Source organism: Oncorhynchus tshawytscha, linkage group LG20 (genome assembly GCF_018296145.1).
Source record: "Oncorhynchus tshawytscha isolate Ot180627B linkage group LG20, Otsh_v2.0, whole genome shotgun sequence".
Taxonomy (NCBI): Eukaryota; Metazoa; Chordata; class Actinopteri; order Salmoniformes; family Salmonidae; genus Oncorhynchus; species Oncorhynchus tshawytscha.
Genome location: NC_056448.1, coordinates 2,913,964 through 2,986,052, shown reverse-complemented (window position 1 = coordinate 2,986,052; position 72,089 = coordinate 2,913,964). Strand labels below are relative to the sequence as shown.

The 72,089-nt window shown below is 42.2% G+C and overlaps 3 protein-coding genes across 12 annotated transcripts in view; all 3 read right to left on the bottom strand.

Moving 5' to 3' along the window:
- LOC112219676 (chondroitin sulfate N-acetylgalactosaminyltransferase 1) overlaps positions 1-25,174 on the bottom strand; it is a 42,643-nt gene extending 17,469 nt beyond the window's left edge. The window contains exons 1-4 of one of the 9 annotated variants that reach the window (XM_024381153.2): positions 24,984-25,174; positions 17,082-17,198; positions 11,038-11,494; positions 10,127-10,857 (exon numbers count right to left, since the gene is read on the bottom strand). In XM_024381153.2, coding sequence (XP_024236921.1) covers positions 10,127-10,857; positions 11,038-11,087 — 781 coding nt within the window. In that variant the 5' untranslated portion in view covers positions 11,088-11,494; positions 17,082-17,198; positions 24,984-25,174. Of the gene's footprint in view, positions 1-10,126; positions 10,858-11,037; positions 11,495-17,081; positions 17,202-24,983 lie in introns of all 9 variants that reach the window. The other 8 variants (XM_024381145.2, XM_024381144.2, XM_024381152.2 and 5 more) reach the window with 8 other exon arrangements.
- Positions 25,175-30,204: 5,030 nt separating this feature from the next.
- Positions 30,205-31,566, bottom strand: LOC112219872 (nucleoredoxin like 2). The gene is made up of 2 exons (XM_024381378.2): positions 31,020-31,566; positions 30,205-30,658 (listed from the first exon to the last, which is right to left on the bottom strand). The coding sequence occupies exons 1-2, from the start codon at positions 31,319-31,321 to the stop codon at positions 30,487-30,489; spliced, it is 474 nt and encodes a 157-aa protein (XP_024237146.1). The 5' UTR covers positions 31,322-31,566; the 3' UTR covers positions 30,205-30,486.
- Positions 31,567-35,306: 3,740 nt separating this feature from the next.
- Positions 35,307-64,479, bottom strand: LOC112219675 (spindlin-Z). 2 transcript variants are annotated; one of them, XM_024381143.2, is made up of 7 exons: positions 64,309-64,479; positions 57,557-57,647; positions 56,918-57,043; positions 39,857-39,902; positions 38,234-38,487; positions 37,756-37,989; positions 35,307-37,391 (listed from the first exon to the last, which is right to left on the bottom strand). In XM_024381143.2, exons 3-7 carry the CDS (start codon positions 56,970-56,972, stop codon positions 37,192-37,194), a joined length of 789 nt encoding a protein of 262 aa, XP_024236911.1. In that variant the 5' UTR covers positions 56,973-57,043; positions 57,557-57,647; positions 64,309-64,479; the 3' UTR covers positions 35,307-37,191. The 2 variants fall into 2 exon arrangements, with proteins under 2 accessions (XP_024236911.1, XP_024236910.1); XM_024381142.2 differs by having other exon boundaries at positions 57,588-57,647.
- Positions 64,480-72,089: the final 7,610 nt, after the last annotated feature.

Genomic DNA, 72,089 nt, shown 5'->3' with positions numbered 1-72,089 from the left:
CACACTGCCCACAAAATGAGGTGGAAACTGAGCTGCACTTCTTAACCTCCTGCCAAATGTTTGACCATATTAGAGACACATATTTCCTCAGATTACACAGACCCACAAAGAATTCGAAAACAAATCCAATTTCGATAAGCTCCCATACCTATTGGGTGAAGTACCACAGTGTTTCATCACAGCAGCACGATTTGTGACCTATTGCCACAAGAAAAGGGCAACCAGTGAAGAACAAACACTATTGTAAATACAACCTATATTTTTGTTGATTCATTTTCCCATTTGTACTTGAACTATTTGCACATCATTAAAACACGACTATTAGGTTCTAAATAACAGGGTAAAATGTGAAGGACAACTATGAAAAGCTGTTTTTTTAAACCTGTCTCCTTTGCTGAGTCTCCTCCTTACACATCTGGACAGCCAATACATCTCGGTTGCTAGGCAGGACGTTAGTGATGCTTCATCTGACCTGACCTCGGCCCAAATTCCTTACTCCTCCCCCAACTGACGGCTGTCCTCTTGACTTGTACCAGACTGTGGCCCTTCTCCTTTCCATAGGATACCTGATGTCGAACAATAACATGTTCTGCATTCTCCGCTCTCCCTCCCTTCAACATTTCAAGTTTAAAAGTCAGAAACCATCAGTACATAGACATAATATCACATTTGAAATGTCTTTATTCTTTTGGAACTTTTGTGAGTGTAATGTTACATTTTTATAGTATATTTCACTTTTGTTTATTATCTATTTCACTTGCTTTGGCAATGTAAACATGTTTCCCAATAAAGCCCCTTAAACTGACATTGAAATTGAATTGAGAGTGAGCAGGGGGGGGGGGGTCGAGAGAGAGACAGAAACTGAAACTGACAGAGAGAGAGAGAGACAGGGCATTATGACGGGCATTTTATGCCCAGAGAGAGATGGCCAGAAAGGGCATTTCAGGCCAATGTAAAGATCCCCGGCCTCTCCTCTCTGCTCCTAGGTGGACTTGGCTGGGGCCCTGGGCCATCTGCCACTATGACAGCTGAAGGAGACTGGTCATGCATAGAGATCCTACTCACACTGGATTTACATCGCCTCACAGTAGTTAATACCCAGACATATCACTCAACAACAATACCGTTTACTCAGTCCCCCCTTCACAGCTGTGCACTGTCAGTCAAAACCTCTTGTTCCAAAGATGACATGACTGGACTGGACAAAAACACAGCAAGAGTGTGAGGTTCGTCATCACGAAAGCAAAACTCTGTCCCAAAATAATTATTTGAATTTCTCTACAGAAAATGCATGTACTTTACTCCCATTTCAAAACATTCTACTTTCGATTACTTCAAGAATAAAAACGGAATATGTTAAGTCACGCAACAATGCAGTAGAATCTAGCACAGTAACAAAATCCTCATACTGCAGGCTACTGCATTCTCCCGATAGAAAACACAGGAAGCTGCAAAAGCCGAGCGGGAATAGCTTGTGATCCCCAGTCCGATAGTGGCAAGACTAACTTCCTGTGATAAGAGCCATCTTCTCTTAACTCTGGGGACAGGGTGGGCTGTGGCTCCTCAGCCAGACTCCATGTACCACATAAACATGTTTCTCACATTCACACAGCATACAGGATAGGATATTCATTTCATCACCCTGTTGCAGGATAACATTACTGCAAAAAATGTATAAACCCCTATGAAAATGTCCATTAACTGTAATCCACAGGCAGCCCAATTCTGATATTTTTTTCCACTCATTTTGACCAATCACATCAGCTCTTTTAGGGGCGGCAGGTAGCCTAGTGGGTAGCGCGTAAGGGCTAGTAAGCGAAAGGTTGCTGGATCAAATCTCTGAGATGTCATTCTGCCCCTGAACAAGGCAGTTAACCCACTGTTCCCCAGTAGGCAATCATTGTAAATAAGAATTTGTTCTTAACTGACTTGCCTAGTTACATAAAAAATAAAATAAAATTCACATCAGATCTTTTTCAGAGCTGATTTGATTGGTCTAAAGACCAATTAGTGAACAAAAGATTAGAATTGGGCTACCTCTCTAAAAGCAGCCATGATCATTCACATTTCCTCTTGCTGCATGATTCTTTTCCTGCTGTAGCAAACTGGCTCAAATTAAGATCCTACACCTGTACCACTCCATTTCCACCCAAACCCTCTCTTTTGCTTTCATATTTTTTTCTAGTTTGTCTCTCCCTCTCGGTTCCTTCGCTCTCTCTCCCCTTCTACTCTGTCCCTCTTATTCCTTGTTGTCTCGTTGCGCCACTCTCATACTTTCTGTGCGACAGCTGAGCAAACCCACCCGGGGCAGCTCCTGAAAAACACCATTCAGTACAGCCAATGGGTGGTGTTCAGTATTTGTGTTCAGTCGCGGCTTGCTAACTGAGAATTGGCAGGGCTCTTAATGCTCTCTTTGTAATTGTCAGCATCTCAACAAGCTTCAAGTTGTCTGGATGAATGAAAAGGTACTTGTCCACTCATTTAAAAGGACGGGCAAGGAGAACTTCATTGCTAATATAAAGACAGTTCATTAAGTAGCACGGCCGCTTTCATTTTTGTTGTTGAACAATGGTTGTTGTTTGCTACTTGCTACACAGCCACGTCCAACTACAGAGTACTCTTTGGATTACCCAGGAACAAATTGGCTAACTACAGGGTCAAAAAACACATTCAAAACGCTACCAATGTTTCACGTGTTTCTTCACCAGAAATGACTGCTTACGGATACCTTCATGTGTGTAAAATATTGCTGTTCTCAGATTTGTAAATCCTAGATTTTAGGTGTGTATTTTCAAAACGCTAGATATCCATTGTTGAGCTGGATTAGAATGTTCGTATACTCTACGTATATTTGACTGTGATCTGTGGTTGTCTCACCTAGAGATCTTAAGATGGATGCACTAACTGTAAGTCGCTCTGGATAAGAGAATCTGCTAAATGACGGAAATGTCAAATATAACCGTTTTACATACAGATCTCATATTACTGTATTGAGTCATTTTATTTTTTAAATATTGATGTTACAAATGTATCATTTTTCTACATTGTAGCATAATAGTGAAATCCATTTTTATTGGTCACATGTACGTGTAGTGCAATGCTTGTGCTTCTAGTTCCGACCATGCAGTAATATAACAAATTACAACAAATTGACAATGACTACCTTATACACACAAATGTAAAGGGATTAATAAGAATATGCACATATAAATATATGGATGAGCGATGGCCGTGCAGCATAGGCAAGTTGCAGTAGATGGTATGGAACAGTACATACAGTTGAAGTCGGACGTTTACATACACCTTAGCCAAATACATTTAAACTCAGTGTTTCACAATTGCTGACATTTAATCCTTGTAAAAAGTCCCTGTCTTCGGTCAGTTAGGATCACCACTTTACTTTAAGAATGTGAAATGTCATAAAAAAAGCAGAGAGTTTTCTTCGGGTGAAAGAGAGGAGGACCAAAATGCAGCGTGGTTAATTCGATACATCTTTAATGACGATGGACCACAACAATAAACGTGAAAAACGAAACAGCCTAAACTGGTGCAAACTAACACAGCGACAGGAACAATCACCCACCAAACACTCAAAGAATATGGCTGCCTAAATATGGTTCCCAATCAGAGACAACGAGAATCACCTGCCTCTGATTGAGAACCAATTCAGACAGCCATAGACTATGCTAGAAAACCCCACTAAGCCACAATCCCAATACCTACTAAAACCCCAATACAAAACACACCACAAAATAAACCCATGTCACACCCTGGCCTGACCAAATAAAGAAAGAAAACACAGAATACTAAGACCAGGGCGTGACAATAATTATTTATTTCAGATTGTATTTCTTTCATCACATTCCCAGTGGGTATGAAGTTTACATACACTCAATTAGTATTTGGTAGCATTGCCTTTAAATTGTTTATCTTGGGTCAAACGTTTTGGGTAGCCCTCCACAAGATTCCCACAATAAGTTGGGTGAATTTGGCCCATTCCTCCTGACAGAGCTGGTGTAACTGAGTCAGTTTTGTAGGCCTCCTTGCATGTACATGCTTTTTCAGTTCTGCCCACAAATGTTCTATGGGATTGAGGTCAGGGCTTTGTGATGGCCAGTCCAATACCTTGACTTTGTTGTCCTTAAGCCATTTTGCCACAACTTTGGAAGTATGCTTGGGGTCATTGTCCATTTGGAAGACCCATTTGCGACCAAGCTTCAACTTATTGACTGATGTCTTGAGATGTTGCTTTAATATATGCACATAATTTGTCTTCCTCATGATGCCATCTATTTTGTTAAGTGCACCAGTCCCTCCTGCAGCTAAGCACCTCCACAACATGATGCTGCCACCCCCGTGCTTCACAGTTGGGATGGTGTTCTTCGGCTTGCAAGCATCCCCCTTTTTCCTCCAAACATAACGATAGTCATTATGGCCAAACAGTTACATTTTTGTTTCATCAGACCAGAGGTCATTTCTCCAAAGAGTACGATCTTTGTCCCGATGTGCAGTTTTTTATGGCGGCTTTGGAGCAGTGGCAGCTTCCTTGCTGAGCAGCCTTTCAGATTATGTCGATATAGGACTTGTTTTTACTGTGGATATAGATACTTTTGTACCTGTTTCCTCCAGCATCTTCACAAGGTCCTTTGCTATTGTTCCTGAGCAGTATGACGGCTGCGTGGTCCCATGGTGTATATACTTGCATACTATTGTTTGTACAGATGAACTAGGTATCTTCAGGCATTTGGAAATTGCTCCCAAGGATGAACCAGACTTGTGGAGGTCTACAATTTCCTTTCTGAGGTCTTTGCTGATTTCTTTTGATTTTCCCATGATGTCAAGCAAAGACGCACTGAGTTTGAAGGTAGGCCTTGAAATACATCCACAGGTACATCTCCAATTGACTCACATGATGTTGATTAGCCTATCAGAAGTTTCTAAAGCCATGACATCCTTTTCTATATTTTCCAAGCTGTTAAAATGCACAGTCAACTTAGTGTATGTAAACTTCTGACCCACTGGAATTGTGATACAGTGAATTATAAGTGAATTATAAATGAAATAATCTGTCTGTAAACAATTGTTGGAAAAATGACTTGTGTCATGCACAAAGTAGATTTGCCAAAACTATAGTTTGTTAACAAGAAATTTGTGGAGTCGTTGAAAAACAAGTTTTAATGACTCCAACCTAAGTGTATGTAAACGTCCGACTTCAACTGTACATATGAGATGAGTATAATGTAGGATATGTAAACAACCACCTATACAACCACCTATACAACCACCTATACAACCACCTATACAAACACCTATACAACCACCTATACCATCACCTATACCATCACCTATACCATCACCTATACAAACACCTATACAACCACCTATACAACCACCTATACAAACACCTATACAAACACCTATACAACAACAAAACAACACTGACATAAAACAATCTCTGACAAAGACATGAGGGGAAACAGAGGGTTAAATACACAACAGGTAATGAATGGGATTGAAACCAGGTGTGTGGGAAGACAAGACAAAACCAATGGAAAATGAAAAAAGGATCAATGATGGCTAGAAGACCGGTGACGTCGACCGCCGAGCACCGCCCGAACAAGGAGAGGCAACGACTTCAGTAGAAGTCGTGACAACATTATTAAAGTGCCGTTATTTAAAGTGTCTAGTGATACCTTTATTACAGTAAGTCCATTTATTAAAGTGGCCAGATATTTGAGTCTGTATGTTGGCAGCCACTTTATGTTAGTGATGACTGTTTAGCAGTCTGATGGCCTTGAGATAGAAGCTGTTTTTCAGTCTCTCGGTCCCAGCTTTGATGCATCTGTACTGACCTCGCCTTCTGGATGATAGCGGGGTGAACAGGCAGTGGCTCGGGTGGTTGTTGTCCTTGATGATCTTTATGGCCTACCTGTAACATCGGGTGGTGTAGGTGTCCTGGAGGGCAGGTAGTTTGCCCCCGGTGATGCGTTGTGCAGACCTCACTACCCTCTGGAGAGCCTTACGGTTGTGGGCGGAGCAGTTGCCGTACAAGGCGGTGATACAGCCCGACAGGATGTTCTCGATTGTGCATCTGTAAAAGTTTGTGAATGTTTTAGGTGACAAGCCAAATTTCTTCAGCCTCCTGAGGTTGAAGAGGCGCTGTAACGCCTTCTTCACCACACTGTCTGTATGGGTGGATAATTTCAGTTTGTCCGTGATGTGTACGCCGAGGAACTTTCCACCTTCTCCACTACTGTCCCGTTGATGTGGATGGGGGGGGGTCTCCTCTGCTGTGTCCTGAAGTTCACGATCATCTCCTTTGTTTTATTGACGTTGAGTGAGAGGTTATTTTCCTGACACCACACTCCGAAGGCCCTTCCTGTAGGCCGTCTCATCGTTGTTGGTAATCAAGCCTACCACTGTAGTGTCATCTGCAAACTTGATGATTGAGTTGGAGGTGTGCATGGCCTCGCAGACACGGTGAACAGGGAGTACAGGAGAGGGCTGAGAATGCACCCTTGTGGGGCCCCAGTGTTGAGAATCAGCGGGGAGATGTTGTTTCCTACCTTCACCACCTGGGGGCGGCCCGTCAGAAAGTCCAGGACCCAGTTGCACAGGACGGGGTCGAGACCCAGGGTACTATGGTGTTAAATGCTGAGTAGTAGTCAATGAACAGCATTCTTACATAGGTATTCCTCTTGTCCAAATGGGTTAGGGCAGTGTGCAGTGTGGTTGCGATTGCGTCGTCTGTGGACCTATTGGGGCGGTAAGGAAATTGGAGTGGGTCTAGGCTATCAGGTAGGATGGAGGTGATATGATCCTTGACAAGTCTCTCAAAGCACTTCATGATGACAGAAGTGAGTGCAATGGGGTTATAGTCATTTAGTTCAGTTACCATAGCTTTCTTGTGAACAGGAACAATGGTGGCCATCTTGAAGCATGTGGTAAGAACAGACTGGGATAGGGATTGAATATGTCCGTAAACACACCGGCCAGCTGGTCTGCGCATGCTCTGAGGACGCGGCTAGGGTTGCCGTCTGGGCCGACAGCCTTGGGAGGGTTAACATGTTTAAATGTTTTACTCACGTCAGTTACGGAGAAGGAGAGCCCACAGGTTTTGTTAGCGGGCTGTGTCAATGGCCCTGTATTGTCCTCAAAGCGAGCAAAGAAGTTGTTTAGCTTGTCTGGGAGCAAGATGTCAATGTCCACGACGAGGCTAGTGTTCTTTTTGTAATCTGTGATTGACTGTAGACCCTGCCACATACGTCTCGTGTTTGAGCGGTTTGATTCCCAATGGAATAACACATTAGGAATCATGTAGAAACCAAAAAATATATTTTTGATTTTAGATTCTTCAAAGTAGCCACCCTTTGCCTTGATGACAGCTTTGCACACTCTTGGCATTTTCTCAACCAGCTTCACCTGGAATGCTTTACCAACAGTCTTGAAGGAGTTCCACATATTTATTTATTTATTTTTATTTTACCTTTATTTAACCAGGTAGGCAAGTTGAGAACAAGTTCTCATTTACAATTGCGACCTGGCCAAGATAAAGCAAAGCAGTTCGACAGATACAACGACACAGAGTTACACATGGAGTAAAACAAACATACAGTCAATAATACAGTATAAACAAGTCTATATACAATGTGAGCAAATGAGGTGAGAAGGGAGGTAAAGGCAAAAAAGGCCATGGTGGCAAAGTAAATACAATATAGCAAGTAAAACACTGGAATGGTAGTTTTGCAATGGAAGAATGTGCGAAGTAGAAATAAAAATAATGGGGTGCAAAGGAGCAAAATAAATAAATAAATAAAAATTAAATACAGTTGGGAAAGAGGTAGTTGTTTGGGCTAAATTATAGGTGGGCTATGTACAGGTGCAGTAATCTGTGAGCTGCTCTGACAGTTGGTGCTTAAAGCTAGTGAGGGAGATAAGTGTTTCCAGTTTCAGAGATTTTTGTAGTTCGTTCCAGTCATTGGCAGCAGAGAACTGGAAGGAGAGGCGGCCAAAGAAAGAATTGGTTTTGGGGGTGACTAGAGAGATATACCTGCTGGAGCGTGTGCTACAGGTGGGAGATGCTATGGTGATCACTTGTTGGCTGCTTATCCTTCACTCTGTGGACCAACTCATCCCAAACCATTTCAATTGGGTTGAGGTCGGGTGATTGTGGCTAAATCAGATTGTCATCTGATTTAGCACTCCATCACTCTCCTTCTTGGTCAAATAGACCTTACACAGCCTGGAGGTGTGTTGGGTCATTGTCATGTTGAAAAACAAATGATAGTGGGACTAAGTGCAAACCAGATGGGATGGCGTATCGCTGCAAAATGCTGTGGTAGCCATGCTGGTTAAGTGTGCCTTGAATTCTAAATAAATCACTGACAGTGTCACCAGCAAAGCACCCCCACACCATCACACCTCCTCCTCCATGCTTCACGGTGGGAACTACACATGTGGAGATCACCCATTCACCTACTCTGCGTCTCACAAAGACACGGTGGTTGGAACCAAAAATCCGAAATTTGGACTCATCAGACCAAAGGACAGATTTCCACCGGTCTAATGTCCATTGCTTGTGTTTCTTGGCCCAAGCAAGTCTCTTCTTATTGGTGTCTTTTAATAGTGGTTTCTTTGCAGCAATTAGACTATGAAGGCCTGGTTCACGCAGTCTCCTCTGAACAGTAGATTTTGAGATGTGTCTGTTATTTGAACTCTGTGAAGTATTTATTTGGGCTGCAATTTCTGACATGCAGTTAACTCTAATGAACTCTTCAGCAGATGTAACTCTGGTTCTTCCTTTCCTGTGGCAGTCCTCATGAGAGACAGTTTCCTCATTGCGCTTGATGGTTTTTGCAACTGCTCTTGAAGAAAGTTCTTGCTTATTTGAGCTGTTCTTGCCATAATATGAACTTGCTATTTTACCAAATAACTTTTAACCAGGCACACTTGTTAATTGAAAATAATTCCAGGTGAATAACTCATGAAGCTGGTTGAGAGAATGCGAAGAGTGTGCAAAGCTGTCATCATGGCAAAGGGTGGCTACTTTGAAGAATCTAAAATACATTTAGATTTGTTTAACACCTTTTTGGTAAATACAATGATTCCATATGTGTTATTTCATAGTTTTGATGTCTTCACTATTATTCTATATCACCTTTTGGAAAGAAACTCTTAATTCCTTATGAGTATGTTTAAGAGCCGATACCTGAACAAGTACTTCAAGGGAGAGATAGAGGTACATAAACAATTATGTGTTTTCAGTATATTTTTGGTATGTTGACACACACAGACAGACACAGATAGAAACCACATGCAAAGGCAGGCACACACACACACACACACACACACACACACACACACACACACACACACACACACACACACACACACACACACACACACACACACACACACACACACACACTTTCCCTCTCCCAGGTACACGTAGGAATTAGTCAGACATGGCCCCAGTAAAGATGTTGACCTTTCAGAGGAAGTGACCCCTCTCTCTGAGCTTGTAGAGATGCTACAAACTGAATGGAAAGCAGCTGCACTCATTTCCTACTCCAAATCATGCTAGACTAGCTGGATATCCTGGCTGTGGCTCTTCAGCACCTCTATTATGGCTATCACACAGCAAAGCAAGGCAACAACAACAAAAACCAAGAAGGAACACACGAACATGTTGGTTACGGATGTGGTTTACTGGAGAAAATACAGAAACAATCGTTCGATTTTCTTAGTTGGAAATGGGGATGTGCTGATTATTTATTTGTTCGGGCTGGAGTTCAATTTGGTGAATTAGTTGTTTTTACTCCATATCATTTTTATTCAAACCATGTCAGTATTCCAACTGCCACTCCACAATGTAGCTATTGTAAGCTATCATAGAGTAGTGTGGAGCAGAACCTTGTATATATGCCATACACAGGAGGCTTTTGAGAGGAGGATGGCCCATAATAATGGCTGGAACGGAGCAAATGAAATGACACCAATTTGATACCATTCCACTCATTCTGCTCCAGCCATTACCACGAGCCCGTCCTCCCCAATTATACATACACAGTATGTTTATCATTATCGCTGTATACATATGGCTCCGGTATGGAGCTTAGTGACTCACCTTCTATGAAGTCTGATGGGGAGTAGACCTTGGTGGTCCGGCCCTTGTCTGCTCCGTCTCGGGGTGTGTTGAGGCTCCGCAGGGCTGTCTCCAGCGCTTCACTCAGCTCATCCCTCCGGTCCTTCCTCACGGGCTTCTCCTCAGGGTGCCTGGTCAGGCCCATCTCCAGCTGGTACACCCTCTGCAGGGTGAAGCTCTCAAAGGGCACCACGGCATACTCATTGGGTAGTCTGGTCCCCTGGTGAACCTCCGCCCGGCCCAGCTGACTGCGAAGGAACTCCTGGAGGTCCGTGTGGCTCCTGTCAGCCCCAGGCCCCTGGCCCCCCTCCCCGAGGGCACCTCCTCCTGGGGACTGTCCGCCCCGGCCTCTCCCTGCCGCCCGTTCCATTGTGTCTTGAACTCCTTTGAGCTGCTCACTACGCTCCTGCAGTGCGTCTTTTAACTGGGCGATCTGCTTCTTCAGACTCGCCATGTGTAGCTTGTGCTGCTCCTCGCGTTCCGCTAGCATGGCCTGGTAGTCCTCCCGCCCCGGGGGTCCGCTCTGACCCGCCCCTATGCCCCCTGCTGCCCCTACCCCCAGCCCGGGGCGTGGCAGGGCGTGGCTCACTAGGTTGTCCTCGGAGTGGGGGCTGCAGGTCATCACGTAGAGGAGGGACAGAGAGCAGCACACTAAGACCAATAGCACGCCCACACGGGACACCCAGGCCAGCAGACCCCTCCGCAGCATCCTGCTATCCCCAAGAGGATCCAGGGATACACACACACACACACACACCTTACCCTCCAGCAGTCTCACCGCCCACTAAAATTTGATTGTCTTTGTGATTGATATTAATGTCTGACTAACCAAAGAAGATCCGCCTGAATGATCATTTGGGCCATTATAAGGGACATCTCAACATTGCTCATACCATTGTCTGGATTCCTCATCCTTATGTTTGCGGTCAAGGGTGAGGCCCATTGGTCACGTCCCCTTCTCCTTCCCCACTGGCTGGGGCCCAGTAAGGTTTGACGAGGTCCAGAACCTGGCTATTTCTATTTCCGATCCGGTCATTGGTAACAGACGCCATTCACCAGTGACTCACATCACATATGGTCCCACTACTTTCTCTGTGCACCCTGCTCTTTCCTTCCTGTCTGATGCTGCTGTTGCATTACAGGCCACTGAGAGAATGTCTGTCTGGGATTCGTTGTTTATTCCACTGGACTCATGTTGAGGGGTGATGACACATGACTAGCCTTCCTGGACCTGATTGAGTAAACTGCATAGAGTGAGAACACAAACCACATCCCTTAAAAGAAAGTGAATGAACATTTTTGGTTGTTCGCAGTTTCTTCATGATGTATATATCTTCCATGAGTTGCCTTCTGGGGAGAGAGATAGCAGGAGAGAGAGAAATATATCAGGAGAGAGAGAGAGAGATAGCAGGAGAGAGAGCGAGATAGCAGGAGAGAGAGAGAGATAGCAGGAGAGAGAGCGAGATAGCAGGAGAGAGAGAGATAGCAGGAGAGAGAGAGAGATAGCAGGAGAGAGAGAGATAGCAGGAGAGAGAGAGAGAGAGAGAGAGATAGCAGGAGAGAGAGAGATAGCAGGAGAGAGAGAGAGAGAGAGAGATAGCAGGAGAGAGAGCGAGATAGCAGGAGAGAGAGAGAGAGAGAGAGATAGCATGAGAGCAGGAGAGCAGGAGAGAGAGAGATAGCAGGAGAGAGAGAGAGAGACAGCAGGAGAGCATAGGGAGAGAGCGAGATAGCAGCAGGAGAGAGATGAGGAGAGAGAGATAGCAGGAGAGAGAGAGAGATAGCAGGAGAGAGAGAGAGATAGCATGAGAGAGAGAGATAGCAAGATAGCAGGAGAGAGAGAGAGATAGCAGGAGAGAGAGCGAGATAGCAGGAGAGAGAGAGAAAGCGAGAGAGAGTTAAAACTCAGTTGGTATGAAAGCGCCGTTAAGGTTCATGAGTATATGATGTCATCACTATCATTAACATCCCATAGTCATCAGAATCAATTTCTTCATATCTCCTTCATCTAGACATATGCCTTGGTATATACGATTGCTTGGCTCTCTGAAAATGAAGAGCTTCACTTTGTGGTAAAAGCTCTCGATATGCTGCAGTATAAAACTGTGACGTTGTATTTTCAGAGATACATTTTTTAAAAATCAGAAACCTGGGAGGGCTAGAGGTCTGCATGAGGTCTAATGTCTATTGCATGAGGATGTAGGGAAGGAAAACAGTTTCAATATCTAACTCAAGATTATAAAACATGCCACTCAATTTGAAATGTTCATATACTTTGATGTGAACTCAAAGCATGGGTTTCTACCTAGCGACACAGCCATGGGTTTCTACCTAGCGACACAGCCAAGCCAATGCCAAGCATCTTGCAATCCCTCTAACAATGTTGCCAGTGATGACAGTGTGGCACTATGTGGGCTGTTCTAAAAGCATTAGGGACTGTAGATGTATGTGGACACTTCTGCCTGCCTGTCCTCTCACTGTGGAACAACTGGATCAGTAGAAGACAAGCACAAGACAAGCAAGAAAAAAACAGGCCATTTACACACCCACACAAACGCTCTCTCTTTATCTCGGTCTCTCTGTCTTTCTCTCTCGTCCACAAGAAAAAACAGGCCATTTACACACCCACACAAACGCTCTCTCTTTATCTCGGTCTCTCTGTCTTTCTCTCTTGTCCACAAGAAAAAACAGGCCATTTACACACCCACACAAACGCTCTCTCTTTATCTCGGTCTCTCTGTCTTTCTCTCTCGTCCACAAGAAAATGTCCGTAATCACATGAAGGAAGACTGTATGGACAGAGAAAGAAAAAGACTGCTTGCATGTTAGGCCTATGTTTCCAAGCCTGTGGTGCACGTCTTGTGCAGGTTTATTTGTGTGTGCTGTGCAAAATGGAAGCGCGGGTCCACGTGTGTTTGTGAGTGTAGTTACTGTGTAGTCAGTGTGTCTGTACGCGTATCTCCCTGTTGACTCACCATACAATGATCTATTTTATACTGTACCAGTCAAAGGTTGAAACACCTATTCATTCAAGGGTTTTTCTTTATTTTACAATTTAAATTCATTAAAAATCCTACAATGTGATTTTCTGGATTTCTTTTCTTCTCATTTTGTCTGTCATAGTTGAACTGTACATATGATGAAAATTACAGGCCTCTCTCATCTTTTTAAGTGGGAGAACTTGCACAATTGGTGGCGGACTAAATACTTTTTTGCCCCACTGTATATGAAATCATGTAGTAACCAAAAAAAGTGTAAAAAAAAATTGAAATATATTTTTAGATTATTCATAGTAGCCACCTTTTGCCTTGATGACATCTTTGCACACTCTTGGCATTCTCTCAACCAGCTTCACATATGCTGAGCACTTGTTGGCTGCGGTCCAACTCATCCCAAACCATCTCAATTGGGTTGAGGTCGGGTGATTGTGGAGGCTAGGGCATCTGATGCACTCCATCACTCTCCTTCTTGGTCAAACAGCCCTTACACAGCCTGGAGGTGTGTTGGGTCATTGTCATGTTGAAAAACAAATGATAGTGGGACTAAGTGCAAACCAGATGGGATGGCAGAATGCTGTGGTAGCCATGCTGGTTAAGTGTGCCTTGAATTCTAAATAAATCACAGACAGTGTCACCAGCAAAGCAACCCCACACCATCACACCTCCTCCTCCATGCTTCACGGTGGGAACCACACATGCGGAGATCACCCGTTCACCTACTCTGCGTCTCTCAAAGACACGGCGGTTCATGCAAAATCTCTAATCTGGACTCATCAGATTAAAGGACAGATTTCCACCGGTCTAATGTCCATTGCTTGTGTTTTTTTGGCCCAAACAAGTCTCTTCTTCTTATTGGTGTCCTTTGGTAGTGGTTTCTTTGCAGCCATTCGACCATGAAGGCCTGATTCACGCAGTCTCCTCTGAACAGTTGATGTGGAGATGTGTCTGTTACTTGAACTGCTACTTGAAAAAATTGGGGCTGCAATCTGGAGGTGCAGTTAATGAACGTATCCTCTACAGCAGAGGTAACTCTGGGTTTTCCTTTCCTGTGGTGGTCCTCATGAGAGCCAGGTAACTCTAATGAACGTATCCTCTACAGCAGAGGTAACTCTGGGTTTTCCTTTCCTGTGGTGGTCCTCATGAGAGCCAGGTAACTCTAATGAACGTATCCTCTACAGCAGAGGTAACTCTGGGTTTTCCTTTCCTGTGGTGGTCCTCGTGAGAGCCAGGTAACTCTAATGAACGTATCCTCTACAGCAGAGGTAACTCTGGGTTTTCCTTTCCTGTGGTGGTCCTGTGGTGAACGTCCTCTACAGCAGAGGTAACTCTGGGTTTTCCTTTCCTGTGGTGGTCCTCGTGAGAGCCAGGTAACTCTAATGAACGTATCCTCTACAGCAGAGGTAACTCTGGGTTTTCCTTTCCTGTGGTGGTCCTCGTGAGAGCCAGGTAACTCTAATGAACGTATCCTCTACAGCAGAGGTAACTCTGGGTTTTCCTTTCCTGTGGTGGTCCTCGTGAGAGCCAGGTAACTCTAATGAACATATCCTCTACAGCAGAGGTAACTCTGGGTTTTCCTTTCCTGTGGTGGTCCTCGTGAGAGCCATATAAAATATATTTTGATTTGTTTAACACTTTTTTGGTTACTACATGATTCCATATCTGTTATTTCATAGTTGTGATGTCTTCACTATCATTCTACAATGTAGAAAATAGTCCAAATAAAGAAAAACCCTTGAATGAGTAGGTGGGCCCAAACTTTTGACCGGTAGTGTAGGCTCAATGCAGCCTGCTACTAATGAAAGGCCCAGTTATGTCAGAATAGCGGGCTGTATAGGTCCTGTGCTCTGTGCCTGGGCTGCTGGGTCAAACCAGTCGCTGATGCGTACATAAGCATTTACGAAATTAATGCATTATGTAGGGATTATGAATGTGTTACGGACGTAGACACCATTGAGAAAAAAGTTCCCAGATTACTTCCTGCAACAGCACCACGGCTACTTTCGGTCTCAAGAGTCTAAAGTGGCTTCCTCCTCTTGTCTCCTCTCCTTCATCGTTGCTGGTCTGAGGTTGACTGCATAAGTGAACACAATGTGGGGGAGCCTGAATGATAGGAATGAACTTTCACCTGCCTGGCTACGTTATAAACTGCAAAGGAGACGAGAGGATGTGACGTTAAGACTATTGAGATGTAGCCTACTCTATGAGTCCATATAGGCTGTAATTACCAGGCATCCTTCTAGCAGCAGAGATTCCCACCCCATAGAGCCAGGGACTGGGTGTTGGGAGGAGAGACTGAATGAATGGTGACTCACAGCCAAACCGCTGACTCTCACTGACTCTCAATGGATAGATCCACTGGTTGTCATTTAACTCCCCAAGGGAAGGGACTGGGCTGTCATACCACAATATATAACCTCTAAATCATATTACCGGATGACGGCTCTTCCCTAACATTCATAATTAAATTATGATTTATTATTAAATTACAGCATCCTTATACTGATTCTATCGACATTTAGCACAATGTAACCCTCGTGTGAAACTTGAATAAGATCAGTACGAAAAAGTAACATCTAAAGAACGCCTAACATCTACATCTACTTCTGGGACCTCGGGTAATTTCTCAACTGAGCTAACCTACAAGTCGTGACTTAATTTCCAACTGAAGTAAAACAAACTGCCATTGTACTGCAGTCAGGAAATGATGTGCCTTTTTTTCCCTCCTCATTTTGGCACGTCTCATCTCAGCAGTGGTCACTGTCCAATCAGAGAGAAGTAACTGTGGTGAGACAGTTTGCATGAGTTTACTCACCTCTGATTTGTGCTGCTGTGCATAAATAGTTACGTACCACAGTGGGTTCTGTCTTACAGTTACTGCTCTTACTTCTGCTCGTGTTTCTGACTTTCTTCCTGTATATTTTCATGACTATAAGAGTGATTGGTTTGTTCCTTTGGAGCAGTAAAGCCAGATTCATGTTTATGCAGAATCTTTAATTACACAGTGGCTAAATCTGAGTCATTATATGATCATTACGCAAACAGTGTTTATAAATATTTATAAACACTTGTATACAAATGTAGAACATGCAGAAGTGCGGTGACCGGAAATAACATTTCCTGATCTGACTGAGCTATGATAAATGGTGTATTTTTCCTCTCGGGGGGACTTGCAATCACTCTGAGAGACAGAAACAGACAGAAACAGACAGACAGACAGACAGACAGACAGACAGACAGACAGACAGACAGACAGACAGACAGACAGACAGACAGACAGACAGACAGACAGACAGACAGACAGACAGACAGACAGAGACAGACAGACAGACAGACAGACAGACAGACAGACAGACAGACAGACAGACAGACAGACAGACAGACAGAGCGAGGGAAAAGAGGGAACGACAGAAAAGAAAGCGAGGTGAGGAGGCGAGTCGGGCGGGCGAAGGTCAGATCAGACTGTCTCTGTGAAGTGTGAAGTATTTGAGGTATGATTCTGTGGCAGTCTCCAAATGTATAAACAGTAGTTCAATGTGTGACTGTGTGTGTGTGTGTGTGTGTGTGTGTGTGTGTGTACCCACGTGCGTTACTAAACACATGAAGCTAGAATGTACAAAAATTCACCATAGTGATAATTTCAACAAGGTGCATTCGTTACATTACATCCCCGTAAGGCATAAGCAGTGGTCGGTCTGCAATCACTAAAAACAAGAAAATGAACCACAGAAACACACCACAAGGCTTCTGACCCTATTAAAAATACTCTGTGATCTCTGTATTTCTTATTTTATTTTCCCTTAGGCTTTTTTTTGACATAGGCTTTTTACAGCGAATCGGTGTGAACTGGTCGTGGTTAAAGGAGGATGTTCTACTGTGACATACAGGAAAAGCTCCAGGTGGGGCTGCCCGGGCCACGCCACCTGGTTTCACTGCCTTACCATAACCCCATCATCAGGTCCATCCCTGAAAGAAAGGAGGAGAGCACGCAAAACCAGTCCCAGATGTCATTGGAGAGGAGTTCGGGGTGCACGTTCTGGACCAAGTTTGTGGGAAACCTGCTTTAGAGAGAAGGGAAAAAATGGAGGACAGGGTTTAGAGGAAGAAAGAGAGAGAGGAGAGAAAGAGAGCTAGAGGTAGAGTGATCTATAGAGAGAGGAAGAGAGGGAGGATTAGAGGTAGAGAAGGGGCTTTTTGATGTCCCTCTGGCCCTCAGGTGATTCTCCTTCCCCTTGATTAGGCTTACTGGTAGCTGGTTTCCTCAGTGCCAGACCCAAGCCGTATCCTCGCCTACCCTACCCACCATCTGGCCCACTCAGCTCTTAAAAAAACCCATCTGTTCTGCTACACACTAAACACATCTCTCAGTTACACACTCCACCTCTCTATCGGTGTACAGGACACACAAAAGCACACATTGACATACAACAAAGGCACAAAGTATTTCAAATGGTAGACCGATACTCAGTAAACACAAAGAGAACATTATACCTGGAAACATTCACATGTACTTCCAGATGCTCACAACTTCTCTCAACTAGGCTACGTCTTTATAGGTACTACAAATAGTGCAATTAGTTCTGCGTGTACATTGCTGTGAAAAAGTAGGTTCCCTTTATTTAATATTAGGTTTTGGTTGAAGATCTGATAACATTCAGTATCATAAAATATGCAAAAGTAGAGACAATTAGAAAGTGGTCAAATACTTTTCCACGGCAGCGTAAGTACTAATCTATGTTTGCCTAAAGCAATGGTACTTCAACCATAAACACTATAACATTGCCTTTCGTAAAACAATGCACAGATGAGGAAAATTAGAGGGTGCATCCTTAGTGCATCACCATAAAAAGTCACACTGTTTTTAAGCACAAAATCCATCCCTATAATTACAACTCTTTAAATAATGAGAAGGGATCGCTGGGCTTGATTTCTGTGTCTCTGGGCTTCAAACCCCACATCCTGCTCTCTTTTGGTTAAACTAGTGTCTTAAAAAGGTATTTACTTCCTTCCTATGTCCTTCAACCAGACAACTATTTTTAGTTTATTAGTGGGTTCTTAGCGTAGCGAGATCATGTGGTTCCTCTAGTCCCCTCAAACTCAACTCGATGCCTCAAAGCCAGTTCCACCGCGTTTTTTCATTGTTCCCCTCCAATCAGGGACTGATTTAGACCTGTGACCACAGGTGAGTGATTCCCCTCTAATCAGGGACTGATTTAGACCTGTGACCACAGGTGAGTGATTCCCCTCTAATCAGGGACTGATTTAGACCTGGGACCACAGGTGAGTGATTCCCCTCTAATCAGGGACTGATTTAGACCTGTGACCACAGGTGAGTGATTCCCCTCTAATCAGGGACTGATTTAGACCTGTGACCACAGGTGAGTGATTCCCCTCTAATCAGGGACTGATTTAGACCTGGGACCACAGGTGAGTGATTCCCCTAATCAGGGACTGATTTAGACCTGTGACCACAGGTGAGTGATTCCCCTCTAATCAGGGACTGATTTAGACCTGGGACCACAGGTGAGTGATTCCCCTCTAATCAGGGACTGATTTAGACCTGGGACCACAGGTGAGTGATTCCCCTCTAATCAGGGACTGATTCCCCTCTAATCAGGGACTGATTTAGACCTGGGACCACAGGTGAGTGATTCCCCTCTAATCAGGGACTGATTTAGACCTGGGACCACAGGTGAGTGATTCCCCTCTAATCAGGGACTGATTTAGACCTGGGACCACAGGTGAGTGATTCCCCTCTAATCAGGGACTGATTTAGACCTGGGACCACAGGTGAGTGATTCCCCTCTAATCAGGGACTGATTTAGACCTGTGACCACAGGTGAGTGAATCCCCTCTAATCAGGGACTGATTTAGACCTGGGACCACAGGTGAGTGATTCCCCTCTAATCAGGGACTGATTTAGACCTGGGACCACAGGTGAGTGATTCCCCTCTAATCAGGGACTGATTTAGACCTGGGACCACAGGTGAGTGCAATTAATGATCAGGTAGAACAGAAAACCATCAGACCGGACCTCGTAGGGTCAGAGTTGAATACCCCTGCCCTAGTCTATATGATCAATTTCCTATGCCATCGTCACAGACACTCAGAGGGGCTGGAGGGTGGGGAGGTGCTTGTGACAGCCTATAGTTTTCAGTGATAATATACGTGTACTGAATGTGTGTGTTCTGCTCTCAGTGCCTTGGCACTCACCACCCATGTCCAATGATTTGCCTGAAAACACATGAGCTCATCCAGCATGACCATCTAGCCTCAGGTCACATCTTATCTGCACAGATGGCATGGCTGTATGACACTCAAAGACATGCACGCAAGATCACACACGCGCGCAACACTGCCATGCACTCCCACACACTTCTTTCCCCTCCGCTTTCCAGCTGCCCGTGAAATACATGACGGACCGGATTTCTGGCAAATTAAAGCGCAGATTCCAGCGACCTTTTCCAAGAAAACGGTGTAATACGTTGGCCAGCGATGCCAGCCTCCATTCACTGATCTTGGAATAGGATCAGTGAATGGAGCCAGTGTGGATACATGTGCACTTGACTGGTAGCCAAGACTACTGGTTACATAACACAATGAGAGGTGGAGTTAGTGTATGTGGCCAGGGCTGGTGTGTGTGTGTGTGTGTGTGTGTGTGTGTGTGTGTGTGTGTGTGTGTGTGTGTGTGTGTGTGTGTGTGTGTGTCTGTGTGTGGAGCTGGGTCGATGAGGGCGACAAGTTTATTAGGTACACCCATCTAGTTGGACCCCCCTTTGCCTCCAGAACAGCCTGATTTCTACGGGGCATGAAAATGTTGCTCAATTGGTGGCAAGGGACCGAACGTGTGTCAGGAAAACATTCCCCACACTGTTACTCCACCATCACCAGCCTGTACCGTTGACACCAGGCATGACGGGGCCATGGACTCATGCTGCTTAGGCCAAACCCTGACTCTGCCATCAGCATGACGCAACAGGAACCGGGATGATGCAACAGGAACATTCGAACCAGGCATTGTTTTTCCACTCCAATCACTGGAGACGCTCCTTGTTGTCTGTAGGAGTGAATTATATTCTTGAACAGCGTGGTGTACCTAATAAACTGGCGATTGAGTGTATATCAGTGGACTGTACTTCAGAGAGAGGATGACTGACACCTGATCTGTGTAACATGAGCTAAACGTCACATCAGCACCACCAGCAGGCCAGTAGAGGACAAACTAGTGAATATTTCACACAGTAACAACAGAACATCTCTAACAGATGGACATTGGACTCACATACAGATGCAGACATATAATGTATTGTTGTATTAAGCATCTCACTAAGGTAAATCATACCCTCCTAAACAGAAAGTTAAGTGAACAACATACACTACATGGCTCGTTGAACATCTCATTCCAAAATCATGGGCATTAATATAGAGTTGGTCCCCCCTTTGCTACTACAACAGCCTCCACACTTCTGGGAAGGCTTTCCACTAGATGTTGGAACATTACTGGGGGAACTTGCTTCCATTCAGCCACAAGAGCATTAGTGAGGGCGGGCACTGATGTTGGGTGATTAGGCCTGGCTCGCAGTCAGCGTTCCAATTCATCCCAAAGGTGTTCAATGGGTTGAGGTCAGGGCTCTGTGCAGGCCAGTCAAGTTCTTCCAGACCAATCTCGACAAACCATTTCTGTATGGACTTCACTTTGTGCACGGGGGCATTGCCATGCTGAAACAGGCAAGGGCCTTCCCCAAACTGTGACACAAGGTTGGAAGCATAGAATCGTCTAGAATGTCATTGTATGCTGTAGCTTTAAGATTTACCTTCACTGGAATTAAGGGGCCTAGCCCGAACAATGAAAAACAGCCCCAGACCATTATTCCTCCTCCGCCAAAACTTTACAGTTGCCACCGTGCATTCTCCTGGCATCCGCCAAACCCAGATTCGTCCGTTGGCTGCCAGATGGTGAAGCGTGATTCATCACTCCAGAGAACACATTTCCACTGCTCCAGAGTCCAATGGTGATGAGCTTTACGCCATTCCAGCTGACACAGCCAGGAGTGGTGGGTGTGGAGTCAAGCGCAGAGAGCAGAGGATAATGGGGGAAACCAAACTTTATTACGGTATCCAAAAGTAACGCCAAAACCAACAGGCGAAAACAAATATGTCCAACCCAAAGCTGAGCTCCAAACAGTCAGTGAACATAACACGCAAGCAACCTAGACTAACAGAGAACAAGCCCGCACAAAAGCAGGCGGGCCTAACAGGCTTAAATAGTCCTGAATCAAAACTCAAACAAGAAACAGGTGCAACCAATAAGACATAACAAACAGAAAAGGGGATCGGTGGAAGCTAGTAGACCAGCGACGACGACCGCCGAGTGCCTCCCGAACAGGCAGGGGGGCCACCTTCGGTGGAAGTCGTGACACTTGGCATTGCGCATGGGGATCTTAGGCTTGTGTGCGGCTAATCGGCCATGGAAAACCAATTCACGAAGCTCCCGATGAACAGTTCTTGTGCTGACGTCCAGAGGCTTCACAATAACAGCAGTTGACCGGGGCTGCTATAGCAGGGCAGAAATCTGTCAAACTGACTTGTTGGAACGGTAACATCCGATGACGGTGCCACATTGAAAGTTGAAAGTGACTGAGGTCTTCAGTACGGACCATTTCACTGCCCATGTCTGTCTATGGAGATTGCATGGCTGTATGCTCGATTTTATACACCTGTCAGCAACAGCTTTGGCTGAAATAGCCAAATCCACAATTATTAAGGGGTGTCCATATACTTTTAGTGTATGTTTGGCAAGTGACTACTAGTCATTTCACTGCTACAGCGTGGGGTCTGACACAACTAAGGAAAATAGAATGTGGCTGATTTTTGACTGCCAGTGCTCATAGTTAAAATATTTGACTAAATCATTCATAAAAAACTAATTTCAATCAATCCCAGTTGGGTTTTTCATGGTTTAGAAAACAACAGGATTTTTTATGGACAAATATTTTAGCAGTGAGGGATTTAACCCCAACTTTCCTGACTAAAATCAAGAGGTTGAATTGTAAGAGAGCAGAATTGCGGCTATAGGCTATAGGAGATCTGATGTTGTGACGTGGTTAATCTATGGTGAAACAACCCAAATACTGACACTTTAGTCCCTCACGACTTTAATATTTTACTGCTAATCTCCCCAATTGTCATCAGAATTTAGCATGACAAGAGGCGGGTGGGCTGGCTGGATGAGTGTGTATGTACAGTGCCTGTCATGTTACAGCCATATTCTAAAATTATTATTTTTCCCTCAACAATCTACACACAATAAAACAACCCCATAAACCCACAACCCCATAAACCCACAACCCCATAAACCCACAACCCCATAAACCCACAACCCCATAAACCCACAACCCCATAAACCCACAACCCCATAAACCCACAACCCCATAAACCCACAACCCCATAAACCCACAACCCCATAAACCCACAACCCCATAAAGACAAAGGAAAAACTGTTTTTTAGAAATGCTTGTAAATTTATTAAATATAAAAAACAGAAATACCTTATTTAGATAAGTATTCAGACCATTTGAAATTGAGCTCAGACGTATCCTGTTTCCATTGATCATCCTTGAGATGTTTCTACAACGTGATTGGAGTCCACCTGTGATTGGACATGATTTAGAAAGGCTCACACCTGTCTATATAAGGTCCCACAGTTGGCAGTGCATGTCAGAGCAAAAACCAAGCCATGAGGTCGAAGGAATTGTGTGTAGAGCTCAGAAACAAGATTGTGTCAGGGCACAGATTTTGGGAAGGGTACCAAAACATTTATGCAGCATTGAAGGTCCCCAAGAACACAGTGGCCTCCAACATTCTTAAATAGAAGAAGTTTGGAATCACCAAGACTCTTCCTAGAGCTGGCCGCCTGGCCAAACTGAGAAATCGTGGGATAAGGGCCTTGGTCAGGAAAGTGACCAAGAACCTGATGGTCACTCTCAAAGAGCTGCAGAGTTCCTCTGAGGAGATGGGAGAACCTTCCAGAAGGACAACCATCTCTGCAGCACCTCACCAATTAGGCCTTTATGGTAGAGCGGCCAGGCAGAAGCAACTTCTCAGTAAAAGGCACACAACAATCCGCTTGAAGTTTGCTAAAAAGGTACCTAAAGGAGTCTCAGACCATGAGAAACAAGATTCTCTGGTCTGATGAAACCAAGATTGAACTCTTTGGCCTGAATGCCAAGCGTCATGTCTGGAAGAAACCTGGCATCATCCCTACAGTGAAGCATGGTGGTGGCAGCATCATACTGTGGGGATGTTTTTCAGTGGCAGGGACTGGGAGAATAGTCAGGATTGAGGGAAAGATGAACGGAGCAAAGTACAGAGAGATCCTTGATGAAAACCTGCACCAGAGCGGATCTCAGACTGGGGCAAAGGTTCACCTTCCAACAGGACAACGACCCTAAGCACACAGCCCAACCCTTGAGTGGCCCAGCCAGAGACAGGACTTAAACCCGATGGAATATCTCTGGAGAGACCTGAAAATAGCTATGCAGCGACGCTCCCCATCCAACCTGACAAAGTTTGAGAGGATCTGCAGAGAAGAATGGGAGAAACTCTCCAAATACAGGCATGCCAAGCTTCTAGCATCATACCCAAGAAGACTCAAAGCTGTAATCACTGCCAAAGGTGCATCAACAAAGTACTGAGTAAAAGGTCTGAACACTTATGTAAATGTGATTTCAAAAAAGTTTTTATACATTTGTCAAATTTTAAAACCCTTTTTCCGCTCTGTCATTATGGGGTATTGTGTGTAGAAGATGAGAAAACGAACACAAAAATCTATTTTAGAATGAGGCTGTAACGTAACCTAATGTGGAAATAGTGAAGGGGTCTGAATACTTTCCGAATGCACTGAATGTGTGTGGGTGCATGACTGCGCACAAAACTAATTGAAATCATGACCTCTCCCTGTTCAGTTATTGATTTACACTTCATCACTCTCTCCCCATATGTGTGTGGCGTGTGGTGTGTGTGTGTGTGTGTGTGTGTGTGTGTGCGTGTGTGTGTGTGAGAGAGAGAGAGGGAGAGAGAAAGGGATGGAGAAAGAGAGAACTAATAGGTAACCTGTGGTACCATTGACCGTTTCTAGTCACACAAGAAAAGGTAGGAGCGTTGCAACATAATGCCTCTAATTCAGAGTGCCCGTCTGTCTCTCCCACTGAAGAGAATGTGTCATTATGATGTCTATTAACATGAGAGAACCGTGCACACCACTCCTCTTCACTAAACCCCTTCCATTCTATCCCCAATAGCTTACTGCTGGAGAAGTGAGAGTAGGATACTGTCTCATCTCATTCCAACACTACCCTCTTTCATCTCATTAGACACAATCCCATTTCCACTCCAGGCTATCCATATTCTATTAGTCCATTCTCTTCTCAATATTATCTTGCCCTCCCATCGTTTAAAAAAAACATCCCACTATCCTGTCCCAATGAATAAGGCACCATTATTCAAGTCTCCTCTCTTTACACACACACACACACACACACACACACACACACACACACACACACACACAAGCCAAATAATTTTACAAATTTAAATGAAATGGCTGAACTGACTAGTTAAAATCAAAACAATTTCCTCACCAAATCTTACACTCAAGTAAAGAGACTCTAAACGTCCTAATGTGAACAGTTAATTGTGTGTACATGGTAACATGTGCTCACATCAACCGCAACTCTCAAACAATAGCCAACCAATGGCAAAGTGTACCCTACTTACCCACAGCATCGCAATCTCACGCTTTAGACAGACAATATTTAACAATAATCCTTGTAATCTCTACGTACCTTTCAGTTTCATTCATCCATTTCTCTTAATCCCAGCGGAGGGGTTCGCTGAAGCGCACGGTGCGGTACCCAAACCTGGACCGGTCTTCGAGCTCCTGAGTCCGTGAACACGAGCCTAAAGAGTGTGTATGTGTGTGTGTGTGTGTATGTATACTCTGACAGGAACAGGATCCGCGAGTCCGCCCCGGTGATTCCTCCGCCTCTCCTCTCGCAACTCACATAATGGATGTGTTGTTACCTGATTCAGCATGCCATTAGCATAAGAAACACTACTGGCTTTCATACCAGCCTGGTCTCATAGACTAGACTTAACATAGTAAACATAAATCCGGTACACTAAAATTAGCGTGATAAAGTAAGTTTGGTATGGTAACATAAAACAGATTGTTAGAGCAAATGCTAAAGTAGGTTAGTTGGTCAGAGTGGATGGGTAGGCATACAACCTGAATGTCTAGCAACCCAAAGGTTGTGGGTTCAAATGTCATCGCAGACAACTTTAGCATTTTAACAAATTAGCAACTTTTCAACTACTTAGCACTTTTTCTCTATTTTGTATGTTAGCTAACCCTTCCCCTATTGTACGTTTTGCAAATTCGTGACATATAATATGAATTGTAACATATCATGGAACAGCCCAGCCTCACATCCAATTCGCGCATATACGTACAAAATGTATTTCAGCCGATTTCGTGCGTTTTGGGCATTTTTGTGTGGTTCAATTAGTTCCAAAATACACAAATTTATGTGCTACTTAATTTGTGCGAAAAGACACGAATTTAACCAGTAGGCACACAAGCAACAACCATATACGCGACTATACCTAACCCTAACCTTAACCCTAACCTTAACCATTCTACTAACTATACCTAACCCTAACTCCAACTGGACCTAACCCTAACCCCCACCCTACGGACAGACGACTCTTTAACCCAACCAATGGGTCAATCTACAAGTGGGCAACCATGGGGCCCACCACAACTTTGGCCGGCCGCGCCCGGACCCCTCCGGCCTACGCGTATATGTGTGGAGTGCACTCCCTCCCTTCCCCCCTCCGGTTTCCACGTGTCAGAGATGGAAGTGGATCAACCGACTCAAAACTAGAAACCAAACTCCTGGGTTGCACTATGCTTTCCACTTCCGTTGACAAGCGGACCTAGACATCATGACCACACCACTCGATATGGACACATGGCAACCAACCAAGGACCAAACCTGCATAAGGTGCGCAACTCAAGGGATTTTGCCTGATCCTACACCGAGTTTAAGAACAAAAATTAAATACATGGCAACCAACCGAGGACCAAACCTGCATAAGGTGCACAACGCAAGGGATTTTGCCTGATCCTACATCGAGTTTAAGAACAAAAATTAAATATAAACTATCGCGTCTATATGGTTGTTGAAAAGGCTTGTGTGTAGCCTACTGGTTAAATTTGTGTCTTTTCTCACGAATTAAGCCAGAAAAACGCACAAAAACGCACAAAATTTGCTGAAATGCACGAATTGACTGTGAGACTGTGTTGCATGGAAATGGGTGAAGGACATCCACAAATTAAAACATAGGCCAACCACACAAAACGTAACATATCATACTAAATTGAGTATCTCGGATATACTTACAGAATAATACGAAATTCTATGAGACCAGGTTGTTCATACACAGACCAGCAAGAAAGTAGTCTTATTTGATTGAATCTCTAAATGCATTAGACATGTGGATCTGGATTTGTCTATGCACAATTTCAGTTGCGTAACTTGTGCTGTATTTTATTTGGTCTGGCCCTGAAATAGACATGACAATCCCATGTGAAGAAATCGGGGAGATGAGAGTTGAGATACGCCCCTGACACACAAGCATGCTATAAAGCGCTCCACACTCGATTCTGACCTTTGATCTAGTATGAACAAGTAAAACTGTGGTGGTGAAATATCAAACGTAGGCCAACTGTTCTTGGCTTAACATGCATGTGGAAATAAATCAAGATCAATTTGATGGATAAAAGCCTAATCCTTTTTGCTCCCAACATCAGGTCCATTATTTTCGGTAATATGAGTCTCTTGTCAGTTAAGGAAAGGATGTACTGAGGTCCTCCTGTTGCAACTCTGTTCTGTTGACAATGCGGTTTAGAAGAAGAGCAGAGCAGCGGTATGAAAACCACATCCGGTGGTTTATTCATCAGGGCTGCACTCACGACTCACACAATCCCAATGGCTGTGTCTCGAAGCACACTGAGAACCGGTCTCAGAGCAGTGGTTGCGGTCATAATATTAGATTGAGCAATGTCGGAGTGACACTGGCTAAAATACAGTAAAATAGAATACAGTATATACATATGAGATGAGTAAAGCAGTAAGTCTATGTATATAGGGCAGCAGCCGGTGCAGGGTTGCGTAACAGTGTGGAAGCCGGGTGGAAGCCGGCTAGCGGTGGCTATTTAACAGACGGATGGCCTTGAGATAGAAGCTGTTTTTCAGTCTCTCGGTCCCAGCTTTGATGCACCTGTACTGACCTCGCCTTCTGGATGATAGCGTGGTGAACAGGCTGTGGCTCGGGTGGTTGATGTCCATGATGATCTTTTTGGCCTTCCTGTGACATTGGGGCTGTAGGTGTCATGGAGGGCAGGTAGTTTGTCCCCGGGGATGCGTTGGGCAGACTGCACCACCCTTTGGAGAACCCTGCAGTTGCGGGCGGTGCAGTTGCCATACCAGGTGGTGATCCAGCCCGATAGGATGCTCTCAATTGTGCATATATAAAAATCTGTGAGGCTTTTGGGGGCAAGCCAAATTTCTTCGGCCTCCTGAGGTTGAAGAGGCGCTGTCGCGCATTCTTCACCACACTGTCTGTGTGGGTGGAACATTTCAGATCGTCAGTGATATGTATGCCGAGGAACTTGAAGCTTTCCACTTTCTTCACTGCGGTCCTGTCAATGTGGATAGGGGGGTGCTCCCTCTGCTGTTTCCTGAAGTTCACGATCATCTCCTTTGTTTTGTTGATGTTGAGTTAGAGGTTATTTTCGTGGCACCACTCTTCCAGGGCCCTCACCTCCTCCCTGCAGGCTGTCTCGTCATTGTTGGTAATCAGGCCTACTTATGTTGTGTCATCTGCAAACGTCATGATTGAGTTGAAGGTATGCGTGGCCACGCAGTCATGGGTGAACAGGTAGTACAGGAGGGGGCTGAGCACGCACCCTTATGGGGCCCGTGTTGAGGATCAGCGAAATGGAGGTGTTTTTTCTTACTTTCACCACCTGGGGGCGGCCCGCCAGAAAGTCCAGGACCCAGTTTCAGAGGGCCACGTTCAGACCCAGGGACCTGAGCTTAATGAGGAGCTTAGAGGGTACTATGGTGTTGAATGTTGAGCTATAGTCAATGAAGAGCATACTTACATAGATTCCTCTGGTCCAGATGGGATCGGGCAATGGGCAATGTGCAGTGTGACTGCGATTACGTTGTCTGTGGATCTATTGGGGCGGGGGGAGCAAATTGACGTGGGTCTAGGGTGTCAAGTTAGAGGTGATATGATCCTTAACTAGCCTCTCATTGTCAGTAAGAATTTGTTCTTAACTGACTTGCCTACTTAAGTAAAGGTTACATAAAAAACATTAAGAAGCAAAAGAAAGCCTCTCAAACCACTTCATGATGACAGAAGTGAGTGCTACAGGGCAATGGCCATTTAGCTCAGTTACCTTTGCTTTCTTGGGTACAGGAATAATGGTTGACATCTTGAAGCAAGTGGGGACAGCAGACTGGGACAGAGAGAGATTGAATACGTCCGTAAACACTCCAGCCAGCCGGTCTGCGCATACTCTGAGGACAGCGCAAGTGATTGTGTGCCATGCATTCAAGCAGTGTAAACTGGTCAAACAGCCAAAGGGGTTTTAGTTTGATCTCTGAGCAAAGTGATATATCATGGTCCCATCAAGAAGAGCTAACCAATATCGTATATTGTCAGTTTTGTCTAGCATCGGAGGGACTCTTTGCCTCATACCTGGTAAGACTATAGCTTCGCGGAAGCCTACATGAGCAAACTATGGCCTCTGCCGAGAGGTCTTGACCTATATGGCACAGGTTTGAGCTAGACCCGTAATCATACGCTCACTAGTTCAAGCCTCTTTAATGACTAAATTGGCGGCAGCTCGCTACAGTTACATAGAGCAGCTGTCAGACCGGTGAACAAGGTTGAAAGGTCGCTCTGATCACCTGTTGCCCACCTTGACAAATGAAAGAAACGTTCATCAAAGCCCAAATAGACATTTTCATGGTCAAGACGATGACCTAAAGGCACTTCAGTTGAGTAAGGACGGCACGTTTCTTCCACAGATCCACATAATTCCCCATTATTACATTAGAAGACCGAATGGCCCACTAAGCACTATATAGGCAGTATTTCAGTCAGACCATAATGTAATCGGAGGGGAGGAGCTTACTTGGCAAGGGCTATGCCTATGGCATTTTGAGAGATTTGTTTAACACAAAATTCCTCCAATTTGTAAAGCCTCATTTACTTCAAAGAGTCAAATTCAGCTTAACATTTGGTCAAATCCCCTTCAAACTATAGTTTCCCCTGTTTGACATACTGCAATATAAACTCTCTTAAAAGGTTATTTTAAAAGGGCATTGTTTCCAATAAATGTTCTCCCAAAATAAGGTTGAAAAACATGCAACCTAGGAGGCAATGAGAGGTAGTGCTGCTTCAAACAATCTATAGCTGAGGATGTACTCTCATAGGTGAGTCTATGGTGACATCTTGAGGTTATTAAGTGAACTTGCCATAAAATCCCTGAAATAAAGTGCAAAGATATTAGCATTATCTTGTTTGTTTACAGTCATCAAGAGGACATTTTTCAATTCACGTACATCAACATGATTTGTCATGATAGAATCTCTGGAGCCTGCTTTGCATGATTACAAGAAGGCCCTTAGGTAACCTTAAAAACAATCAAATCTACAGAGACTGGGATGTGTGCTGAGTGACTAGACTATCATAATCAAAGTTGAGGAGCTTGCCTATTTACAAGTAAAACAAAATGATGCTTAAATGCAAAGAGGTGCAAAGGCAATGAGGAGTGACACTCAGGTGTATTAGCCAAGGTGGAAATAGTATCCTATGGGCTTTCCTAGAAGCATACTAATGGCACACTGGGGAATGATAGTGACATGAATGTTCCATACATAACACAACAACACAAGACTCCACAGTCAACAATAACTACACTGTAAACAGACAGCAAAGGATTTAATTATTGTGCATTTTAAGTCATATAAAACAAAATATAAAAATAGCCGAACACCTCAAAATATGTATTCTGAAAATATAAGCCACTCATGTCTGTTAATCGTTTCTATTGTAGCTGGTATTATAAAAGCCTATTTAAGAAAAAAAAAGCCCTATTTTGTTGTAGTGCAGAAGTTTAGTATTGCCACTATTGTTCAAAAATAATAGTTTTTATAAGTCAGAAGAAGGAAGGTGCTCTATAATGTATAACTATGTACTCTAGAATGTCTATAAAGCTTTAAAGTTCTGGAACACTTCGGCCACCTCCAACCAGCTCCTGAAGCAGGCTAGTCCCTGGTCCCGGATCTGTTTCCTTCCCTTGTCTGTGATCACGTCTCCATTCTCCTTCACAATCACCAGTTTAGGGACCGCTGTGATATTGAATCTCTTCTTTAAATCACTGGAGGGAAAGTGGAAGAGCACAGGGCATAATCATGACTTTATAACTCTATGGATTATACCATACAAAATACAGGTCCCAATCTAGCAGAGGAATACAGTAGGCTAGCCTTGCTGAGCTCCAATCACTTGTCTCATCAGGCAGGTAGAGACATTGCCCTATTTTTAAACCTAATCCCTCAAAGGGTGACCCATAAACCTCTTACAAAGCCTGTTGCTTACAATCGCTGTACTATGGCTAGACAGTGGAGGAAAGTATATAGGCCTAAAACCAGTTCAACCATGGTTATCAATACTATCTCTTTCCAATAACTCAAATGGGAATAGGCTACATGAAAGATGAGACAGTCATAAGAATTTACTGTTTGTATTGATCCGCCCAAGGCAGGGCCAGCCAATCTCCGTGCATGTCATGATAATACTCCACCATATCATCACTCGACTTGTCAGAAGATATGAAAACGATTTCTAGCTGTGCAGGTGGTTCGCTCTCCTCGACAAGTTCCGTGTAAAAATCGCATAGAATAGGGGTGAAATCTCGACAAGGCGGGCACCAGCCGGCAGAAAAATATATTCCCACTACTTTATTCCTGAGAGCTTCTTCTGGGTCTATAAGATCCCCTTCTTTATTGAGGAGAGTTTTCCCAACAAATACCTCCACCATGGTCGGGGCAGTGAACACGCGCAACAGTAACGAACTAGGCAACTGTAGCCAAAACCAGTTCAGGACGGTCACCGTTGCAGCTTTACTCGCCGTGAACCGTTACTTTGAAGCACGACGCTTAATTACTCGTCCAAGTACAACACGGGCATAGTTTTCAGTGTTCAATCACTATTTGAATCACTTTACTCCCTGTTATAACCTGGTCATAACAAACTGTACTCACTGCTGTGTGGCGCTTGCTGATGTTGGTTGGCTTAAAAAAACAAAGTCAATTTGATTGACATCTCGTGAGGCCAATCAGTGTCCTCCGCCCTCTACAGAACTGTTTAAAGGTACAATCTGTAATAACACAATACAAATAGCCTCATGAATATTACAGACTATCAAGTCTGACTAGAGTATGACCGTAGTAAACTTCTTTAAAATAAATAAAGTCTGTCATCCCTAAAAGGAGAGAAACCACGAAGAGAGAGACCAACATACAACTTCACATAAAGTTTTAATTTGTTCAAATGTTATATGGATACTTACATAATAATTATATAAAAAGTATATGTTTTTAAATGTGTGTATACTTCTACATTCAAATAAAATTAACTATCTACATTCTTCAGAACAATAAAAGATGATGCGGTCAATAGAAGCCAAGAAGACAACAACGAACATGAAGAATCAACTATACATTACATGTATCTGCAACCATCCAATTGCACTGTATTTTACAAAGTTATTAAAGAGCAACATCATCCAAAGGGCCATATAAATCATATCGTTTTTATTTTTTTAAACACAATTAAGTGTAACTGAGAGATGAAAACCCTAATTATATATATTGAACAAAAATATAACGCAACATGTAAAGTGTTGGTCCCATGTTTCATGAGCTGAAATAAAAGATCCCAGAAATGTTCTATACGCACAAAAAAGCGTTTCCTATAAAATGTTGTGCACAAATTTGTTTACATCCCTGTTACTGAGCATTTCTCACTTGACAAGTTAATCCATCCACCTGACAGGTGTGGCATTTCAAGAAGCGGATTAAACAGAATTATCATTACACAGGTGCACCTTGTGCTGGGGACAATAAAAGTCCACTCTAAAATGTGCAGTTTTGTCACACAACACAATGCCACAAATGTCTCAAGTTTTAAGGTGGCGTGCAATTGGTAAGCTAACTGCAGGTATGTCCACCAGAGCTGCTGCCAGAAAATGTAATGTCCATTGCTCTACCACCGTCTTTTTAGAAAATTTGGCAGTACATTCAACCTGCCTCACAACCGCAGACTATGTGTAACCACACCAGCCCAGGACCTCCACATCAGGCTTGTTCATGTCGGATCGTCTGAGGAGTATTTCTGTCTCTAAAAAAGTCCCTTTGTGGGAAAAAAAAATTCGGATTGGCTGGGCCCTGGCTCCCCAGTTGGTGGGCCTGGCTCCCAAGTTGGTAGGCCTATGCCCTCCCAGGCCCATCCATGGCTGTGCCCCTGCCCAGTCATGTGAAATCCATAGATTAGGGCCTAATTAATGTATTCATATTGACTGGTTTCCTTACATGAACTGTAACTCGGTAAAATCTTTTAAATTGTTGCATGTTGCGTTGATATTTTTTGTTCAGTGTATTCACTACATGCCAGAAAGTATGTGGACACCTGCTCATCGAACATCTCATTCAAAAATCATGGGCATTAATATGAAGTTGGTCCTCCTTTGCTGCTATAACAGCCTCCACTCTTCTGGGAAGGCTTTCCACTAGATGTTGCATTGCTGTAGGGACTTGCTTCCATTCAGCCACAAGAACATTATTGCGGTCGTAGTCGGCATTCCAATTCATCCCAAAGGTTTTCATTAGGGTTGAGGTCATGGCTCTGTGCAGGCCAGTCAAGTTCTTCCACACGGATCTCGACAAACCATTTCTGTATGAACCTCGCTTTGTGCACAGGGGCATTGCCATGCTGGTACAGGAAAGGGCCTTCCCCAAACTGTTGCCACAAAGTTGGAAGCACAGCATCGTCTACAATGTCATTGAATGCTGTACCATTAAGATGTCCCTTTACTGGAACTAATGGGCCTAGCCCAAACCATGACCATTATTCCACATCCACCAAACTTTACAGTTGGCACTATGCATTCGGGCAGGTTGCGTTCTCCTGCCATTGCATTGCTTTGTACTCTATTTTATACACCTGTCAGCAACCTGTGCGGATTAAATAGCTGAATCCACTAATTTGAAGGGGTGTCCACATACTTTTGTAGTGTATTTTTCTGAAAAATGTCTATGTACATGATTTATTCCTCGGATATGTAACTAAGATGTGCTACCTACCTTATACATCCACACACATGCATACACTTACACACCATATATATATATATATACTATATTTATATATAAACATTTCCCCACCCCTACCAATTTCATAAGGCCTTTTTCTTTGAGTTCATATTTTCCTTGTGGCACTCAAAAGAGATACATATAAATAATTATTTTGGACAACATCAGTTTTGTATGTGAAAGACATAATCCCTCAAATACTGTGTAACACCACCACCCTGTGGCCATTCTGTTGTCACCATATACAACACATACAGCAGGGTAAAAAATTGAATACAAAAAAATGACTGTTTTTCTTTAGAAATGCAAAGAAAAGGGAATGAAAGGGAATGTCACAATAAGAAACACATTGAACATAGAACATTTAAAAAAAATGAGAGATACACACATGCATCTCACTTTTCACACTAACTTCCACTTACAGTTCTGTTTTCGCTACTCATGCAAAACGAATGGTCTTTTTTTCTATCCCACAATGAACTGACATCAAACACAGTACAACACTACAGTACGCAAGTGTGAAAGGCCAATTCATCAAACCCTTTCAATTGTTTTCTGAAGATGACATCTTGCATAAAACACAAATCAGTTTGCGGCTTGGAATACAACAGGATATAGAAGATATTTACTTGTGTGTAGCTTTTCTGGTATAGAGGGGCTTTATGCTGTATGCGGTCTTAAAATTATAATCTTTATTATAACCGATATACATACTCTCAGGTTTTTCTATCCATCCCTAAAGCTACCATTCAGTCATAGTTTGTGTATAACCTAGAGTAAGCATTAGCTACTCCTCTAACAGAGGGACTTAATCTCAAAATCAGTCACAACAGCTCATCTGTTCTGTTACTACGCAGAATACTGTAAAGGACAGTACTACCCCTCTTCGGAGACTGCATCTGAACATACACTGCTTCAGTGTCATGGAGGGCATGGAGAAAGCAGTAAAGGGTGGAGTGTCGGGAGTTACAGTCACATGGAACGTTTACGTTACTAAATAATTAACAACATCTGTATCTTAGAGGTTCTAGACCACTTAGTTGCCCACTGTTTCTCTGACAACAGGGGTAACGTCCCTAAAGGAGCATACTAAGAGGTCATCTGGTGGAACATGTATTTTGGTTACACACACACACACACACACACACACACACACACACACACACACACACACACACACACACACACACACACACACACACACACACACACACACACACACACACACACACACACACACACACACACACACACACACACACACATACACACACACACACACACACACACACACATACACACACACACACACACACACACACACACACACACACACACACACACACACACACACACACACACACACACACACACACACACACACACACACACACACACACACACACACACACACACACACACACACACACACACACACACACACACACACACACACACACACACACACACACACACACACACACACACACACACACACACACACACACACACACACACACACACACACACACACACACACACACACACACACACACACACACACACACACACACACACACACACACACACACACACATACACACACACACACACACACACACACACACACACACACACACACACACACACACACACACACACACTCACACTCACACACACACACACACACACACACACACACACACACACACACACACACACACACACACCTAACCTTTCTTCATGTATAGTATTTCATGCACTCCATAAAGTGGGTGTTGCATTTAACGTTTTGAATACTTCTTGTGTATTAGCAGTTGTGTGAAAATGTTTCGAAAATCACTCTAGTACTGTTACTGCTGAATTTAGAACACTTTTCAGGAGCTGGTATGGAATTTTCACTTCTAAATAATCGTCTTACTTTGCAGTGCTTTTACCATACCGTCTTCAGTTTTTAAAAGGCATGAGACATACAGTTTACTAAAATGTTACTATAACAGTTCAACAGAAAGTGTGTTTAACACAGAGGTCAAGAAGAATGTGATGATTAAGTAAAAAAGTAATGAAAATAGATTTTCCCAGCAAAACAAACTGTTGTAAACATATGAATACAGGAACAACAATAAACAATTATTATCTGAATAATTATTGCTGTTATTATGAATGAATAATCAATTATAAGGGTCGAGGGATTTGGCAAGGCATATTAAACAAAATCTTTCTCAGGACAACAGATTAACGCTCTCACTGGTTAACCATTATTGAATAGTGTTGTTGAGATGATCAAAATATAATTGTCCTTTCAGACAAAAAAAACAAGTGCTCTTAAATCCTCTATGTTTTCTAAGAAGATTTTTTGAAATTAGTGCTGTGATAGAACTAAATCTGTATCAAACTATTATTTTCTATGAATATACATTAAATACAGTATAAAGTAAACAAGTTTTTGGGAAAAAACTAAAACGTTTGAATCAAAGGGATTTTGGCGTTCAGTCATTATGCTAACGCTAGTTAGCAACTTCCTTCAAACTGCACGCAGAGACATACACATGGTATCCACGACTTCATCTGACTCTGGGGAAGTAAATGAGGGGCCTCATTGCCAAAATCCCAAAGCCTCCTTTTAAAACACTGGTCACCTCCCTCTCGTAACTTCCACACATTTCTTTGCTCACTGCATATGTTGTTGCATATCTTTCAACATCACAAAGAAACAAATGTAATCATAGTCAGGGTTTGAATGATTCTACGAGACTGAAACAAACCCAAGTACTGTAGTTACTGACCACTAAGATATGGGGACTCCAGAACTGCATGTGCAAAAAAAAAATGAACACAAGAGCTCATACACTCACACATATATAGGAGATACATTGCTATGACTGGCTTGGTCATCAAATCACTGAAAAACATCGAATGAGATGCCAACCAACTTTATATGCAGTGTGCAAATATAAGGCTTGATATCTTGTCCCTGTCCCTTCCCTTAGAGATTGATGGGATGTATCCATAGGATCACTCAACTACAGGGGATAGACAGTGGACGAAACAAATTGTGGCAGCTAATTCAGATGCACAGTGCCCCATTTTTCCTTCTCTGACTAGAGCTATCAGAGATGTTTCATGAGTAGAAATCCAAAGGCTTCAGTGAAATATCCAATCCAGCTGTCTGTCTGTCACATCTCAAAGAAGCATTTGCACGAAACGTTGAAGAGATATTTTGGGAAAATTGGTGGATAAGATAAGGTTCCATGTGGTGATGGTGGTGGTTGATCGTCTTTCCTGCATGGTAGAGTTTCCCCACAACCTCCGCATCCATCGTTAACTCCCCAGACAAGCCTCCTGTCCTCTGGGCCCAGCGACCCAGTAGCCTTTTCACACTACCGTGCTGACCCGAACCAGGCTATACTGGCTCGCTATGAAATATTTTCCCCCCACATAGTCCTTTTCAGCAATGGCGGATAGACACGTAAACAGACCATCACTGCTCGATTCGGCTCAGTAGTGTGAAAAGGGGGTCAGAGGTCAAAGGTGGCCCTTAGGAGGTCTTGACCAGGTCGTAGACGTAGATGTGGAAGTCGTCGTCGAACTTGATGAAGTAGACGGAGGGTTTGGCCTCCACCTGGTGGATGACCATGCCAGTTCGTTTGGAGCCGTCCTCTTTAGCGTACTCAACCTGTTTCCCCACCAGACTGTCCACCACCTCCCCCGGCTCCCGCTCCGCCGGCGTAGAGTCATCTAAGAGACAAACAACAACACAAGTTTAAGTTCATTTGCCATATGTAACTCATTCATGGGAAATCATTGGAAACTCAAACATGTTCACCTATCTATTTATTCAACCTGGTTCCTCTCTTTTACAAGAGAGACCTGGACAATGAAGAACACAACGCTTTTATCATGAAGAGAGAGTAGCCTGATATCATCATGACAAGCAACCCACCCATCATCAGGCGAGTATAGACATTATAAAGGCTCATGCATGCTTACAAAATGTTCATAAACTCGTACACACATCTTAGCTTTAAGCAGTCTTTACAATCAAGAGAGAGTGGTCTATTGTCATTTTGAAGTGCAGCCTAACTCTAAGGACAGGACTAACTTGAGTCAGGCATGATCCTCAGGTCTCCCTCCTTGTAGTCGTCTAGGAGCTGGTACATGTACAGGACGGGGTCTTTCTCGTAGGTGATAAAGAACCAGGTATTCATGATGGGTGCCCGGGCCAGAACCATGCCCCTCCACTCGTCTTTAGTTCCGTCCTCCGTCTCAAACATGTGCTCTACAGCCTTCCCTATCATCGTGTCAGCCAGGTTGACGTCGCTGATGCGCGTAGAGGCTGCAACAGAGTACATGGTACATGGTAATATCTAGTTTCAAGGTTATTTGCCACGTTTAACGTATATATTGGAAGACTATCAACGATCAAACTCACAATTCATATTATTAACATTTGAGGAGCACCATGAACGGTGTAGCACCATTAGAGCACAAACAGAAACTTGTCTGCGACTTTGCGTTAATCAATCAATACCAAATAACAATCAATACAAACAATATGTATACATAGACCAAGGTCTTACATTGACGGTCAGGGAGCACCTCGAGGCCCTGTACCCTCTCATCTTTATGCAGCTCCAGGCCATAGACACAGTCGAAGCCGTCGTACTTGATGAGGTAGAGCGAGGGGTTGACGGGCACCTGGTCCAGCACCGTGCCTTTCCACTGCGACTGAGAGGTAGCGCTCCCCTCCTTCCAGATGTGCTGGATACGACAGCCCACGATGTTCCGCCGCGGCGCCGACGACACTGCCTTGTTGGGGCTGTTCTTTTGTTTCCTGAACGATGTTTCAGATAACTTATGAAAAAGGGGAATTTGGGGAACAAACATCCACTTAGCCAATGAAAAGGGTGAAAACCTGATGGCTGTCAGTCCCTTACATTAGCTGCTAATCTAACTAGATCCATTTTATAGTACATCAAATAGACTAAAATATTGAATTGATTAAATATATACAGTGCATTTGGAAAGTATTCAGACTCCTTGACTTTTTCCACATTGTTACGTTACAGCCTCATTCTAAAATAGATGAACACTTTTTTTCCTCTCATCAATCTACACACAATACCACATATGACAAAGCAAAAACGGAAATATCACATTTACATAAGTATTCAGACCCTTTACTCAGTACTGTGATGAAGCACCTTTGGCATTGATTACAACTTTGAGTCTGGGTATGACGCTACAAGCTTGGCACACCTGTATTTGGGGAGTTTCTCCCATTCTTCTCTGCAGATCCTCTCAAGCTCTGTCAGATTGGATGGGGAGAGTCACTGCACAGCTTTTTTCAGGTCCCTCCAGAGGTGTTTGATCGGGTTCAAGTCCGGGCTTTGGCTGAGCCACTCAAGGGCATTCAGAGACTTGTCCTGAAGCCACTACTGCGTTGTCTTGGTATTCCCGTTGGAAGGTGAACCTTCACCCCCAGTCTGAGGTACTGAGCGCTCTGGAACGGGTTTTCATCAAGGATCTCTCTGTACTTTGCTCCGTTCATCTTTCCCTCGAACCTGACTGAGCTCAATTTCGAGTCTGAATACTTTTGTAAATAAGTTATTTCTTGTTTTATTTTTAATACATTTGCAAAAATTACACACCTTTATTTGCTTTGTCATAATGGGGTATGGTGCGTAGATTTATAAGGACTTTAAAAAATGTTTTGAATAAGACTGTAAGGTAACAATGTGGAAAAAGTCAAGGCGTTTGAATACTTTCCAAAATGCATTGTAGCCCATGGCAATATAATAGTCAAGTGTGTACTCTGATCTGCTTTCATTCCCTGGATCTGTCTACATGAGACCCGTAAAGACTGTGTACTTTGAAGTGTGAATATAGTACTGACCATACCATGGCAGTGTGTCACTGCACAGCTGATACTAGCCCAGTATTAGCTTCAGCAGGCCACTAAAGACCAGTGTCAGATATTCAGGTATTCAGCGTGGCACTACTAGACTAAATAATCTATGTATTTTACCAAGCACCACTGTTCTCTACATAGTCAAAAGTAGGCTGCAGATGGGTTTAGCCGTTCATTTAATAGGCCTACTAAGCAAAATGTCTATTCAAAACAGTTGAATGCTGAATGTTGTACAAATGCACAATCACAAAGGGTACATAATAGCTCGGTAAGTAGAGGATTCCTGGCTTACTTGTGGGAGTTCTTTTTCTTCATACTTGCAGAAACACCTGAGTGCCCTTAAAAACAAAAACATTTTAAAATATTATTCTAATGCAAATTAATGTAGTAAATCTTTTAAAAGAAGCTAGGCTACTCTACTCTTATAAGTAGGCTAAATGTACCTGATTATTATCTGAAGATAACAAAAGAAAACCACAAAGTCTGTCCCCTTCAAATGGCACCCTTTTCCCTATTATAGGCCTACCGAGTACTATGTTTGATCAAAGCCTCTATGGGCCCTGGTCCAAAAAAGTGCATTATTAAGGAAACAAAAGTAGTGCACTATAAAAGGGTGTCCAGGTGTTTCCAACATCACCAGGCAAGCTGGATCCTGGAACTCACAAGGCTGGCAAAAGGAAAGAAGGGAGTCGGGAAACACCTGGAGGTGGGAGCTTGAGGCAGATACAAAGAGAACCGGCTTAGAGTGGAACGATCTAGAGATAGCAGAAGAAAGAAGGGAGTCGGGAAACACCTGGAGGTGGGAGCTTGAGGCAGATACAAAGAGAACCGGCTTAGAGTGGAACGATCTAGAGATAGCAGAAGTTTGACTTTGATACCAGGTTAAGTATCATGACACTCAATACCATCACAACACTCGATACCAAAACGATACCACAGCAACAACAAAAACGCCAAAGTCACAGAATGGCACTTGACCCAGACAGATCTTTTGAGGTATAATTACATTTGACATTTTGATGTTCGTCTTTTTTCAGAGACAGTCGTGTATGCATTAATGAATCAATTATACAACCACTGACTTCTGTTTTTACCAATCTAATTACAGTTGAAATCAGAAGTTTACATACACTTAGGTTGGAGTCATTAAAACTCGTTTTTCAACCAGTCCATAAATTTATTGTTAAGTTAACAAACTATAGTTTGGGCAGGTCGGTTAGGACATCTACTTTGTGCATGACACAAGTAATTCTTCCAACAATTGTTTACAGATAAATTATTTCACTTATAATTCACTGTATCACAAATCCAGTGGGTCAGAAGTTTACATACACTAAGTTGACTGTGCCTTTAAACAGCTTGGAAAATTCCTGAGAATTATGTTTTTTATTTAATTTAATTTCACCTTTATTTAACCAGGTAGGCTAGTTGAGAACAAGTTCTCATTTGCAACTGCGACCTGGCCAAGACAAAGCATAGCAATTTGATACACACAACAACACAGAGTTACACATGGAATAAACAAAACATACAGTCAATAATACAGTAGAACAAAAGAAAACAAAAAGTCTATATACAGTGAGTGCAAATGAGGTAAGATAAGGAAATAAATAGGCCATGGTGGCGAAGTAATTACAATATAACAATTAAACACTGGAATGGTGGATGTGCAGAAGATGAATGTGCAAGTAGAGATACTGGGGTGCAAAGGAGAAAAAAATACATAAATACAGTATGGGGATGAGGTAGATAGATGGGCTGTTTACAGATTGGCTATGTACAGGTGCAGTGATCTGTGAGCTGCTCTGACAGCTGGTGCTTAAAGCTAGTGAGGGAGATATGATTCTCCAGCTTCAGTGATTTTTGCAGTTCGTTCCAGTCATTGGCAGCAGAGAACTGGAAGGAAAAGTGACCAGATGAGGAATTGGCTTTGGGGGTGACCAGTGAGATATACCTGCTTGAGCGCGTGCTACGAGTGGGTGCTGCTATGGTGACCAGTGAGCTGAGATAAGGCGAGGCTTTACCTAGCAGAGACTTGTAGATAACCTGTAGCCAGTGGGTTTGGCGACGAGTATGAAGCGAGGGCCAACCAACGAGAGCGTACAGGTCGCAGTGGTGGGTAGTGTATGGGGCTTTGGTGACAAAACGGATGGCACTGTGATAGACTGCATCCAATTTGTTGAGTAGAGTGGTGGAGGCTATTTTATAGATGACATCGCCGAAGTCGAGGATCGGTAGAATGGTCAGTTTTACGAGGGTATGTTTGACAGCATGAGTGAATGATGCTTTGTTGCGATATAGGAAGCCGATTCAAGATTTAATTTTGGATTGGAGATGCTTAATGTGAGTCTGGAAGGAGAGTTTACAGTCTAACCAGACACCAAGTTATTTGTAGTTGTCCACGTATTCTAAGTCAGAGCCGTCCAGAGTAGTGATGCTGGACGGGTGGGCAGGTGCGGGCAGTGATCGATTGAATAGCATGTATTTAGTTTTACTTGCATTTAAGAGCAGTTGGAGGCCACGGAAGGAGAGTTGTATGGCATTGAAGCTCGTCTGGAGGTTAGTTAACACAGTGTCCAAAGAGGGGCCAGAAATATACAGAATGGTGTCGTCTGAGTAGAGGTGGATCAGAGAATCACCAGCAGCAAGAGCGACATCACTGATGTATACAGAGAAGAGCGTCGGCCTGAGTATTGAACGCTGTGGCACCCCCATAGAGACTGTCAGAGGTCCAGACAACAGGCCCTCCGATTTGACACACTGAACTCTATCAGAGAAGTAGTTGATAAACCAGGCGAGGCAATCATTTGAGAAACCAAGGCTGTCGAGTCTGCCAATAAGAATGTGGTGACTGACAGAGTCGAAAGCCTTGGCCAGGTCGATGAATACGGCTGCACAGTACTGTCTCTTATCGATGGCGGTTACAACGACGTTTAGGACATTGAGCATGGCTGAGGTGCACCCATGACCAGCTCTGAAACCAGATTGCATAGCGGAGAAGCCATGTCATGGCTTTAGAAGCTTCTGATAGGCTAATTGACATAATTTGAATCAATTGGAGGTGTACCTGTGGATGTATTTCAAGGCCTACCTTCAAACTCAGTGCCTCTTTGCTTGACATCATTGGAAAATCAAAAGAAATCAGACAAGACATTTTATTGCATGACATAAGTATTTGATACATCAGAAAAGCAGAACTTAATATTTGGTACAGAAACCTTTGTTTGCAATTACAGAGAGCATACTTTTCCTGTAGTTCTTGACCAGATTTGCACACACTGCAGCAGGGATTTTGGCCCACTCCTCCATACAGACCATCTCCAGATCCTTCAGGTTTCGGGGCTGTCGCTGGGCAATACGGACTTTCAGCTCCCTCCAAAGATTTTCTATTGGGTTCAGGTCTGGAGTCTGGCTAGGCCACTCCAGGACCTTGAGATGCTTCTTACGGAGCCACTCCTTAATTGCCCTGGCTGTGTGTTTCGGGTCGTTGTCATGCTGGAAGACCCAGCAGTGACCCATCTTCAATGCGCTTACTGAGGGAAGGAGGTTGTTGGCCAAGATCTCGCGATATATGGCCAATCCATCCTCCCCTCAATACGGTGCAGTCATCCTGTCCCCTTTGCAGAAAAGCATCCCCAAATAATGATGTTTCCACCTCCATGCTTCACGGTTGGGATGGTGTTCTTGGGGTTGTACTCATCCTTCTTCTTCCTCCAAACATGGCGAGTGGAGTTTAGATCAAAAAGCCCTATTTTTGTCTCATCAGACCAAATGACCTTCTCCCATTCCTCCTCTGGATCATCCAGATGGTCATTGGCAAACTTCAGACGGGCCTGGACATGCGCTGGCTTGAGCAGGGGGACCTTGCGTGCGTTGCAGGATTTTAATCCATGACGGCGTAGTGTGTTACTAATGGTTTTCTTTGAGACTGTGGTCCCAGCTCTCTTCAGGTCATTGACCAGGTCCTGCCGTGTAGTTCTGGGCTGATCCCTCACCTTCCTCATGATCATTGATGCCCCACAAGGTGAGATCTTGCATGGCGCCCCAGACCAAGGGTGATTGACCGTCATCTTGAACCTCTTCCATTTTTGAATAATTGCGCCAACAGTTGTTGCCTTCTCACCAAGCTGCTTGCCTATTGTCCTGTAGCCCATCCCAGCCTTGTGTAGGTCTACAATTGTATCCCTGATGTCCTTACACAGCTCTCTGGTCTTGGCCATTGTGGAGAGGTTGGAGTCTGTTTGATTGAGTGTGTGGACAGGTGTCTTTTGTACAGGTAACGAGTTTAAACAGGTGCAGTTAATACAGGTAATGAGTGGAGAACAGGAGGGCTTCTTAAAGAAAAACTAACAGGTCTGTGAGAGCCGGAATTCTTACTGGTTGGTAGGTGATCAAATACTTATGTCATGCAATAAAATGCAAATTAATTACTTAAAAATCATACAATGTGATTTTCTGGATGTTTGTTTTAGATTACGTCTCTCACAGTTGAAGTGTACCTATGATAAAAATGACAGACATGCTTTGTAAGTAGGAAAACCTGCAAAATCGGCAGTGTATCAAATAGTTGTTCTCCCCACTGTATATATATAAAAATCCTCATCAATCTACACAAAATACCCCATAATGACAAAGCAAAAACTGTTTTTTAGAAGTTTTTACAAATGAAAAACAGAAACACCTTATTTAGATAAGTATTCAGACCCATTGCTATGTCATTATGGGGTATTGTGTGTAGATTGCTGAGGGGGAAAAATACTATTTCATCAATTGTAGAATTAGGCTGTAACGTAACAAAATGTGGAAAAAGCCAAGGGGTTTGAATACTTTCCGAATGCACTGTGTGTCTATGGTGTATGTAATCACCTGAGCTGAGCCATAGGGGAGACTAGCAGGCCTCTACCACCCCACTATCAGATTGGGGGGCAATATATTCTTTTTATTTCACATAATTTAATCACCATCAACCACTTCTCATTTTTCCAGATTGAAAGTGTTTGAGTTAGTAATGTATCAATATAATAGCCATGACAGCTATTACAATGAATACTGAATATAGCACAAATTTGGATTTCACCCCCGTCTCAAAATGAATGTTTTTGATCGTTTGGTAGTGTTTAGGGAGTGAGGATCTCCTGCATCAACCATGCGGCACTGCTTGCAAAACTGATTGCTGTCCTGATTATGAAATAATAAACTTTATATCTAAAAATGACCATATACACAGATTGTTTAATGCTGTAACTGGCACACCAACAAAAAATATAAACAAAGAAATGCTGCAAAATATGTGTATTTAGCCTCAGTATATGCCATAAGTGAAGATAAATATGTGTATTTAGCCTCAGTATATGCCATAAGTGAAGATAAATATGTGTATTTAGCCTCAGTATATGCCATAAGTGAAGATAAATATGTGTATTTAGCCTCAGTATATGCCATAAGTGAAGATAAATATGTGTATTTAGCCTCAGTATATGCCATAAGTGAAGATAAATATGTGTATTTAGCCTCAGTATATGCCATAAGTGAAGATAAATATGTGTATTTAGCCTCAGTATATGCCATAAGTGAAGATAAATATGTGTATTTAGCCTCAGTATATGCCATAAGTGAAGATAAATATGTGTATTTAGCCTCAGTATATGCCATAAGTGAAGATAAATATGTGTATTTAGCCTCCTCAGTATATGCCATAAGTGAAGATAAATATGTGTATTTAGCCTCAGTATATGCCATAAGTGAAGATAAATATGTGTATTTAGCCTCAGTATATGCCATAAGTGAAGATAAATATGTGTATTTAGCCTCAGTATATGCCATAAGTGAAGATAAATATGTGTATTTAGCCTCAGTATATGCCATAAGTGAAGATAAATATGTGTATTTAGCCTCAGTATATGCCATAAGTGAAGATAAATATGTGTATTTAGCCTCAGTATATGCCATAAGTGAAGATAAATATGTGTATTTAGCCTCAGTAAATATGCCATAAGTGAAGATAAATATGTGTATTTAGCCTCATAAGTATAAATGCCATATGCCATAAGTGAAGATAAATATGTGTATTTAGCCTCAGTATATGCCATAAGTGAAGATAAATATGTGTATTTAGCCTCAGTATATGCCATAAGTGAAGATAAATATGTGTATTTAGCCTCAGTATATGCCATAAGTGAAGATAAATATGTGTATTTAGCCTCAGTATATGCCATAAGTGAAGATAAATATGTGTATTTAGCCTCAGTATATGCCATAAGTGAAGATAAATATTTAGTGTATTTAGCCTCAGTATATGCCATAAGTGAAGATAAATATGTGTATTTAGCCTCAGTATATGCCATAAGTGAAGATAAATATGTGCCTATTATGCCATAAGTGAAGATAAATATGTGTATTTAGCCTCAGTATATGCCATAAGTGAAGATAAATATGTGTAAGATAAATGAAGATAAATATGTGTATTTAGCCTCAGTATATGCCATAAGTGAAGATAAATATGTGTATTTAGCCTCAGTATATGCCATAAGTGAAGATAAATATGTGTATTTAGCCTCAGTATATGCCATAAGTGAAGATAAATATGTGTATTTAGCCTCAGTATATGCCATAAGTGAAGATAAATATGTGTATTTAGCCTCAGTATATGCCATAAGTGAAGATAAATATGTGTATTTAGCCTCAGTATATGCCATAAGTGAAGAATTGTTGTTTACATGATTTAAACTTGGATAGATAATGCATAGAAAAGCACTCCCCTACACCCACAATAACATCTGCTAAATATGTGTATGTGACCAATAACATTTGTTTTGAAATACATGATTTAAACTTGGATAGATAATGCATAGAAAAGCCCTACACCCACAATAACATCTGCTAAATATGTGTATGTGACCAATAACATTTGTTTTGAAATACATGATTTAAACTTGGATAGATAATGCATAGAAAAGCCCTACACCCACAATAACATCTGCTAAATATGTGTATGTGACCAATAACATTTGTTTTGAAATACATGATTTAAACTTGGATAGATAATGCATAGAAAAGCCCTACACCCACAATAACATCTGCTAAATATGTGTATGTGACCAATAACATTTGTTTTGAAATACATGATTTAAACTTGGATAGATAATGCATAGAAAAGCCCTACACCCACAATAACATCTGCTAAATATGTGTATGTGACCAATAACATTTGTTTTGAAATACATGATTTAAACTTGGATAGATAATGCATAGAAAAGCCCTACACCCACAATAACATCTGCTAAATATGTGTATGTGACCAATAACATTTGTTTTGAAATACATGATTTAAACTTGGATAGATAATGCATAGAAAAGCCCTACACCCACAATAACATCTGCTAAATATGTGTATGTGACCAATAACATTTGTTTTGAAATACATGATTTAAACTTGGATAGATAATGCATAGAAAAGCCCTACACCCACAATAACATCTGCTAAATATGTGTATGTGACCAATAACATTTGTTTTGAAATACATGATTTAAACTTGGATAGATAATGCATAGAAAAGCACTTCCCTACACCCACAATAACATCTGCTAAATATGTGTATGTGACCAATAACATTTGTTTTGAAATACATGATTTAAACTTGGATAGATAATGCATAGAAAAAATATGCCCTACACCCACAATAACATCTGCTAAATATGTGTATGTGACCAATAACATTTGTTTTGAAATACATGATTTAAACTTGGATAGATAATGCATAGAAAAGCCCTACACCCACAATAACATCTGCTAAATATGTGTATGTGACCAATAACATTTGTTTTGAAATACATGATTTAAACTTGGATAGATAATGCATAGAAAAGCCCTACACCCACAATAACATCTGCTAAATATGTGTATGTGACCAATAACATTTGTTTTGAAATACATGATTTAAACTTGGATAGATAATGCATAGAAAAGCACTCCCCTACACCCACAATAACATCTGCTAAATATGTGTATGTGACCAATAACATTTGTTTTGAAATATCGCAACCAGCTGGTTGAGTTGCCCAATTAGACTAAACTAATTTTGTATTGGAATTTACAAATCATCAAAAAATATATACATGAATTTACATTATGTCTGCTTCATTTACTAATAATGGAAGGTAGGCCTGGTTAAATGGGGACTGATATCAAATATTTATAAAATGATATGTCAAAATATGAATATTAAATGAATTATATATTATATATGAATAATAAAATGCATGTAAATTCATTTGTTTACAGTTTATATGCTTAGAAAACCAGTCAAATTAAATGTTCTGAATGATATTGTGAAACATATTGTAGATAACATTAAATAATGATATGGATTTAAAAATACACATATACATATATATTTGCACAAAGACATCCCATAATATTTTTCCATTGTCCATTGTCACTAGCTTTGACTTAATAAACTCAACGCCCTTTTAAGGACCCTGTCCCTCACAGATAATTTGTAAAAATCCAAATAACTTCACAGATCTTCATTGTAAAGGGTTTAAACACTGTTTCCCATGCTTGTTCAATGAACCATAAACAATTAATGAACATGCACCTGTGGAACGGTCGTTAAGACACGGACAGCTTACAGACGGTAGGCAATTAAGGTCACAGTTATGAAAGCTTAGGACACTAAAGAGAGGCCTTTTTACTGACTCTGATAAACACCAAAAGAAAGATGCACAGGGTCCCCACTCATCTGCATGAATATGCCTTAGGCATGCTGCAAGTAGGCATGAGGACTGCAGATGTGGCCAGGGCAATAAATTGCAATGTCTGTACTGCGAGACGCTTAAGACAGCGCTACAGGGAGACAGGACGGACAGCTGATTGTCCTCGCAGTGGCAGACCACATGTAACAACACCTGCACAGGATCGGTACATCTGAACATCACACCTGCGGGACAGGTACAGGATGGCAACAACTGCCCGAGTTACACCAGAAATGCACATTCCCTCCATCAGTGCTCAGACTGTCCACAATAGGCTGAGAGAGGCTGGACTGAGGGCTTGTAGGCCTGTTGTAAGGCAGGTCCTCACCAGACATCACCGGCAACAATGTCGCCTATAGGCAAAAACCCACCGTCGCTGGACCAGACAGGACTGGCAAAAACTGCTCTTCACTGACGAGTCGCGATTTTGTCTCACCAGGGGTGATGGTCAGATTCGTGTTTACCGTTGAAGGAATGAGCGTTACACCGAGGCCTGTACTCTGGAGCAGGATCGATTTGGAGCTGGAGGGTACATCATGGTCTGGGGCGGTGTGTCACAGCATCATCGGACTGAGTTTGTTGTCATTGCAGGCCATCTCAACGCTGTGAGTTACAGGGAAGACATCCTCCTCCCTCATGTGGTACCCTTCCTGCAGGCTCATCCTGACATGATCCTCCAGCATGACAATGCCAACAGCCATACCACTCGTTCTGTGCATGATTTCCTGCAAGACAGGAATGTCAGTGTTCTGCCATGGCCAGCGAAGAGCCCGGATCTCTATCCTATTAAGCACATCTGGGACCTGTTGGATCGGAGGGTGAGGGCTAGGGCCATTCCCCCCAGAAATGCCCGGGAACTTGCAGGTGCCTTGGTGGAAGAGTGGGGTAACATCTCACAGCAAGAATTGGCAAATCTGGTGCAGTCCACGAGGACGAGATGCACTGCAGTACTTAATGCAGCAGCTGGTGGCCACACCAGATACTGACGGTTACTTATGATTTTAAACCTCCCCGTTGTTCAGGGACATATTATTCCATTTCTGTTAGACGCATGTCTGTAGAACTTGTTCAGTTTATGTCTCAGTTGTTGAATCTTGTTATGTTCATACAAATATTTACACATGTTAAGTTTGCTGAAAATAAGTGCAGTTGACAGTGAGGAAGATTATTTTTTTGCTGAGTTTAGCATTCCTTTAAATGGGCAACTATTACTACTAGCCCGGTAGTTCATATTTTTAAAGAGTTCCTAAAATTGCCAAACAAAAATATATTAGTAATTTAATTATGTTTTAGAAGTCAACAACGTGTTACAACCTTATATTTTCCCAATTCTATACACAACTAGTACAAACAAATTGTGGTAAATAAGTTTCGGTTTTGCTAATGTTCACCTCCTGGTTTTCAACCATCTTTGAATGCGTGTTTCAAAAAATATGGGAGTCCTATAATGAAAACTACATTATCATTTTACTACATGGCATTGGTTGAGATGACAAAATGTACCAAACAAAAATCAAATGTTTAAAACCTTTTCACATGTGAGTTCTAAATATATAAAGGTCGCCCCAGGACAGTGAACACGCGCTGCCTGTTAATTATCTATAGGCTATGTTTCAACTTGTCAATGTTTTTTTTATAACAACAGTTTGAATTGAGGTGTGTTCCACCTCATTAATTCACATTGAAGTAGCTCATTTCAGTGTTGCGGACAATTTATGTTTGAGGCTATACTGAGCCTCTTCGAGGACAGCCCAAGCACTTCACCAATGCTTCTGCAGATCAAGTATGCAGACGTTTGCACAGTTTTGCACGAATTGGAACATTTTCTGGCTGGCGCTCGCAATGCCTTACTTGTTATTTTCCTTACGAATAATAACTGGACATGTGTGCGTTCCTTTTAAAGTAAGTGCCTTATTTTCTGTAATTCGTGTTGTTTCTACTGTAGCATACATTATATATGTACAGTTGAAGTCTGAAGTTTACATACACCTTAGCCAAATACATTTACTCAGTTTTTCACAATTCCTGACATTTAATCCAAGTAAAAATTCCCTGTCTTAATTCAGTTAGGATCACCACTTTATTTTAAGAATGTGATACACTCAATTAGTATTTGGTAGCATTGCCCTTAAAATTGTTTAACTTGGGTCAAACGTTTTGGGTAGCCTTCCACAAGCTTCCCACAATAAGTTGGGTGAATTATGGCCCATTCCACCTGACACAGCTGGAGTAACTGAGTCAGGTTTGTACCCCTGCTTGCTCGCACACGCGTTTTCAGTTCCACCCACACATTTTCTATAGGATTGAGGTCAGGGCTTTGTGATGGCCACTCCAATACCTTGACTTTGTTGTCCTAAAGCCATTTTGCCACAACTTTGGAAGTATGCTTGTGGTCATTGTCCATTTGGAAGACCCATCTGTGACCAAGCTTTAACTTCCTGACTGCGGTCTTGAGATGTTGCTTCAATATATGCACATCATTTTCCTCCCTCATGTTGCCATCTATTTTGTGAAGTGCACCAGTCCCTCCTGCAGCAAAGCACCCCCACAACATGGTGCTGCCACCCACGTGCTTCACGGTTGGATGGTGCTCTTCGGCTTGCAAGCCTCCCTCTTTTTCCTTCAATCTTAACAATGGTCATTATGGCCAAACAGTTCTATTTTCGTTTCATCAGACCAAAGGACATTTCTCCAAAAAGTATTTGTCCCCATGTGCAGTTGCAAACCATAGTCTAGCCTTTTTATGGTGGTTTTGAAGCAGTGGCTTCTTCCTTGCTGAGCAGCCTTTCAGGTTATGTCGATATAGGACTCGTTTTACTGTGGATATAGATACTTTTGTACCTGTTCCCTCCAGCATCTTCACAAGGTCCTTTGCTGTTGTTCTGGGATTGATTTGCACTTTTCACACCAATGTACGTTCATCTCTAGGAGACAGAATGCGTCTCCTTCCTGAGCGGTATGACGGCTGCGTGGTCCCATGGTGTTTATACCTGCGTACTATTGTTTGTACAGATGAACGTGGTACCTTCAGGCGTTTGGAAATTGATCCCAAGGATGTCTCAGCCTCCAGTATTTATGCTGCAGTAGTTTATGTGTCGGGGGGCTAGGGTCAGTTTGTTATATCTGGAGTACTTCTCCTGTCCTATTCGGTGTCCTGTGTGAATCTAAGTGTGCGTTCTCTAATTCTCTCCTTCTCTCTTTCTTTCTCTCTCTCGGAGGACCTGAGCCCTAGGACCGTGCCCCAGGATTGCCTGACGTGATGACTCCTTGCTGTACCCAGTCCACCTGGCCGTGCTGCTGCTCCAGTTTCAACTGTTCTGCCTTCTTATTATTCGAACATGCTGGTCATTTATGAACATTTGAACATCTTGGCCATGTTCTGTTATAATCTCCACCCGGCACAGCCAGAAGAGGACTGGCCACCCCACATAGCCTGGTTCCTCTCTAGGTTTCTTCCTAGGTTTTGGCCTTTCTAGGGAGTTTTTCCTAGCCACCGTGCTTCTACACCTGCATTGCTTGCTGTTTGGGGTTTTAGGCTGGGTTTCTGTACAGCACTTTGAGATATCAGCTGATGTACGAAGGGCTATATAAATCAATTTGATTTGATGTACCAGACTAGTGGAGATCTACAATTTCTTTTCTGAGGTCTTTGCTGATTTCTTTTGATTTTCCCATGATGTCAAGCAAAGAGGCACTGAGTTTGAAGGTAGGCCTTGAAATACATCCACAGGTACATCTCCAATTGACTCACATGATGTCGATTAGCCTATCAGAAGCTTCTAAAGCAATGACATCATTTTCTATATTTTCCAAGCTGTTTAAATTCCCAGTCAACATAGTGTAGGTACACTTCTGACCCATTGGAATTGTGATACAGTGAATTCATTATAAAATAAATAATCTGTCTGTAAATAATTGTTGGAAGAATTACTTGTGTCATACTTAGTCAGTTGTACAACTGCATGCCTTGAAATGTGTCTTCCGCATTTAACCCAACCCCTCTGAATCGGAGAGGTGTTAGGGCTGCCTTAAATTGACATCCACTAATGTAGCCTACATTTTCCGGTTTGGATGATTGTGTATGCTGTCGCTACTGCATCCAAAAATAAACTGGTCACATTCAGGACATAACTTTGTAAGAACTGTGTTTGTAAAAAAACAGTGTGGCTAGCTCAAATCCTGACTGCTGCGTCACCCATGGACTTTTTCCACAGTTTGTGTTAAGGTGGGATTCAAATGTATTTAGCTGTAATTGTTTTGTCAATGATCTACACAAAATACTCTGTCAAAGTGGAAGAAAAATTCTAACATTTTTAAGAAAATACATAAAAAATAAAATATACTAATATATCTTAATTACATTCAACCCCAAGTCAATACATGTAAGAATCACCTTTGGCAGCAATTAGCATACCCATAACATGATGCAGCCAGTACCATTCTTGAAATATGAAGAGTGGTACTAAGTGATCTATTGGATTTGCCCCAAACATAATGCTTTAAATTAAGGACAAAGTTTTTATTCTGTAGAGGCTTCCTTCATTTCGCTGTGTCATTTACGTTAGTATTGTGGAGTAACTACAATGTTGTTGATCCATCCGCGGGTTTCTCCTATCACAGGCATTAAACCGAGTAACTGTTTTAAAGTCACCATTTGCCTCATGGTGAAATCCCTGAGCGGTTTCCTTCCTCTCCAACAACTGAGTTAAGAAGGACACCCGCATCTTTGTAGTGAGGGGGTGTGTTGATACACCATCCAGTGTAATGAATAACTTCACCATGCTCAAAGTAATATTCAATTTCTGCTTTTTAGGTGCCCTTCTTTGCGAGGCATTGGAAAACCTCCCTGGTCTTTGTGGTTGAATCTGTGTTTGAAATTCCCTGCTCGACTGAGGGACCTTACTGATAATTGTATGTGTGGGGTACGGAGATGGGGTGGTCATTCAACGATAATAGGGTTTAACATGATTTCACACAGAGTGAGTCCATGCAACGTGTTGACTTGTTAAGCAACGTTTTACTCCTGAACGTATTTAGGCTTGCCATAACAAAGGGGTTGAATACTTATTGACTTATTGACTCATTTCAGGTTTAATTTTTTATTAATTTGTAAACATTTCTAAAAACATATGTCCACTTTGACATTATGGGGTATTGTGTGTAGGCCAGTGACACAAAATCTCTATTTAATCCATTTTCACTTCAGGCTGGAACACGACAAAATGTGGAAAAAGTCAAGGGGTGTGAATACTTTCTAAAGACGCTGTATATAGGCTATAGCCAGATGAGAGATGTGTCTCTGGTCGCTTTCTTTTATTCCGGTAAAACACAATTTTCCAACAGCATTTGACAACAATAACCAAATACAGTGGTTGCCACTCAATTAATAAAGCCTAATATTACGCAACCATTTTACAAGCATTTTGAATGCTGGAGGTGCCAATGCGTAGATGTGCAAGGAATAGGAATAGGCCGCTTACCTCTCGCTTCGCACACTGACCAACAGCGCGCAGTTTGACTAGGCGACTAATATATTGCCTGGGGTTGTTCGGCATACGAAATGACTTGTAAATCAATGACTGCCAATGCAGTTACATGCTTAGTTCGAGACTGAATGAGAGGACATATCAGTTGTCACCACAGATGAGATGTATTTTCGGAAGGTGAACCGGCAGACCAATGCACTCATATCTTAAACATTTGAACCTACTGATCAACGACATTTGCATAGAAGAAGCAATCTCTTTTTTTTTTATAAAAGTGTGCGTTGTCTCTTTAAAGGGTAACTCTCAACCCCAATTTAAGCCTTTGCGCCTTAAAATGTACAATTAAAAAGTAATTCAGGTGAGAAGTTGTGGGTTGGGAGAATTGCACATAAATATTCATTTTGGGGGTATTTCATTTTTATTTATTTAACCTTTATTTAACTAGGCAAGTCAGAACAAATTCTTATTTACAATGACGGCCTACCAAGGTAAACTTTCTCAATAAAACATAGCCTACTTACCAGAGGTCCACTGGCACGCTCTGATAATACAATTATGTGCATTGCGAGCAAATACGGCACTGGGCAGTTAGGACAGTTAGCCCCTGTATGGGTCGTCACAAGTTACCACAGCCACAAAGACATACAGGCCAACTAATTCTACAACTTATCTTATTCAAATTTGAATTTAAACATAACCACACTGCTAACTTTTCCCTAACACAACCCTAACTTATGCCTAATTTTTGTTTTCATTCATTTTTATGCTACAGCCAACCTGACTTTGTGGCTGTGGTAACTAGTGGAAACCAGTGGTAAGGCGCCAAGTTCCTGAGGTCCCGACACCTATTGCCACTTGCAGTGTAAATTCGAATCCCCCATGGGGCGCAAAAAAAAAATCGTTGAAATGTGGACTAACATTTATTGTGTTGGAGAGAAAATAACAATCATACCTTGAAAATTACGATTTAGGGGCTCAAATGGGGGGGAGGGGGTCAGTTCAATCCAACCCGCATTGTAGTGTTTATGCAGTAGCTCTTTTTCCAATGGTCAAATTAACTCACAGATTGGTCGTGGGTACTACATAAAAACTACTACCAGGGCGACCTCTCTCACAGGTATGCTTTCACTTTTCAGAATTCAAAGTGTGTGGGCAAGGCATGAATATTGTAAATAAAGGATCAAATATAAGATATCTACCCCATGTGGGGTTAGAACTCGCGACCATAGACGGGTTGGTTGTTTAGCAACAAAACCAAGGCACGCGCAACTACTTGGAAAAAAATAGAGGGGGTTAGCTTAGGTTGTTGACATGTATAGTTCGTCTCCAATGTTTATTGAACACATAAATACATTTGCACAAACACATGGTTACAGGTGTTGGTTATCTGGCAAGCGAAATGTAGCCATATTAGCATTGATATGAAATCAGTCAAAACAAGACATCTATATTCGAATACTCATACCAACTACACTAAATGTACTATTTGTGACGTAAATTGAGTATGTAGTATGCTTTTTGGTCATAGTATGGATATAGTTAGTATTCCAAAAGTTCCCGGATGTCATACTAATTTCGCCAAAATACGAAGTATTCAAGCAGTTGACACTATTTCTGTGCTTTTAGGGCTCATAATGAAATTCTTCAGAAAATGGGCGTGGTTTCACAACGTTTTCAGATTTGAAGAAAATGGCGGAAAATATGCAGCGGAAGTTGAAGAGAGCAGATACAAAATTCATTGCTTTAACTAATTATGACACATGTTTAAGAACATGTTGAGCAATGTAATAAAGTAATGACTTTTCAAATAAGTTATTGATTGTTGTTATATGATTCCCCACATGGCAGTTTCTTGTCATTCTTTCTAGGAATCTGGCCATCCAAAATCACAACAACATGCTGGCTTCTGCCCCATGGAAGCGTGCATAAAGTTTTCGTGATGTTGTCAGCTAACCCATCTATTGAACTATGAGCCAACTGTCCTAGCGGACTGCGCCACCAATCAGTCATAGTAGTTGAGAAAAAATACAAGGAATCGAGATGACTACCATTGTTATCTATTTCTTATTACGATGGATGTAGCTATGATTATAAAAAGGTATAATCCTCATAGCCTACATTTTTTTCTTCTTCATAAAATCCCATAGATGTGTATGAAAGCGTAAGAAAGAATGTTGAATTTGGTCATATGCGGAAATGTGCCTTACTGCCTTTTGAATTTTGGTTAATGTCAGAAGTCTAGTCAAGGAAGCATCATGCAAAAATATATTTTCACACTCCACTTACAGAGACCATTACCAAATAAGGTGAGCTGTCACCTGCTTTATAGTAAGCCTTGAGGTGGTACCTTCACACACAAAGTGAGAGAGACAGGAAAGACGTAACCTAGCGCAGCAGGCGAGGGAGACAAAGTTAATAAAGTTTTGGGCAATGACTGTAGCTATGGTTTGTATTGACAATCAGCTTTGAAATCAGCATATTTTGCATTATGTATGGCATATTATCACAAACTAAGTACTAGGGTCGTGAATTGATGTTAGCTTCAGCTGTAAGCTAGCAAGGGAAGTTAGCCTACAAAGCTGGAAGCTACCGGTATCTTCAATATTGTATTGTAAAGTGCTCTCGCCTGTAATGCCATTGTTAAATACAGTTCGCAAAACAGTTACATTTCTAAATGCCGTTTTGCATTATTCAAGTGTGCTAACTTCTGTGCCGCATGAGTGTGGAGCTAACATGATGCAGCCCAGACTTCAGTGAGTTCAGTGGTTCCTCAGGATAGGCTAGAGCTAGCAATGAGTACGTGGAGCAGGCACAGTGCTCTCGCGCTATAAGGGCACCTCGATAGACAGACTTGATCCTCTTTCAAATCAGTAGACGCCATGAGACATTTGACAGAATTACCGAAAGTAATACAAATTCTAGTACTGAACCGTTTCTCATGTACTAGTATAAAAAAGTACAGACATTTCAGCTTACCATACAACACTAGAACAGAGTGCGATGGAGAGGAGTCATTGATGGCCTATGCTCCCAAAGTAAGTAATAAAGGGAATGGGATGCCATTTGGGATGCAGAAACACATCTATAAAGAGCCTGATTAAAGCCAAACTAACCTGCATCAGCTCTGGATCTCTGGCCCGGCGCGCTCTTCCTGAATGGGGTCTTCATTCATCAGCATATAGGGGAGCAGCCTAGCTGCCAGACTAGGGTGAAAATATCTATGGTACCAAGTCTGGGGTCTAAAAATATGAACGTAATGAAAACATTAATGATTTATGTTATAGCCCAGAGAGATGGACAACAGCCAGGGAATAAATCTTAATAGAATCCAGTGGGTCCAGTCAGAGGAAGTGAGAAAGTGAAAATCTATATGGCAACCAATTCAGAAAATGGAAACTGCCCACTGGGCACAGACGTCAGTTCAACATCTAGTTTTGATTTGCATTTGGTTGAGTTGTCAATGAACATGAAATCAACAAAAAATGTCACCATGTCATTGGATTTAGGTTCAAAGTTGGGTGAAAAAATTACGAAATGCCCTTATGTTGATGACTTTTTGAAAATCCAATTATTTCTCCACGTTGATTCAACGTCATCATATTGTTTTTTGGGGGGTTGAAATGATGAGGAAACAACTTTTATTCAACCAGTTTTTTGCCCAGTGGGAGGGAGGGAGTTAAAAAGTAAAGTGTCTATCTATGATACCCAGTGAAAGCTGAAAAAAGGGATAGGGACGGATTATAATATTCAACTCAGATTGCCCAATGATGGTTAAGGACTGACTTCGGAGCAGGCGGATGGCTCTGTTCAGGGATGACGGTCACGTCAGGTCTCTGCGAAGACCTGCAAACCAAAATAAATTATAAAGGTGATTATAAATTGGGTGGTCCGAGCCCTAAATGCTGATTGGCTGACAGCCGTGCTATATCAGACCGTATAGCATGGGTATGACTAAACATGTATTTGTACTGCTCTAATTACGTTGGTAACAGTTTATAATAGCAATAAGGCACATTGGGGGTTTGTGGTATATGGCCAATATACCACAGCTAAGGGTTGCATTCAGTCACTCTCTGTTGTGCCTAAGACCAACCCCTAGCCATGGTATATTGGCCATATACCACACGCCCTCGTGCCTTATTGCTTAATTCTTGAGTCACTTTTAAAAGACTAATTTTGCACATAATCTCAAAAAAGAGGAGAACATTGTGTTTCATATCCATTACATACCAAAGCAGACACCCCAAATATTGTGGGCTAAATCATCAAGATGTACAGTACCAGTCAAATGTTTGGACACACCTACTCATTCTAGGGCTTTTCTTTATTTGTACCATTTTCTACATTGTAGAATAATAGTGAAGACATCAAAACTATGAAATAACACATAGGAATCATGTAGTAACCAAAAAAGTGTTAAACAAATCAAAATATATTTTATATTTGAGATTCTTCAAAGTAGCCACCCTTTGCCTTGATGACAGCTTTGCACACTCTTGGCATTTTCTCAACCACTCCAGGTGACTATCTCATGAAGCTGGTTGAGAAAATGCCAAGATAATCACCTGGAATGCATTTAAATGAACAGGTGTGCCTTGTTAAATGTAAATTTGTAGAATTTCTTTTCTTCTAAATGCATTTGGGCCAATCAGTTGTGTTGTGACAAGGTAGGGGTGGTATACAGAAGATAGCCCTATTTGGAAAAAGACCAAGACTGTATTATGGCAAGAAAAGCTCAAATAAGCAAAGAGAAATCCATCATTACTTTTAAGACTTGAAGGTCAGTCAATCTGGAAAATTTCAAGAACGTTGAAAGTTTCTTCAAGTGCAGTCCCAAAAACTATCAAGCACTATGACGAAACTGGCTCTCATGAGGACTGCCACAAGAAATGAAGAGTTACCTCTGCTGCAGAGGATAAGTTCATTATAGCTACTAGCTTCAGAAATTGCAGCCCAAATAAATGCTTCAGAGTTCAAGTAACAGACACATCTCAACATCAACTGTCAGAGGAGACTGCGTGAATCAGGCCAGACTTGACTGCCCTTGACCAGCATAAAAACATCCTGTGGCGTTCTGCATTAGCATCGAATAGCCCCCTCGATATGCAACTTTTCAGGGAAGTCAGGAACCAATATACACAGTCAGTTAGGAAAGCTAAGCCTAGCTTTTTCAAACATAAATTTGCATCCTGTAGCACTAAATCCCAAAAGTTTTGGGACACTGTAAAGTCCATGAAGAATAAGAGCACCTCCTCCCTGCTGCCCACTACACTGAGGCTAGGAAACACTGTCACCACCGATAATTCCACGATAATCGATAATTTCAATAAGCATTTTTCTACGGCTGGCCATGCTTTCCACCTGGCTACCCCTACCCCGGCCAACAGCTCTGCACCCCCTGCTTCTCCTTCCCCCAAATCCAGACAGCTGATGTTCCCCCCCCCAAGTGGTAGACACTCTAGACCCAAACTGTTATAGACCTATATCCATCCTGCCCTGCCTTTCTAAAATCTTCGAAAGCCAAGTTAACATACAGATCATGCAATCTGGTTTCTATGCAATCTGTGCACTATGCAATCTGGTTTCCGAGCAGGTCGTGGGTGCACCTCAGTCACGCTCAAGGTCCCTAAACGATATCATAACCGCCATCAATAAAAGACAGTACTGTGCAGCCGCCTTCATCGACCTGGCCAAGGCTTTCGACTCTGTCAATCACTGCATTCTTATCGGCAGACTTAATAGCCTTGGTTTCTCGCCTGGTTCACCAACTACTTCTCAGATAGAGTTCAGGCCAGAGGGCCTGTTGTCTGGACCTCTGGCAGTCTTAATGGGGGTGCCACAGGGTTCAATTCTAGGGCCGACTCTTTTCTCTGTATATATATATATCAATGATTTCGCTCTTGCTGCTGGTGATTCTCTGATCCACCTCTACGCAGACGACACCATTTTGTATACATCTGGCCCTTCTTTGGACACTGTGTTAACTAACCTCCAAACGAGCTTCAATGCCAGACAACACTCATTCCATGGCCTCCAACTGCTTTTAAATGCTAGTAAAACAAAATGCTTGCTCTTCAACCGATTTCTGCCCGCACCTGCCTGCCCGACTAGCATCACTACTCTGGACGGTTCTGATTTAGAATATGTGGACAACTACAAATACCTAGGTGTCTGGTTAGACTGTAAACTCTCATTCCAGACTCACATTAAGCATCTCCAATACAAATTCAATCTAGAATCAGATTCTTATTTCGCAAACAAAGCCTCCTTCACTCATGCTGCCAAACATACCCTCGTATTCTGACTATCCTATTGATCCTTGACTTCGGCGATGTCATTTACAAAATAGCCTCCAACACTCTACTAGTAAACTGGAAGTAGTCTATCACAGTGCCATCCGTTTTGTCACCAAAGCCCCATATACTACCCACCACTGCGACCTGTATGCTCTCGTTGGCTGGCCCTCGCTACATATTCGTTGCCAAACCCACTGGCTCCAGGTCATCTATAAGTCTTTGCTAGATAAAGCCCCGCCTTATTTCAGCTCACTGGTCACCATAGCAACACCCACCCGTAGCACGCGCTCCAGCAGGTATATCTCACTGGTCATCCCCAAAGCCAACACTTCCTTTGGCCGCCTTTCCTTCCAGTTCTCTGCTGCCAATGACTGGAACAAATTGCAAAAATCACTGAAACTGGAGACTTATATCTCCCTCTCTAACTTTAAGCATCAGCTGTCAGAGCAGCTCACAGATCACTGTACCTGTACACAGCCAATCTGTAAATAGCACACCCAACTACCTCATTCCCATATTGTTATTTATCGTCTTGCTCTTTTGCACCCCAGTATCTCTACTTGCACATCATCATCCATCTGCACATCTATCACTCCAGTGTTAATGCAAATCTGAGATTTTTGGTTCCAACCACCATGTCTTTATGAGACGCAGAGTAGATGATTGGATGATCTCTGCATGTGTGGTTCTCACCATGAAGCATGGAGTAGGTGGTGTGATAGTGTGTGGATGCTTTGGTGGTGACACTGTCAGTGATTTATTTAGAATTCAAGGCACACTTAACCAGCGTGGCTACCACAGCATGCAGGAGCGATACGCCATCCCATCTGGTTTGCGCTTAGTGGGACTATCATTTGTTTTTCAACAGGACAATGACCCAACACACCTCCAGGCTGTGTAATGGATATTTGACCAAGCAGGAGAGTGATGGAGTGCCGCATCAGATGACCTGGCCTCCACAATCACCCAACCTCAACCCAATTGATATAGTTTGGGATGAGTTGGACCACAGAGTGAAGGAAAAGCAGCCAACAAGTGCTCAGTATATGTGGGAACTCCTTCAAGACTATTGGAAAAGCATTCCAGGTGAAGCTATTCGAGAGAATGCCAAGAGTGTGCAAAGCTGTCATCAAGGCAAAGGGTGGCTAATTTGAAGAATCTGATTGGTTTAATGATTGGTTTAACATTTTTGGTTACTACATGATAGTTTTGTTGTCTTCACTATTATTCTATAATGTAGAAAATAGTAAAAATAAAGAAAATACCTTGAATGAAGAGGTGTGTCCAAACTTTGGACTGGTATTGTAGCTTTAAAAAAAACAATTATTTCTTCCCACTGGTGTGGGGATGTCATGGCAACAGTGAGAGACCCTGATTTCATGTGTATTATTGGAATGTATCCAAGCCATGTATGTAGTCAGTTACATTGAAGTGATGATCACCAAGGTGAAGGAGAAGCCTGTTTTGTTACCATCCACCCTATGTCACTCAAATTTTACCATTAGATACCAGGACTAGGCTAATCAAAACACTAAATTAGCCCTGTTTTACACATATAATTAGAATGATTCATCAAATCAGTCATGAATCATTCAATCATTGAAGTGATGATCACCAAGGTGAAGGAGAAGCCTGTTTTGTTACCATCCACCCTATGTCACTCAAATTTTACCATTAGATACCAGGACTAGGCTAATCAAAACACTAAATTAGCCCTGTTTTACACATATAATTAGAATGATTCATCAAATCAGTCATGAATCATTCAATCATTGAAGTGATGATCACCAAGGTGAAGGAGAAGCCTGTTTTGTTACCATCCACCCTATGTCACTCAAATTTTACCATTAGATACCAGGACTAGGCTAATCAAAACACTAAATTAGCCCTGTTTTACACATTTAATTAGAATGATTCATCAAATCAGTCACAAATCATTCAATCATGAAGAGAATGGATGAATAATTTAAACTGTATGGTCCTTCTCCTACCACAGGGGTGCATGCTCAGCCCCCTCCTGTACTACCTGTTCACCCATGCCTGTGTGACCACGCACGTTTCAAGCTCAATCATCACGTTTGCTGACGACACAACAGTGGTAAGCACGATTACCAACAACGATGAGATAGCCTACAGGGAGAAGGTGAGGGCCCTGGGAGAGTGGTGGCAGGAAAATAACCCCTCACTCAACGTCAACAAAACAAAAGAGCTGATCGTGGACAGGAAACAGCAAAGGGAGCACGCACCTATCCACATTGACAGGGCCGCAGTGGAGAAGGTGGAAAGCTTCAAGTTCCACTGCGTACATATCACTGATGATCTGAAATGGTCCATCCACACAGACAGTGTGGTGAAGAATGTGCGACAGCTCCTCTTCAATCTCAGGAGGCTGAAGAAATGTGGCTTGGTCCCGAAAACCATCACAACCTTTTACAGATGCACAATTGAGAGCACCCTGTCGGGCTGTATCACCACCTGGTACGGCAACTGCACTGCCCGCAACCGCAGGACTCTCCAGAGGGTGGTGCGGTCTGCCCAATGCATCACCGGGGACAAACTACCTGCCCTCCAGGACACCTACAGCACCCAATGTCACAGGAAGGCCAAATATATCATCAAGGACATCAACCACCCGAGCCACGGCCTGTTCACACATCTATCATCCAGAAGGGCAGGTCAGTACAGGTGCATCAAAGTTGGAACCGAGAGACTGAAAAACAGCTTCTATCTCAAGGCCATCAGACTGTTAAATAGCCATCACTATCCGGCTTCGCAACCCTGCACCTTAGAGGCTGCTGCACTATATACATAGACATGGAATCACTGGCCACTTTAATAATGGAACACTACTCTTAATAATGTTTAAATAATGTTTACATACTGCTTTACTCATCTCATATGTATATACTGTATTCTATTCTACTATATTTTAGTAAATGCCTCTCCAACATTGCTCAATCTAATATTTATATATTTCTAAAGTCCATTATTTTACTTTTAGATGTGTGTATTGTTGTGAATTGTTTTATATACTACTGCACTGTTGGAGCTAGGAACACAAGCATTTCGCTACACCCTCAATAACATCTGCTAAATATGTGTATGTGGCCAATAACATTTGATTTCAAATACTGTCTGCTTGCATAACAGTGTCAATGATTACACATTACACACTCATTCACATTTTGTCAAGAGATACTGAAAGAAAAATATATATATTTCTCCACTCCTGTTCCCAAGACAAAATTAACATTTGTTATATAATTCCTCTGCAAGAATTGGATAAATCAGCAGGAGTTCATGTTATAGTACGTTACATGTGAGAGGTTATAGGACAACAGTCAGTGTCCATATATCAGTTACTATTCAATTTAACCCAAATACTTAAATTAGGAAAATTATGTTTATTCATGGAAACAGGGATACTCATGATCAGGATATCATGGGTTAATATAAACAGTATATCAAAGGTTCTTGTAACAGTGTATCCCGAATATGACCTTAAAAGGCTCTGATTGGTCAATCCGACGTCTGTAGCAGTACAGCATTTACTGAGATGCAGCCTCCGCAGATGTCAGGGCTTTCATACTTCTTGCGCTTAGCAGAGCAGAGCAATTGTGAAGGAAGTTGTCAGGGAAGTTAGTGTTTATACAGGATGTACCGCCCCCACCTACCGTCAACCAATCATGTCGATGCGGTCTTATACGGAGCCCTCCGCATAGTTCGGAAGGGCAAGGCGATGCGGTACAGAGTTTGTCTTGCCTCTGCATGACTACGCAATTGCGTCACGCCCTCCATACTAAGCCTCCGACTACATTTTGGGATCATGCCTAAATTGACTTTAAGCGGGATATGAGCTACTATCAGGAATACTGTGCGCATGTAAATGTGGTCATGGTCTTGAAATGGTAAGACAAATGCAGTCTGCAAACAGCGCATAATTAGCTACACTAGATAACGTTAGTGGCTGCAGCAGCCAATGTCAGCCATATTGCATTACTATTAACCGCACAGTCGAACAAAGGATGTACTGTACTCTGGCTGACAAGAAACACATTTTCAAATGACAACAAAAATGACTCAAACCAGCCTACTTCCCACTCGAATTTTGAAAACCCATGTTACGCGCGCATAGAGACCTTTTCGAATTCATATTTGTGGTTGGCTTCCTGTCTGACAATAGATGTTTGTCTGTCGGGATATCTTACCCGCTTTATTGTGAAATTATAGCAAGATATGAAGGATATTTTCGTCTCCCGTTTGTCCCCTGTGCCAAGCCAGTCTCCGTTTGATGGCAACACCGATTCTATGGCCAAAAACCTTCCCCTCTTCTTCCGCTGCCAAATAGTGTTACAGCAGGAGAAACAATTGGCGCAGTAAATTCCATCTTCCTGCAAAATAGTGAGTCATTGCGCGTTCTCCGAACCGACAGCTCTGCACCTGCGCATGTGTGACTGCGACAGGGCTCGGACAAGAAAACTATTTGAGTAAACTATTTAATTGACAACCAGTCTTGTCAATGTCTGATTAAATTAATAATGATCCTTTACCTATAGGCTACTTTTTTTGTATTATCTATACCCATGCACCTGCCAGGTTCGCCTAATTTGCCCACATTTAGAATAGAATGGAATATGCCCTAATTATTTAAATGTATTCTCTAAAAAGTGTAATCCTTCAGTGTGGCATTTGAAAGAAAAGGGAACAGAAGGTTTGTTTTATGCAGATATGACAAGACTACAAAGAGTATTGCATTGCCTTCCAACATTTTAATGTACATGATTAGGCTACATGAATCAACAACTCAGTTAATTATTCTCCTTCACAACCTATTCCCAAGGCCTATCCATTGGTGGTCTTAGCATGTAAATCTTGGTAGGGCAAACTCATTTATTTGTTTATGCATGCCAGCAAAGCCACTACACAACACAAAACAATTGATTAATTGCACTATAACGGTGGCAAACTGTGCCCACAAACTGTTTGGGCCTATAGAAAGCTGTCCCAACATTTACTGCCTTTTTAAAAACCATAGCTGATATGGCTGACTTGCTTAAACAAATATGGTTACTACTGACTCCATGTGGATTTGTGTAAGTCGATAAGAACCGCATTCTTCTTCAATAATAATGAACGCCAAAATTAGTTTTGACTTTTGAACCACACACAAACATTATTACATTTATGTTCAGTAAATTCATAATGTTTATTCTTATATCATTAACACTTAGCTCTAATTATAAGCAAGTGCAGGCAAACGAGCTGCAATGAGGTAGGCCTATTCGGTCAGCACTTTCAAAATGGACACCGACAGAAATTCCGATAGATGTTAGTTCAGATGAATTCAGAAATATGGCCTTAACTTTACTATTCTTTAAGTCACCACAGAGAGAGAGAGAGACTCTTGGTTAGCCTACCATTTGAGGTATTTTATTTGGCCTATGTCGTCTAAAAAGGAAGGAAAATACAATCATGAGGATCCACTTTATATGCAATATACAATATACAGACAGCGCATTGCACAAACAAAACAACCCTCACAATATCAACTTGAATTACATGGGTCTATTACTGATCTTTTTGTTGAAAACATTTTTTGAATGGGAAGAGACTGTCACTTGCAAACATGGTTACAGACCCAACCACGTTATGCAGTATCTCCTTCTCGTCAAGAAAAGCACAAGCTAATGATAATACACAACGTAAGGAAAACAATTAAATCATTCCAACGTTGCCTAAAATGATGAATAAGATGCTAATGAGATAGACCTACATTATATTAGCAATAGGCTTATAACAATTGAGATGTACAGACTATGGCATAAGAGGAAATATGTAATTTTGATTAAGACATTAATGAGCGAGCTAAGATAGACGTAGTCAATATAATTATTTGTTCAACTTTTGAAATGTACAGTGACGGAATTCAGAACATGGGCCATTCTTACAGTTTCTCCCTGTACACCAAGTCAGAACCGTAGGATACATTAATGGGGGCATATAAGCAAACAAAGAAAGCTTGTGAGTGAGAACAGTAGGCTAAGTTCGGAGGGGGAAAGGGACCAAATTACTACCCAACATACACATAGTATTACATTCTTAGCTACAGTATACATAACTCCCTAGCATATTACATCATATATGCAGCAGCATACAAGACATTTCTGGATTCACCATCGTTGTGCTGACCCCACAGGATGGGGTCCTTCTTGTGGGCAGATTTTGTCATCAAACTTTGTCATCAAAGTCTGTCTTCTTCTGGTTCCCAGTTATCTTGAACTCACTGAAGTCTGAGATTTCCCAGTTCCGAGTTTCCAGTTGTTTTGAATGCAGCAGAAGTCATGCTGGATTGACATGGTCAATGTATTCAACCTGTTCAGGCCCATGGTGTTGGGTGTGAATGTTTGTCCTTTTAAGCTTGGAAAAGACACAATTTCAGACAGATGTTTTAAATCCTTAAACCCAGACTTGGAGCACACACCCTCTAAACCAAATAGCAGGCAAGGGAAGCAAAATATTGATTGCTTTGCCACGCTTGCAGTTAGCCACTGATTCTTACCAAACCACTCATTGTTGAATTTGCGATTGCCGACTTGTTGTGTAATGTTTACTGTATGTCCAATGGTCGATGAACACCGAAAAGTTTAATCAATAATTTCTCGTCATATGACAAGGATTGAAAAGGATTTCCCAGGAGATTGTCGACGTGATTCATGATGATGACTGCTTGCTAGCTGAGATTTTGAAAGTGTGATGTTGACATTATCAGTACAATCAAAGCTATGGTAGATATAATGTGATTTGACGTCATTTTATCTGCGGCCAATGACCTTGAGCCTTTATGGATGGGCACTTCTCATGTAAATCTATGGCAGCACCCAAGGCGACTTGAACTGCCTAGCTCTCCCTGTAGATTCTGCAGCGACGTAGTGTCCCCATGAGTGACAGAACACTGATCCAATCAGGGCGCAACTAGAGGACATTACCAACGCCTATGCTCTGTATTTTCCCCTGGCTGCTGCTCCACCTGTCCTGAAGGAGGGGTAGCCACTGGGGAAATTATGATACAGACCTACTTTGAAATGCCCAAATAGGAATTCCAAAGATTTCAACATTATGCCATGAGTGATTTGTTCTTTTGACAAGGTCAAAATAATCCCTTTGTCCCCCATCTCAGCTACGGGCAAAATGCTAACTATTTAAACACACCAGTGGAAAAAGACAAATGAATGTCACATTTCCTTTTCACAGAGACTTTTGAGTTGACCCCTTTGGTTTTTCATCCTTGGGAAAGTAAACCACACCCACAAACATGGGCAATCTGCTTCCTCCAGGTGGGTGCCATGGAAACACATGTCTTTACATGCCTTTGAACTGTTGCATGATGGATAGGAGCTGATCACTGCATTTCTGTATGTTTCCCTGCTCTTCTTTCAGTTTCTCCTTCCTCCTTGAAAATCAGAAAAGGAAAATTAATTCACGATAGCCCCATGGCTTTTTACAGTACACTTCAGTTCAAAAGCACATTGATGTATTCATAGATGGACGGCTATCTTTTCTGAACAGGTGGGATTTTCTTGTAGCCCAGTGCTGGAAGGTACGACTGTCACACACTCCCCAAAGACCGATAATGCCGATAATCCACTATAAATAAAACTGAATAGAATAAATGTTTTCATAATCTGTCTCTTATGTTTCGTACCTAGATTTAGAATGGCCTGGAAATGTTACATGTCTGTTTATGTTTGTACTGCTGGGTGTGAAAGTGGTGTTACCACAAAAACACTGAGTTTACACAGCTCCTTTCTCTCCTTGTCATTCTCCTCTGCCTGAGCACATAGCCAGGTCTCGTTCTGGGCTCTGTGTCTCTCAAGCATTTCCTGTAGTTCCTGCAATACTAAACCACAAACAAAGCTTTTGTCATTCTTCCTGGAATAAAAAAAAAATATATATGTTGTACTGTCACCCACTGGATAGGTGCAGTGAACTGTGTTATTTTACAGGGTCAGCCATATTAGTACGGTGCCCCTGTGGCAAATTAGGGTTAAGGGCCTTGCTCAAGGCCCATTGCCAGATTTATCACCTTTAATTAAACATTTTTTAACTTTTACCCCTTTTTCTCCCCAATTTCGTGGTGTCCAATTGGTAGTTACAGTCTTGTCACATCGGGAGAGGCGAAGGTCGAGAGCCGTGCCAAGCCGCACTGCTTCGGAAGCCAGCCGCACCAATGTGTCACGAGGAAACACCATACACCTGGTGACCGTGTCAGCGTGCATTGCACCCGGCCTGTTATTCCAGAGAGGGAATAACACAAACATCTTTTAAATTCCCACCAAATATGTACACTGAGTGTACAAAACATTACGAACACCTGCTCTTTCCATGACAGACTAACCAGGTGAATCCAGGTGAAAGCTATGATTTCTTATTGCTGATACCTATTAAATCCACTTCAATCAAGAAGGGGAGGTGACAGGTTAAAGAAGGATTTTCAAGCCTTGAGACAATTGAGACATGGATTGTGTATGTGTGCCATTCAGAGGGTTAACAAATTATTTAAGTGCCTTTGATTAGGGTATGGTAGTGCATGCCAGTCACACCCGTTTGTGTCAAGAACTGCATCGTTGCTGGATTTTCAAATTCAAATACTCCAGGTATTTATACATAAATTCTAGTTGTACTTTATCAAAATCCTTTTCAAAATCAGCTATGAGTACTAGGCCCGTTTTCCCAATTTGTTCATAGTGTTCTATTGTTTCAAGTACTTGTCTTATATTATCTCCAATGTATCTCCATGTAAAAAAAACTTGATTAGGATGTATAATATCCGAAAATGCTTTTTTATTCTATGCGCTATGCATTTTGCTCTAATTTTTGCATCACAACACTGAAGTGTTTTTTTAGGTGGACTGGATCTTTATATGTACCCTCTTGCTGAGTATCAGATAGTCTACAATGGTTAAAACATGCTTAAAACGGACCTCTGAGTTCATGGGGAAATGTTTGATACACCTCAGCTGGTATTCAACCCAGCCCCAGAGTTTTCCCAGAGTGAAAGGAACAAACTACCAACAAGTTCCTCAGCTGGTATTCAATCCAGCCCCAGAGTTTTCCCAGAGTGAAAGGAACAAACTACCAACAAGTTCCTCTTCTGGTATTTTCCTTCAGTCTTTCTGTACAGCTGTTAATTTTACGTTATTAATAGAAAAATACATCCTTACAATTAACTTCAGTTAGCGTTAAGGGAATTTTTATCTATAATGACTAATTATGTATACATTTCAATCAGGATGTACTAATCAGAATACTATTATGTTACTGTATATGTACTAATTATCTTTTTAATCCTATTACTGAGTATAATGTGTGTAAATATAATCAAGAATTAGGACAATGACTGTCTGTTCCTTGGTAGAAATGAATGAATTATATCTCCAGTCTGGCTGTAAGGCTTATCTACACAAGCTGTCTTAAGCTCGGTCGTATATTATCCTAATAGGGAGAGACGATGTGAGAACCATACAGCCCTTATACTGGAACGGAGATGGCACAGGTTGGTGCTGAAACTAATGACGTCATTTTCAGTTTATAACCTGTGTTAAACTGTATCGTGTTCAGTACTCTCGTGAATAAACTCTGCTGATTGACTTTAAGACTGGGCTCTGTCCATTATTATAGAATAAGGGTCTTACAAATCCTTATGAATTGACAGAGTGTTTAATTTTAATTGGGTGTTAAAACATAGAGCAATTTAATTCCTTTAACAGTTAGTGGCGATGGAGGAGACTGAAATGATAACATATGCTTAAAATATTTTGCTTCCTCTAGTTTTGGCAAGTCAGTTAGGACATCTACTTTGTGCACGACACAAGTAATTTTTCCAACAATTGTATACAGACAGATTATTTCACTTATAATTCACTGTATCACAATTCCAGTGGGTCAGAAGTTTACATACACTATGTTGACTGTGCCCTTAAACAGCTTGGAAAATTCCTGAAAATTATGTCATCAAATCAAATTTATTTATATAGCCCTTCGTACATCAGCTGATATCTCAAAGTGCTGTACAGAAACCCAGCCTAAAACCCCAAACAGCAAGCAATGCAGGTGTAGAAGCACGGTGGCTAGGAAAAACTCCCTAGAAAGGCCAAAACCTAGGAAGAAACCTAGAGAGGAACCAGGCTATGTGGGGTGGCCAGTCCTCTTCTGGCTGTGCCGGGTGGAGATTATAACAGAACATGGCCAAGATGTTCAAATGTTCATAAATGACCAGCATGGTCCAATAATGATAAGGCAGAACAGTTGAAACTGGAGCAGCAGCACGGCCAGGTGGACTGGGGACAGCAAGGAGTCATCATGTCAGGTAGTCCTGAGGCATGGTCCTAGGGCTCAGGTCCTGGCATGTCATGGCATTAGAAGCTTCTGTAAGGCTAATTGACATAATTTGAGTCAATTGGAGGTGTACCTGTGGATGTATTTCATGGCCTACCTTCAAACTCAGTGCCTCTTTGCTTGACATCATGGGAAAATCAAAAGAAATCAGCCAAGACCTCAGAAAAACATTCATCTGTACAAACAATAGTACGCAAGTACAAACACCACGGGACCACGCAGCTGTCATAAACTTAGGAATAAGACGTGTTCTGTCTCCTAGAGATGAACGTACTTTGGTGCGAAATGTGCAAATCAATCCCAGAACAACAGCAAAGGACCTTGTGAAGATGCTGGAGGAAACAGGTACAAAGGTATCTATATTCACAGTAAAATGAGTCCTATATCGACATAACCCGAAAGGCCGCTCAGCAAGGAAGAAGCCACTGCTCCAAAGCCGCCATCAAAAAGACAGACTACAGTTTGCAACTGCACATGGGGACTAAGATAGTACTTTTTGATTTGATTTTTGATTTGATTTAATTTTGGAGAAATGTCCTCTGGTCTGATGAAACAAAAATAGAACTGTTTGGCCATAATGACCATTGTTATGTTTGGAGGAAAAAGGGGGTAGCTTGCAAGCTGAAGATCCCCATCCCAACCGTGAAGCACGGGGGTGGCAGCATCATGTTGTGGGGGTGCTTTGCTGAAAAGTATCTATATCCGAAGTAAAACAAGTCCTATATCGCTATAACCTGAAGGCCGCTCAGCAAGGAAGAAACCACTGCTCCAAAACTGCCATTTAAAAAGCCAGACTACGGTTTACAACTGCACATGGGCACAAAGATCGTACTTTTGGAGAAATGTCCTCTGGTCTGATGAAACAGAAATAGAACTGTTTAGCCATAATGACTATTGTTATGTTTGGATGAAAAAGGGGGAGGCTTGCAAGCCGAAGAACACCATCCCAACCGTGAAGCACGGGGGTGGCAGCATCATGTTGTGGGGGTGCTTTGCTGCAAGACGGACTGGTGCACTTCACAAAATAGATGGCATCATGAGCAAGGGAAATTATGTGGATATATTGAAGCAACATCTCAAGACATCAGTCAGTAAGTTAAAGCTTGGTCGAAAATGTGTCTTCCAAATGGACAATGACCCCAAGCATACTTCCAAAGTTGTGGCAAAATGGCTTGATGACAACAAAGTCAATGTATTGGAGTGGCCATCACAAAGCCCTGACCTCAATCCTATCGAAAATTTGTGGGCGGAACTGAAAACGCGTGTGCGAGCAAGGAGGCCTACAAACCTGACTCGGTTACACCAGCTCTGTCAGAAGGAATGGGCCAAAATTCACCCAACTTATTGTGGGAAGCTTGTGGAAGGCTACCCGAAATGTTTGACCCAAATGAAACAATTTAAAGGCAATGCTACCAAATACTAATTGAGTGTATGTAAACTTCTGACCCACTGGGAATGTGATGAAAGACGTAAAAGCTGAAATAAATAATTCTCTCTACTTTTATTCTGACATTTCACATTCTTAAAATAAAGTGGTGATCCTAACTGACCTAAGACAGGGAATTGTTACTGGGTTTTAAATGTCAGGAATTGT

Bases quoted from the DNA above. Each gene is read 5' to 3' on its own strand.
- LOC112219872 (XM_024381378.2), bottom strand. From the start codon at position 31,321: ATGGTGGAGGTATTTGTTGGGAAAACTCTCCTCAATAAAGAAGGGGAT. The intron at 30,659-31,019 runs GTAAATTCTTAT...CTTTCCCTCCAG, and splicing joins TGGGCGGATCAATACAAACA to TGATTTAAAGAAGAGATTCA.
- LOC112219675 (XM_024381143.2), bottom strand. From the start codon at position 56,972: ATGAAGACCCCATTCAGGAAGAGCGCGCCGGGCCAGAGATCCAGAGCT. The intron at 39,903-56,917 runs GTTAGTTTGGCT...TTTGTTTTTAAG, and splicing joins GAGATCCAGAGCTGATGCAG to GGCACTCAGGTGTTTCTGCA. The intron at 37,392-37,755 runs GTTAGTCCTGTC...TTTGTCTCTTAG, and splicing joins GAGGATCATGCCTGACTCAA to ATGACTCTACGCCGGCGGAG.